The sequence below is a fragment of the Amblyomma maculatum genome, chromosome 6 (genome assembly GCF_055883805.1).
Source record: "Amblyomma maculatum isolate TAMU_Amacu chromosome 6, ASM5588380v1, whole genome shotgun sequence".
In the NCBI taxonomy this organism is placed as follows: domain Eukaryota; kingdom Metazoa; phylum Arthropoda; class Arachnida; order Ixodida; family Ixodidae; genus Amblyomma; species Amblyomma maculatum.
This window is the reverse complement of record NC_139349.1, coordinates 93844962-93916869: the sequence shown is the minus strand read 5'-3', so window position 1 is coordinate 93916869 and position 71908 is coordinate 93844962. Positions and strand designations below refer to the sequence as shown.

At 44.2% G+C, this 71908-nt stretch overlaps 2 protein-coding genes across 2 annotated transcripts; one reads left to right on the top strand and one right to left on the bottom strand.

Annotated features, from left to right (window-relative positions):
• Positions 1 to 17675: 17675 nt before the first annotated feature.
• Positions 17676 to 24435, bottom strand: LOC146186254 (CBP80/20-dependent translation initiation factor-like). The gene is made up of 4 exons (XM_084607111.1): positions 24254 to 24435; positions 23701 to 23974; positions 23002 to 23189; positions 17676 to 17928 (listed from the first exon to the last, which is right to left on the bottom strand). Exons 1-4 carry the CDS (start codon positions 24407 to 24409, stop codon positions 17752 to 17754), a joined length of 795 nt encoding a protein of 264 aa, XP_084463237.1. The 5' UTR covers positions 24410 to 24435; the 3' UTR covers positions 17676 to 17751.
• Positions 24436 to 24527: 92 nt separating this feature from the next.
• Positions 24528 to 60160, top strand: LOC146186253 (AP-4 complex subunit epsilon-1-like). The gene is made up of 20 exons (XM_084607112.1): positions 24528 to 24896; positions 24959 to 25027; positions 25120 to 25243; positions 25314 to 25387; positions 25478 to 25599; positions 31601 to 31766; positions 32889 to 33055; positions 33649 to 33722; positions 34866 to 34991; positions 35985 to 36097; positions 36361 to 36500; positions 36697 to 36809; positions 37102 to 37196; positions 42565 to 42795; positions 43262 to 43351; positions 47070 to 47172; positions 51266 to 51401; positions 56149 to 56242; positions 59352 to 59423; positions 59931 to 60160. The coding sequence occupies exons 1-20, from the start codon at positions 24756 to 24758 to the stop codon at positions 60063 to 60065; spliced, it is 2385 nt and encodes a 794-aa protein (XP_084463238.1). The 5' UTR covers positions 24528 to 24755; the 3' UTR covers positions 60066 to 60160.
• Positions 60161 to 71908: the final 11748 nt, after the last annotated feature.

Below are 71908 nucleotides of genomic sequence, written 5' to 3'. Positions count from 1 at the left end.
ACATCAGAAATAGTACCGTCCGTGACGTCATCACTAAACTTCTCCGCAGAACTTTAGTGCTGTGAGGAGAAGCGCGAGGTTTAATCGTCGATTACGTCATCAGTTCGATTGCTATCGCAAAAATATTTTGCATGCATTACCTACAGCCCATGTAGATTTAAATCCCTGAATATCGTGAAATTCTCAAAAAGTGATGCAGCTGCTCTTTAAATGTCAACAAATGTGCAGTCCTCGTATTCCCACAGACAACCCCTGTTAACATTTCCTTGTCTTATCACTCTGTCCCAATTCCGCAGGTTGATTCTTTTAAATATTTGGGTAAATGCTCTGGAAGTCTGGCTGGACAGCCTAATGCTAACTTCAAATGTTAACAAATGTGCCGTCCTAGTATGCTCACAGTCAAACTGGAGGCCCCAGATTAGAAGCCTTGTGCGTAAAGGTGAATGTGTCCTTGGCCAGTTGATGAGAATCAGCAACAAAAAATATGGTATGCGTTGGGACACTCTGCTCTTTCTTTATGAGACCTACGTACGGCCAATACTTGAATTCTGCGCCATTCTCTTTTCTGGGTGCCCAAGGTACAAGCTTGAACCCCTGTTTGTTTTGGAACGGCGGGCTCTACGCCTTTGCTTAGGTCTGCCCAAATCAGTGGCCAAAGATTTGCTATACTTGGAAGCTCGGATATCTAATCTAAATTTGCGGTTTCCGCTACTCATTGTGCGAACATATCTGAGGTCTTTGGAGCCTGTCCCAGGATTGGCTAACTCCATATTTACTTCGATCCTATCATTCTTCTTTGATAATATTTGACCTAGGTATAAGCTCCCTCAGGTTGGTAACTAATTCCCTGCTGCCGAAACTTTCCGCATCAATAAACTCTTTAGTACAAGTTAACCACCGGCAGCCTGATACTATATTCGCATTTGATGACACCCTCCCAGGAAATGCTAAGAATTTGTCTGCCAATGTATAAATGCCCTTATAGAGGATTATCTAGACAATTTTCCAAGCCATATTGCCATTTTTACAAATGCCTCCCAGCAGAATGAAAAAGCAGTTATTGCCATATACTCCCAGGCTATTGACTGGGGTTATTCATTTCGTATCTCTTACTATACGCCAATTTTTGCTGCTGAGTTTCTGGCCATCGAGTTGGCCTCGACAAAGATCTCTAGTAATATTTCAAATGTTATTTTTCTTTCTGACAGCGTATCCATGTTGGCATCGGTCGATAATTCGAGGGACACTCTGCTTTGCCGTTCCCTTTATTTTTTTATTCCTCCTCACATTGCAGAATTGCGTTTTCACTGGGTCCCTGGCCACTGTTGCATTACATCTAACGAAAGAGCAGATTTTTTAGCAAAATCCGCCCGTAGTGGACCTCTTGTTCCGTGCATACTTAATACCGTTTTGTCACAAACCCCCGCCTTTACGGTCACAAGAGGTGCGGGATCCTCTTTACGATTACTCGTCGTTCCTCTATGAGGGTTGTGAACACATTTAAAAGTTAGGCCGGTCAACCCGTGAAGCACGTGTGTCGGTGTGTGATTGAGGAATAAGTACAAATAGGTCACTTTCTTTTACAAACAATTGAAGGTTTATAAATAGCAGACCAAAATTACACTGATAATAATAGAGTACAATGAAAGAGAATACAACGCCACGACAAGATATTGATAAAGACGAAGAAATAAATGATAAGAGAAAAAAAAATAACCCGACAATGAACAAAACACTGTGATAAAAATATGAAGACTATAAAGATAATAAAGCAGGTATTTCAGATATTATAAGTATGAGCAAAAGTTACATAAGAACACAGCGTAAAATACTACTAAGTCAGGTCAAAAGTTAACAAAGCGAAAATAATGTTCGATTGAACAACAGTCCGAAGTTCTCACGTCTTTCTTGTTTGCTGAGGCGTCGAAGGCTGTGTTGCTCGGTAGCGGCGGCCGTACAGGTGCAGAGGACGATGCGTCGATCGCGGGCCCGAAGAACACAATACGCTTTCGGAGCACCGCGGAGTGGCCGGAAGTTTGAACCTTCCCAAACGCACTGGTGAGGGCGTTCTGCTGTCGGTTATTTTATACCCTCGGCCGACTACGCAGCAGCCGCGTCAAGGACAGGCGGTCACTGCCCCATCGGCTTGTCGAATCTTGTCCAGAGGAGCGACGGAGTCCCGTGAATTTCGCTCTATATTCCAGCCATAAGCTCCCGCATCTTCCGCTGTATAATAGGTGAGGCAGCTTGTGACACTGCCCCCCACTGAAGAATATTGCCTCGGAATATTCTAGAACTCCACAAGCGCCGAGAACGATGTTATTACGCCCCTATAGAGGGGTGCAGTAGATTGGGTCCGTTCAGTGCACTGAAGATCGTTCGTCACTCACTACCGTTCATGACGCGCACCATATACGCACTGATCTGAACCCGCACACACCACAACACTGTAGTTCTTCAGTCATGTCTTGCGCACATGTCACAAGTCACGGATCACTGATAACAATCAAGTGCACATATATACAGGCACATCGTGTACGATTTTCATTACACAATCAACACAATGCAGCTATGCAGTAGTGCAAGCTTAACAACTATTCCAGCCGGCTCATGTAATCTGCTCCCACGTTCTCGCTGCCTTTAATATACTCGACACGGAAGTTGTATTCCTGAAGCTTAATACTCCAGCGTCTGTGTCTTCTTCTGCCGATATTACTGCCCCGACAGCTGCAACAATGGTGTCGTCTTTCCTTTGCTGGTATCTCTTCAGCATATTGATGTGGAATATTTTTGTGGCATGGCCCAAATCCACTTCATAGTCGACATCGCCCCTGCGGCTGATGACCGAAAAGGGACCCTTCCATTGCATGAGCAGCTTATTGTGTTCTGTGGGAAGAAGAATAAGAACCTTCTCTCCCGGTTTGAGTGAGCGTTTGCGGCTCTTGATGTTGTAGTAGCGGCTGTAACGCTCTCCTGCGCGCTCTAGCTCTTCGTGGGCAAGTTTAAAGGTATTTTCCAGTCTGTCCCGTAGAGCAAGCACATACTCGTACGTCGTTCGCAACTCGTTAGGGATGGTTGCATTCGTCCAAAGCTCTCTAAGTACAGCCAGGGGTCCAAGCACATTTCGCCCATATAACAGTTCGAATGGGGAAAAGCCGAGGCTTTCTTGGGGCACTTCCCTGTATGCAAACAAAAGTGGAGCCAGGTAGCGATCCCAATCGGTTGGTCTCTCTTGACACATGCGCTTGAGCATTTGTTTAAGCGTGCCGTTAAACCGTTCGACTAGGCCGTTCGCTATCGGGTGGTAGGGAGAGGTATGCAGCTGTTTTACTGACAACAGACGGCTAACCTCCTTCATTACTTCGGACGTAAAATTCGTGCCCCTGTCACTGAGGACCTCTCTGGGCACTCCTACACGGGAAAACATCTCGACAAGTGCTTCGGCTACCCTTTCGGTCTCGACGCTAGGAAGTGCGACTGCATCAGGGTACCGAGTGGCATAGTCCACCATGGTCAGGATGTACCGATTGCCTTGAGCGGACTTCGGGTTGAGTGGGCCAACGATGTCGATCGCCACCCTCTGAAACGGTGTCTCAATGACGGGCACTCGAACCAAAGGCGCTCGTGTGGTGTGACCCTTCGGAGTTGTGCGTTGGCACAGATCGCAAGAGGCAACGAACCGCTTAGCGTCAGCCTGCATTGCTGGCCAGAAGAATTCTGTCTGAAGCTTCAGTAGGGTTTTCTTCGCGCCTTGGTGGCCTCCCATCAACCCATCATGTGCCAGCTTGAGAATAGCTGATCTGTACTTTTGGGGCACAACAACTTGAGTGTACTCCCCGCCCGACTCGGCGACGTATTTCCTTTGAAGGACGCCGTTAGCAATGAAAAACTGGTGGCTACCCTTTCCTTTCTTCGCTTGCGGCGGGCCTACGCGATCGAAACACGAGCGTAGGGTCGCGTCATTCTCTTGCTCTTGAACCAACTCTTCGTTGCAGGACTTTAAGCTTTTTCAGCGTTTTATCCCTGCACGCCTGCGCTCTAGTCACTACCGGACAAGCTTCAACGGCATCCGAAATGGGTGCGGGGCTCTCGGTGTCAGGCGCTAGCTCTTCAACTTTTACTGCAGTGGACTTCGTAGTCTCGCTTTCTGTTGTCTTGTGCCAGTTCGGATCGGGGTCGTCTGCTGGCCTAGCACCTTCCACATTTCCCAGCACCAAATCGTACAAGGGATTCTCCATACACTTAGCGAGAAGTCGTCCCTGAAAGTACGGGGTGTCGACATCGACCCAAGCTTCTGGGAGCATTAGGACTGAGCGGTCAAGTAGGTAAACTGGAGACTTCGTATCGGTGATATCTTCTTTCCGTACCAAGTCCTTTCTTACCACCACCGTGTTGCAGCCCGTGTCTCTCAGGACTCGGACTGTCTGGCCTCCGATCATGCCGGCTACGACAGGTAAGCATTCCCTGACGGCGCATTCTTTACTGGTGAACCCAGCGTTGATGACGGGGATCTTCCCTCCATCCTTAAGTTCGAGGTATCCGTTCTCAACACATACTGCAGCGGACTCCCGATTTTCTTCTCTCTGTTTCGGGGCCCCATTTGCCCAGCATCTCCAGCTTGGATGACCTGGTTTTCCGCATTTGTGGCATTTCTTGGGCGGTCCCGATCCGTCGGATGGGGCGGCCCGGCAATTTTCGGGGCGGTGTCCCGTGCGTGAACAAATAAAACATTTCTTTTCATCGCTGCTCTTCGCATCCGATGATTGAAGCAAAGTTTCCCTTCTCTCGGTCGTCTTGGAGACGGCGTTTTCTGCCTTATTCTTCGGGGTGCTTCGCTTTCCGAAGTTTGACCAGCCATGGGCCTCCATATACTTTTCTGCCCTTGCTACTGTTTCAGAGAAGGATGTGTCCTTCTTTTCTTTCAAAAACATTTGTAGCGGAGTGGCGCAGTTAGAAAGGAACTGTTCCTTTAGAATCAGGTCAAAGAGATCTGCGTACTCTTTCTTTGTGTCCGACAGCTCTATCCATCTGTCTAGGAAGTTCTGAAGACGCGTCACGAACTGTGAACACGTTTCCTCGTTCCGGGGACTAGCAGACCTGAATTTTTCTCTGAACCCTTCCTCTGTCATACGGAAGCGAATCATGAGTGCCTGCCGGAGCTTGTTGTAGTCCAAGCACTCGGACGCAGACATGCGACTAAAAACGCTGAGCGCTTCGCCGCTTAAACATAGACTAAGGGCTGTAGCCCACTGGTCGCGAGGCCAATTCTGACTCTCAGCGACGCGCTCGAAACGCATGAGGTAAGCGTCAAGGTCGTCCCTGCCCTCATTAAAAACCGGCATCAGCTTGTGCGGGCTTATGCGTTCGGGCCGAGCAGCTTGACTCTCCCCCGTTTCTGACCTTGTCTCTCCGGTGCTGTTAGCGTCAGTTGCCGGATTATTAGGTAGGTCGCGTCGGAGCATCAGTAACTCCTTTTCTTTCTCCATCTCCGCCATCCGGAGTTTAGATTCTAGTTCTGCCTCCTCTTTCCGCCGCGTACGTTCCTCATTGCGTTCTTCTCTGCGACGAGCTCGCTCCTGATCTACCCATTTGAGCAGCTCTTGACCCTCAAAGCCAAAAGTTCGGCCATACTCAACAAGCCGTTCTAACTCTGCATCAGCCATGTTAGGTGGAAAGCGTTATGCAGTGCTAGGATACAACACTAAAAAAATTGCACCTACTCCTCTCTCCCTCACCGACACTTGGTTGACCAGTCCTGCCGTGGACGCCAATTATGTCACAAACCCCCGCCTTTACGGTCACAAGAGGTGCGGGATCCTCTTTACGATTACTCGTCGTTCCTCTATGAGGGTTGTGAACACATTTAAAAGTTAGGCCGGTCAACCCGTGAAGCACGTGTGTCGGTGTGTGATTGAGGAATAAGTACAAATAGGTCACTTTCTTTTACAAACAATTGAAGGTTTATAAATAGCAGACCAAAATTACACTGATAATAATAGAGTACAATGAAAGAGAATACAACGCCACGACAAGATATTGATAAAGACGAAGAAATAAATGATAAGAGAAAAAAAAATAACCCGACAATGAACAAAACACTGTGATAAAAATATGAAGACTATAAAGATAATAAAGCAGGTATTTCAGATATTATAAGTATGAGCAAAAGTTACATAAGAACACAGCGTAAAATACTACTAAGTCAGGTCAAAAGTTAACAAAGCGAAAATAATGTTCGATTGAACAACAGTCCGAAGTTCTCACGTCTTTCTTGTTTGCTGAGGCGTCGAAGGCTGTGTTGCTCGGTAGCGGCGGCCGTACAGGTGCAGAGGACGATGCGTCGATCGCGGGCCCGAAGAACACAATACGCTTTCGGAGCACCGCGGAGTGGCCGGAAGTTTGAACCTTCCCAAACGCACTGGTGAGGGCGTTCTGCTGTCGGTTATTTTATACCCTCGGCCGACTACGCAGCAGCCGCGTCAAGGACAGGCGGTCACTGCCCCATCGGCTTGTCGAATCTTGTCCAGAGGAGCGACGGAGTCCCGTGAATTTCGCTCTATATTCCAGCCATAAGCTCCCGCATCTTCCGCTGTATAATAGGTGAGGCAGCTTGTGACACGTTTACTTAACTTTAGCACGATTTCTAAACGTCTCCATTACTTCAGTCACGAGCCTCTGTTTTCTGCACCGGATTACCAACACCTCAGATGACCTTGGCGTAGACACATGTGTAGTTCAAGGCAATGTGAGGTGTCTATGACTCCTCACAAGCTGCAGATTACCGAAACTAAATCTGTATTTATGTCGTTCGGGGCTATCCGTTACTAACCTCTGTGAGTCTTGCAAAGAAATTGAATCAATAGATCCTTTTTTCCTCTTCTGCCGGCGGTTCGCACCTCTCCGCAAAATTTACTTAGCGGCTCTTCTGTCGAGATAAGGCTTTCCTCTAACCATTCCAGTTCTCTCCTTCGGGGCAAGCGTCAAAGGAAATGCTTTAAAACCAGTGTGCGATTCTATTCATGATTGCATAATTTCAACAGGCAGATTCCTATGCTAGGTAAGACTTCATTACTTGTTCCTTTTCCATTTTATGTTTTACAAATTCCTTGAACATATATATATATATATATATATATATATATATATATATATATATATATATATATATATCAACTTATAATGTACCCTGGCCAATCCCCCGCCATGGGTATGTGCCATTTTCTCTGAGGTCATCATAATCATCATCACGAACACCAGGTGGCAGTACTCTCTCAGAAGGCGTACGTGTATGGCGAATTTTGCTAGGTTGAATGAAGGATCGGAGCGGATGGAACTTCATGGAGACGACGATGCTCACTGTGCACAAGAGATTGTGTTGCAGTTAGAACTAGATGAAAACATGTTTACTGCACGCAAAAGTGTAAAAGCAGCGCGAGTGTTCAAGATCAAATGTTCAGAGCCAAGTGACCTTGAGGTTTGACACGTGGGAAGTAGAGCTTCCGTTCTTAGAGCTTCCGCTCATATAGCTTTTGAGGACACATTGCTAATAGCAATGAGAACTAAATGTGATAGCGCTCTTGAGTGAAACATCTCAGTGTTCCGCCTTAGCAAGATAGATGGTTTTATTGAAAGGAAAAGGCAGAGAGGTTGGCCGGAATAATTCAAATCTGGCCTGGTACTCTGCACTGGGGAAGAGGAAGGAGAGAAAAAAGAAGATAATGATGGGTGACGATGTGGGAGAAGGCATATGAAATACATATCTAAGGCACAGTGTCTTGCTTTACAAGCGCGAATCAAGTCCGCTGGCGCACAAAAAACGGCAAAGAGCATGCACTGCATGGACACCCTTCCCCTTGTCCTGCCAAGCGCCCAGCAGCAGTTCCTCCGACAGAGGCCTCTTGTCCAAACGCTTCAAGGAAGCGGCCAGCACACTTCTTTCGCACGCATACGCTGGGCACACCAATAATATATGGTCCACAGTCTCTGGAATGCCACAAGTTGAACATTCCGGCGTGTCCACCTGTCCAATTAAATGTAAGTACTTGCGCGTGAAAGCCACATTTAAACGAAGTCTATGTAGCAAGCATGCCTGATGACGCGGCATGCTTACTTTACCCGATCACCCTGCGAGCAGCTGACGTGGTTGCCAGACGCCATGAAACCTCTCCACATCCATCGCTCTCTTGAAATTCTTTACGTCGACAACCACATCGCCTCCCCTTATCGCTGCGGCGCGCATGTGCCCGCATGGTTTATAGCTAGCACGCTAGGCACCGCGGACAAATCTCGGTTCCCGCTATGCGCCAAAACTTCTTCATAGCACTATTAATTTAATTTCTTAAAGTTCACCACTTCAACACCCACCCCATCCTACCCCAGCCCCATGGCTACGTACGTGGGCATTGCAAACTCACGCAGAAAAAATTCGCCCCCAGCCAAGATGCCGTTCAACGCGGATGAAACTATATAGCGACACGCTACAGGCAAACACATACGAGTCACCCGTCTTTATAAACGTGCACACCCCTGAGCTGCGACCCAAATACAAACTCCGCATGAAGAAGGCAGACCTGATCCAAATGGTATAAATCTGCTCAAGCAATTCACTTGATGCCTAAACGCATTGCCAACCATTGAGGGTGGGAGAGGTTGCCCTATCAATCTCCAGACTCCAGGCCCAAAAGGTCCTCGTGACACGCACACGGACAGCAGCGGCAGCCACTGGAGTACATACTAGGAGCTCCACCGACACATCGTCCCATATATCGGCCCACCAAATAAAGTTTTTCAGTCAGTCAGAATCGCGCTTCATTAAATTCCTCCGATTGGCAACTACGTGACGCTACACAACTGGAAGCAACGAAAGTCCTGTCGGGGTTAGAATTAGCAAGAGATCTGTGGCAAGATTGGCAGTTGGAGCCCACGGAAAAACTAAGAACGCAACACTACAGGAAGACGTGGGCTAGGCGTCTTTCGAAGCCCGGGTAGCCTAGAGAAAAATATTGTACGAAGAACACCTCAGGAAAATGGACAGCAATAGTGCATTGACTCACAGTGGCTGAAAAGGACCAGAAAACTATACCAGTATAAGTACGCATGAAGAGACAAGACAGAAAAAAATATCGAGACCGGCAAATGGCAAGTCTTTCTTGCACAAAATAAGGATATTGTTACTTCAGCAAGTTGCACCCAAACCTGTCTACCTCCCTAAATTACCCCCAACCACTCATCCACCCTTCTATCCATCCATCCACACCGTCCATACATCCAATCATCCATCCACGCACCCACGCACTCACTTTCTACCATGGAGGAAGGAAAGCTGTTTCCTTTCTACCCATCCGTTCACGTTCCGTCCATTGTTGCGAGGTACGGCCCGGGCTTCGCACTCCGTGAAGGATGTTTAAACGGGTCCTCAATTTGACAATTGTGGCCCAAAAGAGAAGTCGAGGGCCAGCGGGCTGCCGGCCGCGCTTTGCACATCGTGGTCACGTGACCCTCATGCGGGTTTCAGAAAGCCATGGTCCTTAGTTGGCCAAGCCGGGGCCACCCCTGGGTTCCAAAGCGAGGAGAGGGGAACGTGACGGTCGCCATTCGCGACCCTTATAAATATGTCCGAGCAGGGCGCATTCCCTCCTAATGAGAGCACCGCGCCTTCCGCGCCTTCGCTGGCGCCTCGTAGCGCGGAGGGTCGGCTGGCGCGCTCGCAGCACAATTAAAAGAGTTCGTGTGCCCATAGCCACCACGACTCAGAACGTAACAGACTCCTCCCCCCGATGAAGTCCTTCGCCGAGGCTGCGTTTCCGGATGCAGGGTCGAGAGAAGGCGAACACAAGGCACAACACTCGCGCTCGTTTACACGCACACGCACACACATATACGAAAACCTCTGGTTGGTGGTGTTCAAGCGACAAACGACTGCCAAACGTCGTTTACTGAAACTCTGCCTCCTGCTAGTCTTCACACTTCAAAGTATTCGGCCGTCGACAACACATGGAAAAGCACAAAACAAAACTAAACAGGAGGTAGCTGAGAGGCTGTTTTACCGCCTTAAAGCTAAGAAGCCTCTGCTCAAACCATCTGCATTCCAGTTATCGTTTCCCTTTTTACATTTTACCTCACAGTTATGCTCCTGCAGTATGAGGCTCCATCTCAGGAGTCGGCCATTCTTGCTCGACATTTGTTTCATCCAGGACAAAAGACTATGATCGCGGTCTCAACTATAAATTTGTACCTTGGATGTAGCAAGACAGCTCCTGAAGGGCCATATTATGCAGAGGCATTCTTTCTCAGACGTCCTGCACACTCCCTTGCATGGTGTCGATTTCTGACTGCACGTGATGTTCCTCGATGTTTTGTCAATCAGAGAAAGTACGACATTTAGGCAGCGGTTGCTGAGATCGTGCTGGAGTATACAGGGTCAAGAGAAATCAGACGAGACCAACACTGGCTGCAAAGTCAAAACTTTATTTAACTATCTGAAACGATTCCTTACTGGTTCGCGTCTAGTTGACAACGTCAGCCTGCTGCTTCCGCAGGCTATCTGTGAGTGAACTTGCCACTTCTGAATAATTTGGGATGTAACGCTAGCAGTAAACAATCATACCGAGGAAACATTGCATGTCCGTTTTCGTTGTCAGTCTTGGAAAGTCTGATATCCACCTTTTTAGATTTTAGGGGCTCACGCTTTCCTCTTTCTCTTCAAAGCCCACCCCTTCAATTGCGAGGCGAATTTCTGGCTTCCTCCTACTTTGGCTTACCTCTAAACCAAGCTCAGCTGTCAACAGCAGCCGCTCATACTTAAGTTCTTAATGTCCATGGTTGGTGCGAGCCGACTACAAAGTCTTTGAACTAATCACACACCCGCTGGTGATTAAATGTCTATATGCGCCGAACAGAACCCAGTTCTAGCTCATCTGGCAATACGCTGTCGCTCAAGCACTCACCCTAACAAGGGTTTGCGACTGCGATGGTCGCTATGCCTCCCGGAGTCACGAGCTGCCAAGTCCGGCGATCCCAGATCGTCTAGGTTGCCCCTTGAGCGGTTGCGTCCACGTCTGGCCTTTACGTTGCGCTGCAACAAAGGTGACTTCCTGAGTCACGTAGAGGAGCTCCGTTGATCCCAGATCGTCGAAGGCGCTCTCCTGTCAGCAGTTGTCCGTCAGTCTTGCCCTATTCAGCCGCCGTCAACCAGATTGTCGCGAGGTACGGGGGTCCTTAATAAAACAATTGCCACCCAAAAGGAAAGAATATGAGGGTCCTAGGCCCTTCAAAAGTAGCGGACTCCCCGAGCAGGCGCTCTCGTCCGCTGCAGCAGGAGGACTCTTCTTCACCGCTGCCGGCTGCGCTCCCCACATCGTGGTCAAGTCACCCAGCCGCGGGTTTCAGGAAGTGATGGTCCTTGGGTGTCCGAGCCGAGGCCACCTCCGAGTTCCAATGCATGGAGAGGGGAACGTGACGGCCGCCCTTCTCAACCCTTATAGGTTTGTCAGCACCGCGTCTTTGCTGGCACCGCATGACGCGGAGGGTGGAGAGCTCGCAGCACAATTATCTGAGTTCGTGTGTCCATAACCATCAGTGACTTGGAATGTAACATATTGTCCACCGTCCGTCCGTCCGTCCATCCATCTATTCATTGTGATTACGATATTGCGGCAGCCAATGCAGTCCCGGGCTAGAAACTCTTCCCAGCAATCCCTGATTCTTTGTTCTTCCTCCTCCTCCTGGGTTAAAAGAACGCCGGGTTTTCTGCGAAGTAAGACTCATGCTCTACCGCCGTACTCTCCCTCTCTACTATCGTCTCCTTCTCACCGGGACGCGTCTCTCGGCCACCCGCGTCGCTTATCAAGGGAGGGGAAGCAGTTCACAATACAAAGGCGACAAAAGACTGAGAGTGATGCAGTCGCGAAAACTATTGTGGAGGCCCGCCCAATGGGCCGAGTGTTTCAGTGACCTACAACAATTGCTGGTGGGCTTCAATTGCAACCTACTGTTTTGTACTATATTGCATATGCCTTCATTTTTATTTTTAACCTACTCTGTCCTTTCTTCCCGTCGCTTAATTACCTCCTTCATTTCTTCTACAGCTTCCTTACTACCATTATTTTCCTCCGCCCCAGTTCAGGTGTTCCAGATATTAGATAGCAGATAACGAGGCTGGCAAACATCGTTTCCTTCTGTTGCTGATATAAATTTAATAAATAACCAATTACTACTACTACTACTCAAATTTCCCATTTTCATATATCGTAAGCGTTGGTGGCCATTTTTGGTGCTGATGCCAAAGGTTTCCTACTTATGCTACCACTTAGTTGTTGCACTACAGGGTGTCCGAGTCCGAGTCCGAGACACTGTCATTGCCGGCGGCCAGGGTTTGGAGAGTATTTCTGTGACCTGCCACTGCCTATATACTCCACACGATTCTTTATCAAAGCTTTCAAACTACTGGCCAAAATAAAAATTAAACGGTTTAGCAGATGTGCGGCGTCAGTACGAACATATTCTAAAGGTTACCCCGCTCCTTTTCGCTGCTACTGCCTGCGTTGAAACAAGTTGGTGTACAGAGATTGCTATATTGCTGCCATTTTTGCGCTACAGCAACTTCTAGAGTTTCTGTCGTCACATAAATGAAATAAGTCAGAAATCGAATCTGGTCACAATTGTCGCCATATCTTCCGCAAATCATGCATACACAGCGAGGGAAAGTAAGCTCAATGGCTGTACCCCACTGAACTTCACCCCCCCCCCCCCCCCAAAAAAAAGAAAATAACTATGGTCGGATGCAATTCAAGAAAAAAGCTGATTAGTGCCGCATCAGATACCCCTGCAGACTGCAACCATTCCGCTTGGTACAATTTGTCTCCAGGCTTTCGGCTGAATTTGACTTCCAAGTGAACTGCCGAATGTGAAAACGTTAAACCGAGTTAGACGTGCAAAAACACGGTTTTATTTGGTTTAGCTGTTGGTCGATATTTGTGTTTATTTTTGTTCTATGTTTCGATTTGGTTACGCTCTAGGATATATACACATTAAGCAACGTGTTCGCGTTTACGGCGTCTTCTTTCCTGTTCTCAGCCCGCCGGACATGGCGCGCTTATTCATCCGATACAGTAGAAGGGCCCGGCTCACTCGCCATCCTGGCGCTAACTGACGTGCCGTAGCGGCGCACCTGTGCAGGCAACCATGGCGCGCAGCAAGATGCCAGTCGCATCGCGTCGGGGCTGAGACACCGTTGGTGCCACACGAGCGAGACGATCCTGTTGTCCGGCTAATCTGATAATGACGCCTGTCCTGAGGCGCGGCGGAAGGGACTTTTGTCGGTGACTGTCGACACACCGATTAAAGACGTAGTGTGCAGGGCCTCCACCCCACGTCCCTTTGTGCAGCCTCTTTTGGGCCCATGATGCACCCTTCAGTTGGGGCTTGCCTATGGGTGCTCTGTGCTTGGTTTGGCAAGGACCCACTCAAGGTCTAGCCACGCACATCCTGTAGGCCCGGTAAGACCTCGTGAAATAGTGCATTCACACTAAAATTTAAGAGGTCACTGCAGGAACTTCATTGGGAGAGTGCGAAAGCTTTAGCGCTACCGTACGCTTTTCTAATTTTTATTGTTTAATTTTAGTACCTTTATCTAATTTCTCTATTTTAACCTATTGTCACTGTATTTTCTTAACTTTATTTTTTATTTCTTGGTATCACTAACAATCATGAATTTCTATTTTATTATTATTTGTCATAAATTATCATCACTAACATTTATCATTCTTACACGCCCGACTATTGCTCTCATATTCATTGGCTTACAGGAAAGGTGCAGCATCTGTCACACACATCCTGAAGGCCTGTTAGACTTTGTGAAATAGTGTATTCTCACTAGAACAGAGTACTGTTATTACTCATGTCCATTGATAGTTTGAAAATAGGTATATAGTGGAACTTCACTTGAGCAAACTTTAACGTACCTCAGGAGAAAGTTCATTAAAGTGAAAGTTCGCTGAACTGAAAGTGCGTGGAAGCTTCTTTAGATTAGCTACAAAGAACATGGTGTGTTCAAATGATATCTATTTTATTTATTTGTCGCTGCACTCATTTTCAAGCGAACAATGCAGTAACTTTTTGCAGCACGTTTGAACTTAAAACTGCAGTGGTCTTGCTGCAGTGCAGCAGGTCACGGTTAACCAGCATGCATACGCACGTCTTTCTTGGAGCGAAAAGGATTAGTAAAGCTGAAGCTATAGCTATGACTGGCTAAGACAGTGGAGCCAATTAAGCATGCAAATATGGCTTGTTTAGATAGCAATTCATTTCAAAGGTAAACAACGGCCAGTCTGCCTCACTCGGTAAAGAAGCGTGTTTCTCAAGGTACAAATATTTAACAAAAAGTGAGCGTTGTGCTTGTTAAAATGCTCAGCATGACGTAGGAGATACAGGATGACGCCACAAAAAACTGAAATTAACAATAAGTGAGATTCGTTAAAATGAAAGGTGTTTGCATAGAATTCAATAAAGCTTTAGTGAGGGAATTTAAGAACTTTGTACAACTGAATACTTCGTTTAAATGACATTCGTTAAAGTGGTATTCTACTATAGACTTTCTGTGAACTCTGCCGCCGCACAGCAGATGCGCAGACTCTCAGAGGTCCTTTTCACCCGCCTGTCTCATGGGCGGTTTCCTGAACGCTGATCGGTTCCACAAGCCGTCGCCCAGAAAACACACGAGAAAAGTTAATTTTGCTTGCGTTTTCCTTTTTCGTCACCGCCATTTGCTGACCACCTGTCGCTGCTATGGAGATCCGTATATGCGCCACTTCGCTCTGCATTTAGTGCCGATATGCCGTTTCATGCATCTCAGTACAGAAGCCAGCAAGAAAATGGCTTCATGTGGTTTGGATCCCGCGGGAAAAAATGACACCAGCGACAGAAATAGTGGATTGATATATGTCGACTTCGTCCCGTAGAGGTTCTGTGCATTTCTTCAAAGCGACTGTGTAACTTGAGACTGCATGCAAGAGCACCACGAAACTCGTTCTTAATCATTAAATTGCTGAAAATTCAGTTTGCGCATTACCATTGCTCATGTATAGAATATGGCAAATTTAATTTCAGAATACCGGTCTGGGTTTCCAGCAACTTGGAACGGAGACATTTTGTTGCTGGCTGCGCGTCGAATTCCATTATTCATGTTTGGTTTTTGGTATTGAGGGGCTTAATGTCCCAAAGCGACTCAGGCTATGAGAGACGCCGTAGCGGAGGACTCTGGAAATTTCGACCACCGGGAGTTCTTTAACGTGCACTGACATCCGTTATTCATGTGTTTCTTGTAGAAACGTGTCGTGTAATGTTTTGCCTTTTGAATTGAAGTCTACGGTACACTTTTCATTTTCGAAGTCTAGATGTCTTTCCAATTTTTGCGAAAAGGAACTCAGACATCTTTCAGCCTACCTATGTGCACCTGTTTATAGCGAAGAAAGTCTTTGTTCAAACTATAGTTGAACTATAGTTTGGCTATATTGGCTTGATGAGTAGTTCAAACATTGCGCTATCACAAAGCACGACGAGGTTGAGTCACGTCAGGAAAGAGTCAGAGAAAAGATGTCTTTTCATGCAGCCTTAACATTTTAACACGACCGCACTAGCGGCTCTCGCTATCCAGAAAATTTGGTGTCAGCGTTGTGAACGAAAAAATCCCAAGTACACCTCTGGCCGGTTATGACATATGATCTGCCACTGATTGTTCAGTGGGATGTTTGATGTCACGAGGCCAAATTATAGGGCCAAGTTACTTCAGCAGCCTTCGAGATGGGAGGGCGAAATGTGAATTGAACTTGGGATATTTTTAACCTGTCAGGAATGCTGCCCCTAGGCCACACAAGCACATTCAGGGCTTTGTACCCATGTAGGGTGGTCTTTCACATAATGTGGTACCTTGCGATTTTACCCTAATGGCCATGTGTGAATAATGGAAAGAGGAGCTAAGGGATTAAGTACGCTAGCGAGGATCCACTAGGGAGCCACAGATATGGGAGCCAGTCGCACTTTGCACCATGCCTTTAAAGGCAGAGCCTAACTAGCAGTCTCTCAAATAAAAAATATTAGTTTCTTCAATCCCGTATTTTTGAAACAACACAAATTATTTCTCTGGAGCCATATCGTTCCCTAAATATGTTGCCACTGACCATGCCCTTCAGTGCTGAATATTAATTCAACACGGCATCTGAAGACCTCCTAAAATGCTTTAAAGACATTAGCCTGGATAAGTATGCGAGTCTTTCCATTTCCCACTATAATTGGCATCACCAATCTCTAAGATATACCTAGCCAATCTCTTTGCTAGGCTCACATTTTTCAGTGATCGACAGAGTTGCGCTTCCTTGGAGAGCACGATAAGAGAGAGAGAGAAAAAAACTTATTCTTTAAGTAGTGTACTTGAAGTTCAGTGCAACCTCAGCCAGAATACCATAGTAATGCAGCTCAAATCCCCAGCTGCACATGCCACCAGAAGCATGTTTGAGGCTATGCAGCATCACATGGAGTCAGGCACGCCAGCTGTGATCAGCCATTACGCGGAGTGATTCTACAAGGCCCTGATAAAAGCCTAACCCAGTTCTCAATTCATGCACAATGCTGGAGAAGGATGGCCTTTTCGTTGCACGAACCTTAATTTCATTGCAATTTGCAACGCGCAGTTTAATCATGACTGCTTCTTGCATGCACCTTCTTGTACATTATACAGAGTGTCCAAGCTAACTTTCGCCAAGGATTAAAAATTTAAGCATTCGAGCAAGCCAAGAGAAGCCACATTTATACAGCTTCCAGCTATCTGGCGCACCATGGACAATTTTCTTATTTTGCAATTAGAATATTTTTCTAATTCACTACCAAATGCCTATAGACAATAAATGTGATTTGCAAAGTTGAAGAGCCCCTTCTGAAACACCCATGCCATTTATTTCTGATAAAGAAAGCCTCACGTGTACCTTTTGCCCGATCTCTAAAGAAAGCCCGCGAAATACAAAAATATCCCTTGACTGGCGCTCTCGCGCGCCACGATTGTGGTGCTCTCAGCTGTGGTCTGAGTGAACAAAATCAGCTGCAGTAGCAGGCCAATAATTCTGCGAAGGTTTTTTTCGTCCATTTCAGGCAGTCAACACACGTCACGGTGCAAGCTGCAGCGAGCTGACCACGCTTGCTGCAACCATCGCCAACATATCAGCCTACCACTTTGACCGGCTGTCGAGTCACGGCTGCTGCTAATTTCGCCCACTCAAACCACGACTGAGAGCACCACGATCGTGGCGCGCAAATGAGTGCCATCTCATATTTTTATATTTTGCGGGGTTTCTTTCAAGCTTGGGAAAAAGATACACGTGAGGCTTTCTTTGTTGGATGTAAATGGAGTGGGGGTTTCTGAAGGTGCTCTCCAACTTTGCAAGTCACATTTATTATCTAAAGGTAATAATTAGTAGTTTATAAAAATTTTCTTAGTTTATTGCAAAATAAAATTGCCTGTGGTGCACCAGATGGCTGGCAGCTGTATGCAAGTGGTTTTTCTGGCCTACATCAAATCTTTTTTTTTTTTACCCTGCTTGGACACCCTGTACTTGCATCCTTTAGCTGTATGCATTTACTGGCACAGGCAACAAACATCTACTGTAAAGAAAAGTCCCAACAGTGCCTCCTAAGGGACAAAGCATTCAGAGCACCATTTATTGACGCTGACATACAAAGCAAAAAAATAAAACAAAGACATAGCTAAGAACCCTTCTGTAGCATAAGTGCTTTTAATGCGCACTCCAGGGTGTCCAGAGCTAAAGAACGGTGCATCTTCTGCACTTTTTCATCCAAAACAACGTCGCGAAGCAGCTTGAGGTAATCGCTCTCGAGCTCAGGACGGTTGTGTGTGACAAAAAAGCCCATCTTGTTCTGCACCTGAAAAGAGCAGAAATACCTCGAATGCGCCGACATCACACATAAACCATGGGGACACCTGCGACCAGCACAATCTCAACAGAGACAACCAATGGACCTGGTGGTTTAGGCCCTTGCTCATGTGCAACCTAGTTTTTCTTGCTTGTATCTTTTTCTCTTGTGTATGCCCGTGCTGTCTTGCATAAAAATTGCTAGAGGGCACTTTGGACCACTAGAATGTGATGAGGCAAAAGCCTTTATAGCGCAGTGGTCTGTAGCCCTCCACTACTGCACCTCTCTTCTTTCACTCCCACCTTCCTCCTTTTTCTTATGGCTTGGACACGGTTCAGGTGTCAGTGCAGAACTATGACACACTGCACCTTTTCTTTCCTATAAACAAATTTGAAATGCTGCTGATGCCTGCTGTACTGCGTATGCTTCTGTATGCTGTGTGGTGCAGCGTTCGAGCAAGTGCCAATGCCTGGATCGGATGCCCGGCAGAATCAGCTTCATATATGCGTGAATTGTCTGGTGGCATCATGAACAGTCATGGCATCATGACCGGGTGTGATGTCATTATGACATCAGCTCTGATTATTAGACATGGTCGGATGTGACATCATGATGACATCACATCCGGTCGTGACGTCACCGTGTGATGACGTCATAGTCAGACATCTGTCAATGCCCACGACTGGTTAATCATGGCTAATGACTAAATACTAGTTAGACATTAGTATAAGATAGTGACTAGTTAGTCATTAGTTAGTATTGATTAGTAACTAGTTAAGCCATTAGCCATAACTATTACTAGTACTAGTTAAGGTGTGACATGGCCGTAACCAGATGAGCAGGGTCATGGCCACGAGTATGTGCCATTAAAGGCTTTCACCTTAAAAGCAAGCTGTACTTAACTGCGCCAAGGCTATGCATCAAGAATATGGGGTCAAAGCGTTATACTTCAATTGCAGTCCCTGGCAGACCGTAGCATAAATGAAACTAGTGGCAAATTTACGACAGTTCAAGTTTCCTTGAACATAATTAGCAAATCAGGTTAAATCCCAAAAATGTTTACAAGAAATAAAACGATGTGTATATAAACATGAAGAAATGAATACAGTCAAATCTCATTACTACGAACATCGCATTACCGAATTTCTTCAAATCAATGAATTTTTTAGGAATCCCCAGCAGATTTCTTACTTTTCAAAGAAACTATTTTAGAATTACGAACTTCAATATAGTGTATATTTAAAAATAACGTAATGTATATTTTTCTTCTACAATGTAGGAACATCAGTATTACGAATTCGGCTAAAATTTACAGTGCCGCAGCTCGCAACTCTCACATCAAACAGAAACCATTGTTTCTGTGTGTATGGTCTGTGGGCTGTAGCTATCATCATCAGCATATTTAGTGCCAGCTCCTAGCGTCACCATAAAGCTGTGGTTTATTATGCAGTAGCCAGCAGTCCTAGCCACCTTCCTTTTCTCTTCCTATGTTTGTGTTATTCGCCGGTCGGTCGTTCGTGCCAGTCGCGTGTGCAGGAAGGCTTTTTCTTTCTTTTTTGTCACGGCTTATTTTATAGCGAAGTTTGTGCGAGGTCTGAAGACTGCAGTCAGCAAAGGTGCCAAGAAGATAGGAAAGCAGCTTTCACTGCAAGAAACTGATGCAGTAAAAAAGCAAATCGGCCTCTGCAGAAAATTAGCATTGCTCCGTCAACTGCCGCGATCATTTTGAAAGACCAAGACAAGAAAAAACTTCAGGAAACACTAAAGATAAGGTGATATCGAACTCTTTTTCGCACATGGACAAAGTCTGTACTTTCATCGCTCAGTGCAATCACGCACCCGACGAGGTGCTGCGTAAAGTGGAAGGTGTATGTGCTGTAGTAGCGTAATGTAGTCAAGTAAAACTAACTGCTGGGCTAGTTGGTGTATTGTTCTTCAAAGTAAAGATTAACAGCGCTAACAAATACACACTCACAAATAGGCACACAGGACAGGCGCTGACACTCCAACTTTGTTCGAAACATCACATACAAACTTCTTCAACAATCAAATGCTCCGACAGTCACAACATATGCATAGCAGTTTAGGCCTACCCTACCTTACCAAAATTCAAAAGTCGGCTTTCACTGCTAAATAGCGATACGGATGATTCTCTGATACATTTCGAACCTAGTATAAGAGTCTTCTAGAAGCTAACGGGCAAGTGTGTCCCTGCTCCTGCCTAAAATCTTAATTTCTGTAAAACTTCGGTTCACAATTTGTCTGGAGATCGCACGATTGGCAGTAGACAGGTAGATGTAAATTCTAATTGTTTTTCAGAGAACGCTTATGTCCCGCAGCCCTATCGTTCACACGCTGTTACCTATGTATATCTTTCCAAAGGCTAAGGGGATTTGATAAACAACCCCTGTGGCGCATTTGATGTAGGGCTTGACGTGCTTATTAGTGCAGCCTTGTTTTTGATTGACATCACCTGAGACTCGTCCACACATGCCAGCCAAATTTTTTTGGCCGAAGAAAATCATCTTGACATCATATTTGTTTGCGACCTTTTTCATATTATGTGCCACCTTATGTATATAAGGGGCAACAATAGGTCTGGATCCAACCTCCCTGTTATGGTGTCTTTTATGCAAACGCTTGTATCCCTTCATATTCTGCAACAAGGACTCCGTCACAGCCGCCGTTAGGTGTTCAGGATATCCCGCTGATAGAAGCCTCTTTATCTGGTTATCGAAGCTCTCTTTCATCGTGTGACAGCAAGATCTTTGCAAAGCGCACTTTAACGATTGCATCGTGATTGCTCGCTTAATAATCTTAAGACTGCGCAGAATCATAAGGCAGTAAATCTTTACACTCTTAAAGTAAGGGCTTTAAGTTCACGTCGGAAATACCAGAGCATGACTGCTTGCGGTTTTTATTACCTTAATTTAAGTTAACAATAAAAGGTGTCTACTGGCGCTATCTGGTAATTAAATGGCTTACTAAACACATCTTGTTGCTTTATGTTGCTTCTACATTACCTTCGACCCCTCTCTTGTTATCTCTTTGTCCAATCTTTTTTTTTTTTTGTTATAAGATTTTTTTGTTTACACCTTGTGAAAGTACCTCCTTATCATGAATGCAAGTGGCTACAAATATAACTGAGTTCGAATTCATGTAAAACCCAAAGCCCTGCATGAACATGGCATCATGTTCTGCTGTTTCCGTCATTTAAGAGGCAATGGATGAAAAATGCGCACGGCAGTCAAGTGCCGAAAACTGTACACGCCGTGCCTGCACTTCTCGTCACCACTGCCTCGTGCTTCCTGCTGCACAGTGCTGCAAATGTTTGGCTGTTTCTTCTCTTCCCTATTTACCACTGCACTTTTATACTCTTTTACTTTCTGAACGAACTACGCCGCCTTCTTCCGATGTTTGCAGCCAGCTTTATGTTTATTTTTCTACGCGCTGAATGCTTTCCCTCACGGCTCCAAAGCCTACGTAAAGTTGGCTTCTCCTCACAACTGCAATACCCCTGTCACACGAGCAAATTTAATGTCATTCGATACGAATGACATTAGCATCTAATGTCATTATTCCCATGCTACACGAGAAAATTTAATGTCATTAGGTTCAAATGACATTCTTCACCGAACGAGTTTGGGGAACTCATTCACATTCGATCGCAAACCGAATGTGTACTCTTGACGCCAGATACGCAGCAGAAACAAGTAACGCAACAACATATTCTGCGCACACTGAAATGTAAAAATTATATTTCTAAAGTTTTGTTTTAAAACCTGTTAATTTAGGTGTAAAATTATTAGCACTGCAGGCTCTCGCGGAACGGCATTACTCTCGGTCACAGCAGTGGTCCAGTAATGGCAGCGACTCACGATCATTTTGGGCTCTGTGTTCCTTGGTAACCGCATCTCCTCGTATGTTTATCTCGGAGCTATTTAAAGTTTTGACTGAGCGCCTCACAGTTTGGACGCCAATTGCATGCTCTACGTGTCTCCGTGCGTCTCCGCACTATGTATCCGCGCTCCTCTGTGTTCAGCCATATTGTTTGTTTACATATTTCGGATTTCTGGGTGACTCGATACTTGGCTTGGATTTTTATGGCTAAAGTGCTACAGCACAGCCAAAAGTAATGTTTTTCGCTTGAATTATTGTACAGAAATGTTTTGATCAGCTTTAAAATGTTACACAGTGATTTCAAACACCTTTTATGCGCACTGATGCTCCTTAAGTGCAGCATTTTTTTTAGCTGATCGTAATTGCTACCATTTGCGAATGACATTATATTTTACCATGCAGTACCGAAAGAAACCGAATGACATTCGATGCATCGAATGACATTCGATTCGATTGACATTAAATCTGCTCATGTGACAGAGGTATAAGCCTGGTGGCAAAGCCATTTAAAAAAAAAATTTGGGGTTATTACCTTTCTTTTTTCCAAAAATAAAAATTTGCCTCGCGATCCTAGTTAGCATGTGTGCGAACATGTCATTTTGTGGAAAGTATGTCGCCTTAACCAAATGCACTCTACTGCAACCGATTTGTATAAAAAATGTTTTTATTATAAAGGGGCATAAATGTACAGTCGTGAGCAAAAGTGGCATGCAACACGCAGCCGTTGGTGGAGCTCGGGAAAACTGCATTTGAAGCCATCTAGCGACAGCTATCTAGGATCGAGACAATTGTCGCAGTGCTCCATTTTATCGACATGCATGTGTCGCAGTCGCTAGATGGCATTTGGATGCAGTTTTGCCGAGCTCTGCCACCGGCTGCGTGTTGTATACCACTTTTTCTTACGAATGTACAGTCGTTTCTGCAAGAAAAAGTGGGACTTCAGTTTCACTTTCATATACCTGATTTTTTTACTACATCAGAGTTTACTACAGCGAGGTTCCCCTGTCTGTTTAAAAACATGATGGTCTGTTCACAATACTTTCCACACTGATAAATAACATGTGTAAACTCACATATATTTGAATACCGAAATTCCTACCATAACATTGAGTTCACGAAATCAGAAGACCAGGATAGCAAGATTTTTACCTCTGAAACAAAGTACATTGCAAAAATGCTTACCAGTCGCAAGCAGTGAGAAATAAAGTATGGCTTCCGACTTTGAAGCATGAACTCCAGGTACTTCCACAGAGGTCCCCTGAGGGGATTCACCGGCTTTCCTTGCACGAGGTAACGGGTGTAAAACTCGCACAGAAAGATTGCGTTGCTTATTACTAGCTGGGGAGACGACTCTGCCTTTTCCTCAAATCCTGTAAGGCCAAAGAGAAATACATTCATTACAACGCCACTTTAGCAACGCCGCCGTGAGCAAATGGCAACTGTTAATGCAAGCGCTCGAAAAAATGCAGGAGGCAAGCTATTAAACCGACCATTTAGGAATCCTGCCAAAGGCACCCGCAGCAACGATAACGAAAGCAAAAGTAAAATTGTTTACCATAAACTTTAATGCTTTTTGCCTTCTCCAAGCAAAGAAGTGAAAGCACTAGCTGTACGAAGCCATTACTGCAAAATTCTTATGATTCACATGCTAGACATGTGGATCATATGCCTAGTCACGGTTGGCCAAGCAATGCAATCAGGTTCAGATTGAAATATACTGCTGCAGAGCGAAGATTACAAATGCACCTGAGCGACTGCATACAGTTACTGCCATAAAAATTACAACACACACTTTTTCTTATCCCTGTCTATACACACACGCTGAAAAATGTCTCGCGAGAAGCAGTCATGGCATACAAATGTGCAGGACAAAGAAGTCACCTTCAAACTCGTGCTGCATTTTCGTCAGGACTTTGCTCCTAAGCTTGACGCCGTCAACCTCCACGTTACAAAGCTGTACGAGTGCTTGGCAAGTCACCTCTGCCTGCTCCGGCCCCAGCAGACAAAGTTCATACATGGTATTTACTGTATCCTCCACGTCTTTTGAGGACGTCAGCTTCGAAGTCAGAAGTGTGAGATGCTTGCTAAAGTTTGGGTCAGTGGCATCGAGGTACTTGAACTGCGTACACAGCTTTTTGATTTCATCATTTTCTTCCTGAAAGAGAACAAATGCCCACAGTGAACTTGGAAGCAATGAACGTCTAGATTAAGACAGACGATGTCCGGCTGATTAAGTCGTATAAAGGCGATGTAGGTGTGAGCGGGATCGAGTTGAAATAGCCCTCCGCAAGATTAAGTGGGCAGAAGTCACCTTCTTGCAATTCTGAACACAGAAAGCATCGAAAAAAAAAAGAAAGTGGTACGCGACAGTGACTGTGGGCAATTCCTGTTATGTGGAAGCGCCGAGCTGTCACGAGCGTCCTAGCGTTCTAACCTTCACAGGAGCCGGTGGTAGTGGCGTATTTCCATCCGGACTGGCGTCTCCTCCAGGCCCGGGAATCACGCTCTTTTCGCAGTCGTCTTTCGGCCGCCTCAATTGGTGCCGAACTTCTGGAAAAGCAGCGCGAGTACCCCTGCCTCGGCCGGCCATAATGTTTTTGACAAGAGACTCGAGAGGATTGAACTGGATTTTTAATGGATTACAGTCGGCGGCGTCGCTTAAGAAAAAAGCCACAACGGACCGCAAAACCATCGCACAAGACAACAAAGTAGCAATATCTTTTTACGCGGCGGTAGCAAAACAAAGTAAACTCACTGATCTCGATTAACGCACATAGTTTTGGCAGGTGACTAAAATGGTTTGGCCTTTTATGGTACTCGATATGGCAACAGCATCTAATATGTCAGCCTCCAATGGTTTTCAGTCTTGTTTTCAGTGGTTTCTGTTTTTGCTTACGATGGGTGAAAGCAAAATGTAAACGTAACGGTTATGGTCTATGAAATTGCAGCACAAAATGTCTAAAATTGTCGAAAAGACTGTAAACTCTCTCCAGGCTTATGTCAGCCGAAACATACTGAGGGGAGAGTTTTTACTACAGGAGTTTACGCTTGAGATCGGCTCTGCCGCGACCAAAGAGGTAGGTTTTAGTTTCCTTCCAAATTTGTGCAGGCATTGCTAACGTTGTGTCGCTTCTTCAAGGATGAAAACGAGATCGTGGCGCGTAAACTTTTGGCTTTGGAGCAGGACATGAAAGACTGCACTAAAACTGTAAGAAATGTTATTCCCTGCTGTTAACTGTCATTCTATGAAACAGTGAGAGACCGCGGTTCGTTTGAACGCTTTCATTGCGTCTTTGCTAGGACCGTCTAGAAGAGTATCTTCTTCAAGCTATGTTCCTTGAAATGATGGGGCATCCAACACCGTTCGCTTATGTTCATGCCGTCAAGCTTCTGCAACAAGGGCAACTCAGCCAAAAGCTGATAGGTGAGGCGTGAAGCATCATACATCAACAGACACGTTCGCTCACTATCGTTTTTCTTTTTTCTTTTTTCAGGTTACCTTGCAACGGCTGCGTTTTTAGATCCGAACCATGAACTGGTTGTACTTCTTATCAACAGCATTCAGAGGGTAAACTGATTATTTAAAAAAAATTCGTGTGACTTCTTCAGGCAGAGATGTTTCAAACAAACTTACTCATCCAACTGTTGCTATCTCTAGGATTTGACAAGCAAAGTCTCACTTGTAGTCGTCATGGCTCTTGAAATCATACCGAAGCTTATTCATAGTGATTTTGCATATGTCGTTCAACCACTGGTCGTCGAGAAGACAAAACACTACAGGTAATTCCGACTATATTTCCTTAACTCTCTGCAGAAGGAGTTATTACACTACTTATATGAAAACTGAAAACATTAGGGTAAAACTGTGTTAAACTAGGTGCATTTCTCGGGGCAAGTTGCTACACACAAGAGCCATTTTCCTCAATGTGTTTGTCTTTTGTTAGCGTTCACTTCATCGCAAGATATACAAGCACCTTAAAGTTACATTTTCCTAGAGTATTGTGTGCATTTTTCTGTCACCTGTTATTAGGGAAGCCAGGTTGTTTAACATCGCCTGCATAGTAGCTGAAGTGGCATGCAAACATGCTATTTAGTGTAGGCTCACAGAAGTTTCTCTGTTCACTGTTGCTTGTAGAATTTTATTTCAGTCAGTGCAGCGACACAATATTTTTCACTGCTTAATGTGTGACATCCAACAGACCTGAACATACTGGTAGCCTTATGTCGATACTGCTTGTTTGTTCTGGAAGATAAGCTTTGTTACGTTTGCTTGTTCTGTTCACATAGCTTTTAATTTTTTAGCTTTTAATTAGCTTTCGGAGGCCTATCATACCCAGCTTGTGTAATGTGCACTAGTGGGAAGGCAGCGCTAGTTGTATCAACCTGCACCATTGCATTAAACCCATTACATGCTGCTACAAATGAGTGGTTTTTGATGAAAATGCATCAAGGCGGTTAATACTATTCCAGCAACCTGTGACTGGGTAGAAAGCAAAAAGGCTGACGGTGCCACCTAATGTTCTCCAGCTTCTGACAAATGTGCACAAGCATGGCTCTGGCTTCTTCGCCCGATATGTGGCAAGAAAGATGAATAATGGAATCCAACCTGACCACATTTCGCCCTGTAACCATTTGCTGCCTCGTGTTAATGCACAGTGTGCTCCTGTATGACACGGCAAATGGACATGCAAAGAGAAAGTTGAATTTAAGAGGCTCAAGTGGGGCTACACTTGAGTCCAGCCAAATTTATTGGGCTTCTGGGTAGTAAGGTCAAGTCTACCATAAGTTCAGTGTAAGATCATGAGAAAGGTTCTGGATGTATTCCAGCTAGTAGCTTGATGCAGGAACCTCAATGATGCTTTCTATAATAGTATCGTCAACATCCAAGCTTTTGGTTTGTCGGTGCAGTAGAACCACATTAGTTCAAACTTTCTGCATAGAGAGTGGGCTTGTACAATTGGAAGGCCTAACTAAATTGAGCTGTGTGTGCATGCGTGATCTCTAGCTTTCACCATTGCAGGATGCTTTCCACCACACGAGCTCGAATTATATATGTCACAGGGCTAGGAAGCCTGAACATTGTCTCTTTATTGGCACCACTTTAAAATTAAGCAGGCAGATGCATGGGAAACACACAGTAACACCGCAATTGCTTGTGTGCAATTCCTTTATTCATTCCTGCTTTCGCTAACCGAGTTCCTGCAGTGGAAGCGTCCTTGAGCGCTAAAAGTGCACTGTAGAAACGTGTGTATTTTCGAACTCTTACAGGTTTTATTTTTTTATTTCAACTTTTAAAAAAGAACCAGGCCAAAGGGATAAAAAGAAATATATATATATATACACACACATAAGTGTTTATCAACATTCTCCTCAATTTTAACAGAAAAATTGGCACTGATGTCAGCGGTGCCACATTTCACTCGTTTTTGTTATAGAAGCAATTAGTAGATTTTGAGGTATTCAGAAAATAAGACTATCAATTATGGAAGGTTAGGCCAAATATGAAATAGTTGCGCCTGCACTTCAGTTTTCACTTTGGTTTTGGTTTTCACATAATCATTAGCATAGAGTCATAATCTGTCACATCATGTGAAAGACCACCCACCAAACTGGCTATTGCGTTGACTGGATCAGGCTTAAAAAAATTCTTTTGGCTTGACCGTTTGCTTGTTTGGGCTAACACTCCGCACGTAGGTGGCATTTAGGGGTAATTTTTGTGCTGTACTATGTTTGGATGGGGTGCATCTTTTATTCAGCAAGAATTAATCATAAATTCTTGTGTGCAGTTGAGGGCAAATCAAAACAGCTAGCTTTCTTGTGAAAGTTAGTGTGAATCTCTCGCCCGTCAAAGTAACCAGTGCTCACCTCCTCAGCCTGGAGGAGTGCTCATTCTTCCAATGGGTGCAGCTGGTGCTACGGTTACCACTGCTGTAAAACTCATTATTTTTGTTCACCGTGGCTACAGACAACAAAGACTTAAAGAACTATAGACACCAAATTTTGATAGCATTTTTCTTCTTGGTAATGATGCGTAAGTCATTCCTGTATATCGATCCGCATGCAGTTTTTGCCTACGACCGCTAATTAATTTATAATTGAATTTTCTTTTCTCACCAGTTTCGGTTTCGCCAGCCAAGATATGGCTGTGACGTCACGATCATGTCTTGATGCACGGCACGAAAGAACAGCGATATAATCGCTCATTCTTCACTTGTAATGATTCCTGTTCTTGAGGCAGGCTGGCTTTACCATTGTAGTGATTTCAAATGACACAGCAGTGATTATATCGCTGTATTTTCATCCTTCACATGACCTAGACTTGACTGTGACGTCACAGCCATCTCTCGGCTGTTGAAACCGAAACCGAAGCAGATGAGAAAAGAAATTCGATTATAAATTATTCAGCAGTCGTAGGTGAATGCAACATGGTGATCCATCCTAGGCATCATTACAAACGATGAAACACGAACCTGCAAATTAGGTGTCTATAGTCCTTTAACCCTTCGAGTGTCGAACATTTTTCAACAAAATTTACCCCCAGTGTGAAATTTTTTATTGCAGATTTGAAACAAACAAAATTCTGAAAGTGTGGATAAATAGGCGGAAAATATGTGGCGAGAGTATCAGTCATAGCATCAACGAAACTAACTAAGCAGGAGAGAAATGGCACCCTGTTAGTGTCGATAAGCAGAGAGGGTACCAACAAAGATAAAAATCAGCCTCAACGAACCACCGCTAGCATCTTGACAAAGATAGAGGTCAGCTTTTGCGTTTTCGTTGCGATCGCGCATAGAAACCAAAACCATGAGGGCACACCGTTGCAAACAACGCCCAACACAACAGTCACGGTCAGCTCTTTTTTCCTCCACAACATAGTAGCATAAACCATTTTTATTGCTTCTTGTACTTTCTAGAAGATGGCAGCACCTCGCACAGTAAGCACGTCTCTTCAGAGGGGTGTGAAAATTCAAATGCACGCTCAGTGCAGTACAAGTACAGCAAAAAACCTGCGAGATGGTATTTAGCCATGGCACCTTTGCAACAAAAACACTCAAAGGATTGAGCATTAACTTTCACCAAATCAGTTAAGTACCCCACTCAAAACATAGTTTCTGAATTCCCAAATTACCACTGAATGCCAGCTCTGCAAAATTTCAGTGAAGTTCAATCATTTTTTAGTGTTTTAGCACCAGGACTGTCAGTCCAACTGTGAACCGTTGTTTGTTTTTCTGTCTGAAGCAATCTAGACCTGCAGAAAGAAATAAAATAAGTGTGGCCAAAATGATTTGAGCCTGGGTGTAGAACCTGTGGCTGCGTGAACTGATTAGCTTCACTGGTCACCTCATGAGAGCACTATGTGATCCAGCGGGCGATCACCTTGCACGTTTAACTGCCACTCACTCGTGCTGTGCATTGCATGCCATTGTCTTCATCAACTTCTCGCTGTGTGCAATGAATTCAAAACGCACGTCATTGCGTTGCCCTTTTGTAATGTGTTCAAGAGTAACAAACCTTTATAGTATGCTCCAACTAAGGTCTTCGGCCACCGATTTTGCCAATCTTTTCCTGAAGCATGACCTTGAAACCCTAGCATCAAATGTAAAGGGAAGGGAAATGCAATGTGCTAGCACACATACTTTTCATTTGGCCAGCTAAGCTAACTTTGTTGTAACTTTTCTTTTTTACGATGTGCTGCAAACGACGCAGCAGTCAGTAGGTGTAAAGTTCTGTTTTAACCAAGCCGTACAAACGTGCTTATGTGGTCTAGGAGTGGTGTGTCTTACTAAGGATCCAAGGGTCCCAGTAGGTTTGATTTGCATCTCAAAAGTGTTGCCCAAAGAGGTGGTGGCTTCAGAGAGATGAACAGACATTGGCGAAATCGGGGACTGGTGGGTCTAGTGCTAGCAAAAAAAAAATGCTGCAGACCTGGCTACAGTGACTGCCTGTAATTTTGTAGATTCAGCTCTTCGTGCAACGCATTGTAATATTTAAAGCAAAGCACTCTGTATTAGCATCTTTATGCTATCAATATCAGTCTCCTGCTTCAAAACACAAGGAAGCTGCTCAACATAAAATTTGCTCTTGCTACAAAGGCAGCTCCAAAATTCACCTAGCAATACCCACCACTATATTGTAAAGGCAGCATTTTGTGTTGGTTTTCATTCTGTCCCACATCGTATTTCATTGTGTGCCCGCCGTGGTGGTGCAGTGGTTAGTGCGCTCGACTACTGTGCCCAAGGATGCGGGATTGAATCCCGGCCGCAGCTGCTGCTTTTCGATGGAGGCGACAAGCAAGGCAACCATGTTGCTGTGTGATGTTAGTGCTCGTTAAAGAACTGCAGGTGGTCGAAATTTTCGGAGCCCTCCACTACGCCATCTCTCATAGCCTGAGTTGCTTTGGGAACATTTAATCCCCAAGCGTATTGTACAATGAATTTTAAATCGCTTGTTACAGTCTGTTCTCTTTCTTTTTATCTTTTTTTAATGAATCCAATGTCAGTTTATGGTTGATTATTTTTTTTGTTTAAACTACGCCTGTAAACGGAGCATGATTTTTCATTCTGATTGCAATCATGGCTTCTGTATCCGGCATTAGAAGGCATTATTTCCCCAAATGAAATTGTGCTGGCATCTAATGCCAGCCTTTACATACCGCATACCACACGACTGCCAGCTTCAGATAGGCAACCAATGAAAAATGCAAGAAAGAAATAACGTGCTCCATTTACTTCTGTCCGCACCTGTACATAATACATATTTAGCCTATGAGTTTTCTTTCTTAGCAGTATAAAAGCTCTTGCACATCATCCATGGCAGTCCAATGTTCTGGAGGGATGAGAACGAGAGTTCCTTCGACCACAGAGAGATTTGAAGCCCTGGCAGTGCATTGCAAGATCCAGAAACAAACACTGTGTGCTGTATATTAACACAGTAGCGTTAAAGGCCCCATTCACTGAAAATCCGCCGATGTCGGCGTCTAGAGAAGAATCACGAGCCTGGTGCAGGCAGGCGATTGCTGGCAGCTGACATAGCCGAGCACTAACGGGACATAGGGTTGCCTGACATTACATTTTGCAGAAGCTTGCAACTCATGCCTCTTTTTTCACATGGAAGAGTGTTATCAGAATTGGCCTGCCCGTACCCTCATATTCACGTTACCCCTAGGTCATGCAGGCACGTTCATACAGCTTGGCTAAAGCAGGGCTTTATACGTGGGCTGGTAGCCTACGCTATTGCGCCATGCCCTTAAAGGCAAAGCTTAAGTGTTCCCCCATAATGTTTATGCCAAAGAGTGTACGTGTACTTTCAGTAATATATGGGGAAGACTGATTAAAGTCTACCTAGTTGGAGGTTGCGCCTGAAAGCTACTTTCTTTTCATTCAGAAAGAATCTCGCGTATCTGACATTGTGTCATGGGAAAGTCCTAGGATATCATTAGCATGTTACCTTTCGTTCTAACCCATGGTCAGCTTTGTGGCATCACCCTAAAATCTTGAAAATTGACTTTAGTGTAACAAGCGAAGTAAAAAAGAGAGAGATAAAGAAAGAAACAGAGGATAGCTAGCTGCATACTGCACGCTCGCTGCTCATTTTTCAAAGCAGAATGATTTTGTATTAAGCAGACTGGAACCCGAAGCCACAGCATCGCCGTATGCTTTCATATATACTGCACTTTTATATATATGAACGACGCCATGCCAGCCATCCAGAGACTTATGTCTGTTGTAAATGCTGTGCTTCGATCATGTAGAATGAGCCTTTTCTCTTTTCCTTTTTTCAGTTCTGCTGTGCGGAAAGCAGCTCTCGTAGCGCTCCAGCACTGCCACTCCCAGTGTGGTTCTAGTCAGATTCCGGTGTCCTTGCTGCCGCTTTTGGAAAGAGGACTGGCAGACTCTGAGTTTAATGTGGTCGCATCAGCAGCTCAGTGCATACAAACATGCGCAAAGGTGTGACTTGCCTTTATGTAACAATTTGCCTTCGCTTAATGATAGTATAAAGTACTCGCAGGTTATCTCTAGCAGCTTACCGGTATTGCTCAAGAGGAAGGTTTCATCTTACCGGTACTCACCTATGGGGCTGAATCGTGGAAGATAACGCAGAGGGTTCTACTTAAGTTTAGGACAATGAAGAGAGCTATGAAATGGAAAATGGTAGGTGTAACGTTAAGAGATAGGAAGTGTGTAGAGTGGGTCAGAGAAACGACTCGAGTTACTGACTTTCTAGTGGAAATCAAGAAGAAGAAATGGGTATGGGCAGGACATGTAGTCCGAAGAGAGAATAACCGTTAATCGTCAAGGGTAACAAGTTGGATTCCAAGGGAAGGAAAGAAAGCGTAGCAGGGGGTGACAGAAAGTCTGGTGGGCGGATAAGGTTACGAAGGTCGCAGGGGTCAAGTGGATGCAGCTAGCGCAGGATTGGGTTGATTGGAGTAATATGGGAGATACCCTCCCTCTGCAGTGGGTGTAGTCCAGCTGGGGAGGATGATGATTTTAGCTTGATGATATTGAACAGTAATTTTTTCAGATTTCCTAATATCCCATAATATTCTTGCTACCTTATTGCAGGCTGTATGATATATAATGGGAAAACTAGCTGTAATGATAATAACAGTATTTGATCCTCTGGTCAGTTGCAGCTATAATATTAATGTGCATTTTTCTTTCAATTTTGAGCTCACTGCCTTTTCTGCCAATTCTTTGGCAGAGCTCGTAAAGTTGATTGAACAAAACTGCTTAAGGAGTGATAGGAGTCTCGCAATACTCTATAACGGTGTTTTACGGTATTACGAAAAACTTCATTAATTCTAACATTCTGTTTATTTTTGTGGATCTAGGTTTTTGTTGTTGCAACAGCAAATCTCGTGGCATAAAATTACAGACAAAATGCCCAAAGGAAGTCCGGCAAGATTTATACATTTTGGTTATTTGGGTTTTCCAGATTATGGGAGCTTCACCTTTTAGCAGTTTTACACATTAGCAGCTTTTTAGAGTGAAGGTGGGAGGGGGAGCATTTTCTAAATTCAATTGACCTTTTTGCTGGTTTATTTATTTTGTGATTTTAACTAACAGGGCGACAGTGGTGCAGCGGTTCATCACTTGTGCTTACCATTGCTGGACGTTCTGAGTCAGCTAAGGTTGAAGAGGGTGCACAGTGATTATGAGTTTGGAGGAATTTCGGCACCTTGGATTCAGCTGACCATTCTCGGTGCCCTGGGCCACTTGCAACTCAATACAGAGCAAGTATTGCTGGCTGTATTTTTTACATTCCTTTAGTTATTTGTTTGTTTTTTTCATTATCAATTGAAATATTTGTCATTGCTATTGGTAAATTGAACAAATAGTTTGGTGTTATAAAAGTGATCTGGTTCAGGAATAGGAAACAAACCATTTTATCTGGGTAATAGAGTTATATGTCCTACTAGTACCTTAGAGTTTCTTATTTTTATACAGTTGAATAGAAATAGTTCTTATTTTTATACAGTTGAATAGAAATAGTCGGTTTGTGGATTCATAGTGCTTTTATTTAGCTGGAACGTGCAGGCAGGAACCAAAGAAATCTGTAGAAATATCAGGCAGATCGGAAATTGAGCTGGCGTTAGTGTATGCCTTGCATGTGATAAAATGAAGTCCACTTGTCAAGTAACTCTGTTCAAATAACTTGGACTCGAATTAGTATTCCTGCTTCTTACAGCAGAAGCAACAACCTGTAAGACCTTTCTTGAGTGCGGGCGTACATAATATGTTGTTACTATATTTTTCTCGAAACTTGGCGCTTTACTTTTTTTTTTCTATGCATCGAACTTTTTTTGTGCTTCTTGTTTTCTCTCAGGGAACTGGAAAGAGTCCTAGGTGCAGTAAAGGAAATTCTGGACTCAAGAGTGGTTAATCAAACCATTTATTATGGTATGCTGCCTGCATCTTTTACATTGATTACCTAGCCTTTCCGCAAGCTGGCTCTTAGGTTTGTTCTGTTCTCCGGTGACATATTTCTGCTCATAAGGGTCTGTGTTATTGTCGGAAACATGTAAGCTCAGGCGCTGTGAATATCTTGATGGTTTGATTCCATTTTAAATGAGTAGAGCAGTAGTATATATATTTTCTGCAGGACATCTGCACTGAGGGCTGAATTCGGTTTTCTTTTATAATGAACATATCTTTATGCTTGGCTAACCTTTTATGCTTGTGAATGTCACTTAGTCGCTTGGTAACTGTGCAATGTCAACGCAGGTTAAAGATCCCCAGGTGGACGAAATTACACCGTAGCCATCCACTATGGCCCTTTTCCTCTCTTTCCACTTTCACTGCCACTTCTCTCCCTTCCCTTATGATGTGGTTCAGGTGTCCACAGAAAGAAGTGTGACAGATACTGTGCCTTTCCCTTCCTGTGAACCAATTATTATTATTATTATTATTATTAATGTCGCCCCATTGGTCTCTCGTTGCTTTTTGCTCATTATGGCACCACTTTACCTGAGCTGATTACTGCATGTAACAACATTATATGTATAATCTCAGGAGTGTTTTTTGTGCCTTTTATATCACAGATTTGAAGGAACATTTGTTGCAAAAGTTTATGGCCCAAGTTTTTATTCGGTTTATATTTAGAAGGTTTACTTTAGAACATAGGCTTTCCTAAATTTTCTTATAGGTGAATAAAAAATTACTAATGCCAAAAGTGTATGAATTTTTCAGAAATTTGGCTAAGAGACACACTGTCACTGATGTGTAAATATTAAATTGAAATCCAAATGCCCTAACATACTTTCTGATCGAACTTCAGAAGTAATTTTTTTTTTACTCAAACTGATAATATATGTTTATATACAAATTTCACAAATTTATCTTTTTTGGTCGCTTTACTGTGAGCACTTTTTTAACTGTAGTTGTCATTATAGTCTTCTCCAGAAAAAGCTGAGGAGCATGCTCCGGATAGATCTGCAATGACTGCCTTACTGGTTATGGTTGTCCTGCAGTGTTAGTTGTGTACGTCACTTTCTTCTTCGTAATGAATAATTTAACAACTTTGCTATGATTTTTATTTTTCAGCAATCATGTGGGAATCGTTGAACACTTTATCAAAGGTGTTGGCCAGTGGAAGCTCCCTCGAAAAGAGTGCGGTAGCCTGCATTGCCCGAATGCTCCATTCGAACAGCACCGACCTCAACTACTCGGGTGAGGAACAACAAAACACTACCCCATTTTACTTTGTATTCATTCTCTTTCTCACATGTGACATATGGAGAATTTTTTTTTTTTTTTGTAATTGGTGTGGTCTGACGTGCATATGCTGTTGGGGCAAAGAGCTATTAACAGATAACTTTGTCATTGCAAGTACCTCCTGATCATTGAATGCACATCATTCATTGATTGTAATTTGTTATTGCAAGCACATCCTGATCATTGAATGCACAGAAAATGTAGAGGAGACCCGAAATGGATATGTTGGTATCATTGCCACTGGTGATTTTTACAAGCTGACAATTTCATTTTGAGAGAGGGGAGTGTGCATGTACACTGATCCCTGATGTAGCCTTGCTGTTGTAGCCAGCAGTCACAGAGTTCCTAATTTTCTTGGCATCACTGTCAGGGCTGCAAGTCCAGATAAAGTTCCAGGAAAGATCATTCCATTTTCAACTCCAAATTTTTGAGCAGTTAATGTACCTGTTTCACTCACAAGTGAATAGTACCATCAAAGGCACAAGTAGATAAACAGTCAAGTTCTGCCAATAACAAGAGTTGTTCCGCTGACGGCTCGAGAAACAACTTCTGTCTGTAACAGTTGTAAGTTGTTGGTAGCTCTGTAGCGTATTTATGAAATGATAAAATGAAACTGAACAAATCTAACATCTGGTGATCAAGCTGTGCAGTTCACTGGCGACAATCATCCCCTCAAAAGTGGACAGGAAGAGTGTGGCCGCGTTGTCACTCACATGGTCACACCTAGACACACCGTGAAAAATATATTTGTGTATTCAAACTTATTTGAATATTTGTATATTCCAGCTGTAAAGTGCCCTGTAGTGTAACACACCATTTGCATTGTGTACCCACATTTCATCTGCAAGGCTTTTGCGTGCACTGTACTGTCATCTGGCTTCAGTAGTATTGCTAACATTGTGAAATCATAGAGTAGTCATTCTTTATTGCTTTTTTTTTTTTTGGCAGGTGTTGATGCATTAGAGCGGGTGCTTGCCAAATGTTGTCCATCAGAAGCCGTAACGTGCCAAGATGTCATCATTGACTGCCTCCATCACACCGATGAGAGTGTACGGATTAAAGTAAGGCTGTCGTCTTTTTTTATGAGATTGTTATAAATGGTAAGAAATGAGCGGAATATTTAGACGTTTAGAAGGAATTACTACTGATGCCTGAAGCTACTAAATGTTCTTAGAAATGGTGACTAGGCATCCGTAGGTATAGTTGTGAATGCTGTTATTTCTAAATTGTTGGATTGCTTACGGGAATGTTTTCGTTACCTTCATTTTAAAGGATTACGGGTGTGTCAGATTTGAGTTGCAATCCTCCTCCTTTTTTTTTTCAGACGCTTAACCTTCTCGTTACCATGGCTAACAAGACAAACGTTGGTGCCATTGTGAATCGAATCCTGAAGTACACATCAGCAACTGTGGATTCCTCTGTGCGGTCATTTGTGTGTGAAAAGATCATCTGCCTGCTGAAGCTATATCCTCTGACAGATACACTATGTTTGCGGCGCTGTTAGTTTTGTTTTCTTTAGCTTCTGATCTCTAATTAACCATCTGTGCAGTTCTGTGCAGTGCTAGTTTGAGATATAGCTGTCATGGGCACATGCTTTTGTTTACATTGAAGTGCTCATTAGCATCTGTGCGTTTGATATGGCCTCCTTGACTCCTAGCACGTATTCAGGAGACGTCCGGTGGTGCGCGACAACTTTTGCAAATTTGCTCGTTGTTGCACCCAGTCACATAGCAGAGGCAACTGTGCTCGACTTCATCAACATCTTCAGCAAAGGTAAGTCAGTCAAGTCATATGTGATCTGTAGTGCTTTAACGCCCCAAAGTGACGCACAGGCTATTGGGGCACCTGGTGGAGAACTCCAATTTAATTTGGACCTCGAGGAGTTCTTCGGCATTCTCTGGCATTGCTCAGGATGGATATTTTTGCATTTCACTTATGTCGAAACGTGGTAGCTGCAGTCTTGCTTGCACCTGTGTCTTTGGAATCGGTATAGCCCCAGAGCCACTATGGAATTTTTCAGTCTGGTATGTGTTTATTCATCGATACATTATTGCACTCATTGCAGAGGATGATGTCTTGCCATGTCTACTTCCCGAGTTGCTGAAGACAGACGTCAGCTGTGTTGGAGAGACTGTATCATTTGCGATGTTGTTGGCCTGGGTAAGTTTAGTTATTTTTTTGCATGCTATTAGGTGCCAGCGGGCACACTTTGACATGCGTTCTACTTAGTTGCATGTTAGAAGCTTCTAAACATGAAAATTTGCATGTTTCTTCATTTAAGCCATGCGGGCATTACAAGATCAGGGGGCAGATGAGCCGTACGTAAAAGTACTGGAAGATATCTATCGTGGCTGCACAGCAACCTGAGGTCTGCATAAAGAAAGAAAGCAATAAAATTTCCATAAAGAAAGGTGTTAGGCAAACAGGCATGATATCCCCAGAAGTATTCAGAGGCTTGGTATGGGAGCAGTTAGAGGTAAGGGTTGGTGGAAAATACCTCAGGGTAATCTGCGATTCACTGATGACATTCCCTTTAAGTAACCCAGGGTACAAATTGCAAAGGATGATTATAATCCAGATAGGAAAAGCAGAAACGTAAGCCTAAAAATTAATATGCAGAAGACTAAGGTAATGTTCAACACCCTAGGAAAGGAACAGCAGTTTACATTCAGTAGAGATAGTAACTGCAGATGCAAGCTGTGAGAAGGAAATAACAAGGAGAATAAGATTACGATGGAGCGCATTTGGCAATTACTTATAATGGCGACTAACAGCTTACCGGTATAACTCGAAAGGAGAGTATATAACAGTTGCATCTTGCCTGTATTCACCTATGGGGCTGAAACGGGGAGGCAGACGAAAAGGGTTCTACTTAAGTTGAGGACAACATAGAAAGATATCGAATGGAAAATAGTCAATGGGACGTTAAGAGATCGGGAGTGTGCTGAGTGGCTCAGAGAAATAGCTTGAGTTAATCATATTGTAGTGGAAATCAAGAAGAAATGAGCATGGGCAAATCATGTAGTGTGAAGAGAGGATAACCGATGGTCGCTAAGAGTAACCAAATTAATTTCAAGGGAAGGGAAGCGTAGCATGGGGCAGCAGAAAGTTAGATAGATAGATGAGGTTATGAAGTTCTCAAGGGTCAGTTGGATGCTGCTTACACAGTAACAAGATAATTGGAGGAGTATGGGAGAGGGCTTCGCCCTGCAGTGGGTATTGTCCGGCTAATGATGGTGATGATGATGCATGTAAGTGGCCACATCTTACGCTGCTTTTTGCGGGATGTTGACAAGGAAGCCTTTTAGCTAGCTGGCAAGCTGCTGATTATCAGAGATTTCCACTACCTCATTGTAACATAACTTGGTACAATTGATTTGTTACCTAGTAGCGATTGGTTTGGAGGATGAAAGAAGATTACAGTGTGTAGGCCTGTTGACTGGCTCCAAACTGGGCCATAATCGCTATCGCATCCATACAGGAGGAAATGGTGGCAGATGCAGAAGAAATTTTTTTGTCGCAAATGGTACAGATGCGGCAGACCTTGGCTTTGGGCTAGAAGCATTCCCAGACTAACTATCTTGTACCTTTGCAGTGTCAGTATTGGGGGTAGTAAATTAAAAAGACTATATACAGTCAGTACTTCTTCACCTGATATTATTTTGAAGTAACACTTACTACAATAACACATGAAAATTTCTGAAAATCATGTGATGGTAACCGTGCCGCCTCGGGATGTCCATGTGCCTTGGTGCACAGAACCATGACGGACAATGGGAGCTGAAAATGTAGCTGTTAAATGCATTCTTTCATTAAAATTGAAAGAACAGGCACACATCAGCTGCATCTGCTAAAACAATGACATTGGCTGCTACGACAGCAATGCCCTTGTACCCCTATGTGACCTGGCATGCATTTCTTTGACGATTATGCAAAAGACAGAATGTAATTATACTAGGTAAAATAACTAGTGCAAAATTGACAAAAATGATGCTACTCAACATGGAGCTAATTTCATAAGCAGAGTACAAGGAGGAAAGCGAAATACAGTAGAACCCCGCCTGTAGTAAACTCGAATATAGTAAATTGAAACTGATGTCCCAGTTCATCTTCCGTAGACAACTGTACACTTTGCCCCCATTATAGTACAACATTTCTGGTAAAAATCGGTTATATTAAATTGCGTCTGGCCGTGGCGCCCACGAAATGAAATCGCCGCATGCGCGCTATCTAGAATCGCGAGGCAACATTTTTTTTAAGAAAAAAAAAAAAAAAGAAATGAAAGCACCGAGTGTTCTTTTAATTAAATGGCTTTGCCACCAGGTTTAGCAGCAGTCGGGAGAAGCAAACTTTACGGAGACCTTGGAGCCATGAGGGAAAGAATGCAGTGCGTAGAAAAGAAAAAAGTAAAGCTGTCTACAAACTCGGAAATAAGAATAATAAACCAGCTAAAAAATAAGGACGAAGAAAGATGAGGCACACACGGCAGCTAGAGTAACAGCTGTGCTTTATTGGGAAGAGCACATTTCCCAAGAAAACTATCAAGGCATGCGCAGCTCAACGGCCAACACACAGCACAGAAACATTAACTCTTTTGAAGAGTTAAGAAGGGCCATGAATAAGTACCCAAGCATGCTGAAGCTGAACGAAAGAAACTTGAGATGATGCCTTATGTCCATGGGATTTCCCATAACATCAAAAAGGTTGCCACAAGGCAAGGCGTCAAGGTGGTTTTTTCTGCTCCTTGCAAACTTTCAAGCCTTTGTTCACATGTTGCACGTGGCAAAACTAGGCCCCCTGTGTGTTCGACGCGACATGATAATTGCTATGTTCCTTGTGCCACACGTGTATAAGATTCCGCTGACATGTGAAAAAGTTCGCAGCGGCCAAATAGGCCGGTGTATCAGTGAAAGGCTGCGAGAACACCAGAACTCTCTTGGAGCAAATTTGTCTCGCCATTGTCGAGAATGCTACTGCTATCCGCTGTTTTCTAATGTCACTTTTCTTGGTAGTGGCAAGGGTAAGGTAGAGCAGAAAGTTCTTGAAGCTTCAGTTCAGTTCAATTAGGAGACGCCTGCCTCCCAGAAGCAGGCGTCTCCTAATTTCATGGCTGCAGTCTCCTTCCGAGGTAATCTTGGAGCCCAAGAACAGAAAATCTGTCACAGCTTATCATACAAGTATGCAAGGTGATAAATGTATTAGCACCGTATCCATCTCGTTGATGCAGAAAGAAATATTTCCTACCTCGCCGGCTCTAGTGCCTTGGCTATCTCGGAAGCGTCACTATTTTTGTACTTTGTGCTGTGTGTTGGTCGTCGAGCGCATGCCTTGCTAGTTCTTTTGGGAAATATGCTCTTTTCAATAAAGCACAGTTGTTAGTCCAATTGCCGTGTGTGCCTCGTCTTTTTTCCTCCTCGTCCTTTTGCTGGTTCATTATTCTTAAATACAACGTAGCTACTGACCCAGGTTTCAACTCTCCTGCAATGGAAAGAAGGCGGTGCTGTCCATTCAGAAATTAGAGCAAAACTGCAGCGTGAAATAGGGAAGGAAAGGAGTGGCTGACCATTCGCAGCACAAAGCACGAGGTAGCGGTGGCAAAAACTGGAGGCGCGGCATGTGCGGTTTTGCAGCACTTGACTGCTGCACGCATTTCTCATCTGTTGCCTATTAAAAGCCAGAAACAATGGAAGATGACACCATGTTCATGTAAGGCTTTGGTTTACACATGAAATCAAACTCGGCTGTATTCGTAGCCATGTACGTTGCCTCATGCTTAGGAGGTACTTACACAAGATGTAAACAAGAAATCTTATACTAAATGAAAAAATGGCATGAATTAGAGATGATAAGAGAGAGATGGAAGGTATTTTATAGTGTTGTTTTCATTAAGGAACGCGACGTGCTCAGTAAGTAGCCATATAATTACCAGACAGCGTCTTCTGGACCATGTCATCATGAAAAACTGATATTCTAAAGACCCTGATATAGTAAAGACTTTTTGCTGGACCCAGTGACTTTATTATAAAGAGGCTCTACTGTATTGTGTGAGATAGTTTACCAGAGATAAGTTTTATCTGCTTACAAAATACATTATCCTCACAAGATGGCCATAAAAAGGCCTTTTGAAGATATTTCAGCTTTTTATCTTCTTGGAATGCACAAAATGTCTCTCTTTGTCATGCATTCTCTATTGCATTTGAACATGTGTCATCATTTCTCGCACATGCTTGTAGTGCCCACTTTCAGTCTTTTCCTGTTTACTAGTTTTTTATATGTGGTTGGCTCAGTGCATGAAGGAAACATGTATAAATATTAGGGGTGTGCAAATATCTGAAATTTCTAATATGAATTGAATATGCATGTTATTCGAGTTGTGTTAAAAAAACTGACATTCAGAATTTTTCAGATATTCAGAAATTACCCAATGCACCTAAAATTTTGAAATTCACTGCACTTTCAATGCAATGCTTAGTTTATTCAGCAGTGATTTCACAGCTCCACCTGTTCTCATGCAAACCCTTCCTGTAGATGGTATACAGGATTCTCTATAAAATGTATACTGGATTTTTCAGTATGGCATACACTTCTGCACAGTTGTAGTCTAATTTTATTTGCACCGATGTACCACATGTATATTCTGAAACAAAAAGATCTGCTATGTTCGCTATTTTTTAATTTTCTTTATTTTTACTGATATTGAGTGTTCGAAGGCATCTTTTTTTTTTTTTTTTTCATATTCATATTCAATTCATATTGCGAAAGTTTCCTTACTCGCACACCTCTAAAATCTAGCTTGCGCCAAAACTGGCATCATCCTTCCTTGCTTCCATCTGACCAATCTCATCGGGAGCACATGAAACTTTTGGAAAGTAAATGCAATTAAAAAAACAAAATGCCACAAGCATATTCACCCCTTTTTGCACTTTTCATGTTGCCTTGCAGGTAATGTCAGTGGAAAAATTTGCCTTTATGCAGGCAGCACATACTTCAGCCCAATATTGATGCTGTGTTGGCAGTGTCTGGCCCAATATGGGGCCACTTCATTGCCAACATAATACCCAGTATTGGCCAATGGTACTATGTGCCAATATTCTTGATGTTGCACAACGTCTCAAGGCCATTAAGTGCGGTGAGCCGAAAGTAGGTCAAGTTCATCCCATAAGGGAGTAATTACTCATTAGCATTATCCCGCGTACAGTGATGCACTTACAAACAAAAGCTGTGTAGTTTCCTCAGCAACTTCGTAGCTGAAAGAAAATGTTATCGTCGTAAAATATTTAATTTATTGGTTGTATACCAATCCCTGTCGTATCTAAATGAAAGTCCAGTATGCTAAACCATGTCGTACCAGACAATGGTGTCATTAATTATCCTCTCGTTTTTATTTGTTTAGTCCACATGGTGTAGCCAGCCACATTTTTAGCAAGGTTTCGTCGATACAGTTCTCTGTTTCTGTCGAGAGCTTGAAGGAGGTTTGTACGGGCATGATGATTGCACTGTAACTGCTGCTCTGCTTATCTCCTCCCAGGCTCTTGGAGAAGTTAGGCCTGACGGCGCACCGAGCGGCTTGTCGTTCTCGGAGGCCGCTCACAAGTTGACATCCCTTCTGGAAACTTCTCCGAGTCACAGCTCTTTACGTTTGTACATCCTTACCTCGCTCTTGAAGCTGTTGCTCAGCTGGAAATGTCCACTCCAGGATGATCATATAGGAACACTGACTTGTCTGGATGGGTTTGATACACCACCCCTCATCAAGCAGGTATGTAAGGCATTGCAATAAGGAGTTTATTAGATTGATGGAAAACTGTTTTTTTGACGCAGTTTGAGCTCCAGTCTTGAAAATGTTCTCTGTTCTTTCCTTTTCCTGAAGAGGGGGATTCCTTTCCTGGGGCCTATTTTGATGCAAGGATTGTTTGTTGTCGAAGCAACATTGAATGTATACACTGTACAAAGCCATATTTACCTCTGCAGCTGAATAAAGGTCGATTCTTGTCATATCGTGCAGTACAATTAGCTGAGCTATGTCACCTGTTTAGCCTTGGCATGTTCTCGCAGCTTACAATGTAAAACTCTCGATTAACTTTCACAGGGTTTTGCTGTGAAGCAAGTGAAATTGGAGGAAATGTTGAAGATCTAGATATGTTGAGCTATGCCCATATTTTCTTGGACAGAGGTCCAGCTTTGTTGTTTTGCACTCTTCATTGCCCCATCTTCCTTTTGTGCAGAGGACGCAGGAAATTCTCAACTTGAACAAACTTCTTTGCCTTAAAAAGGATACATTTGCAAGTGGAGAGCAGAAAGAGTCCAACATTAAGGTGAGAAAGTGTCTAAGATGCAATGTTGTGACCGTCATTGCAAGCAGCCAGATTGCATTGTCGAAAGTTTTTGCACCAGTGGTCAGCGTGAAATGGAGCTGAGCCAGTTGATAGACTCTGCTGATAGTTAAGGAGAAGTGCAGAATGCAGGATTGACTTGGCAGACAGGCAAAATGCTACAGGCTATTAGTGTGTGAATTGGCATCGTCTTAAAGGCGATGTTAAGTACTGACAGCAAAAACATCAGCCTGTTGCATGATTTCTTTATGTCACTTAGACATGATAGATCAGCTGTGAAGAGCTCCAGGACGAACTAGAAATTCTAGGAATGGTTTTCAGTTTAGGTCACCATCGACACGATGTGCAACAAAACTTGTTAACAAGAACCATCACCTTGGGATTACTGGCTTGCATAACTTCTTTGTCTATTTGATCACTGTGCACAAAGCTGTGGACATTCTTGGCGCCTTATGTACAACTTAAATGAAATGGTTCCTTCTGCACTTGCTGTACTCCACATACCATATTTTTGTGAATGTAAGCACCCCCTCCCTCCCCCCTCCGATTCTAAGAGTTGAAAAAAAGTAATTGCTTATGGGTGGCCATGCACATGATTGATGTGATGTGCACGCAGAGACAACAGCAGCTTTTTTTTCTTCTTTAGAGCGTAAGATCTGGCTCCAAACATTTGACATTGAACTCTCGCGCCTCTCGGCAAACATTGTCGCCTGTGCATGCACCAATATCATCTGCGCCTCATTCTAGATGATTCTTTTTTGGACTTTTTATTAGCCTGTTCCCATATCTATCCTACAATAGGCATGCTTGCACAAAGCCCGTTACAATGAAAACTCGTTAATTCAAACCTCAAGAATTTCAATTTTCGGATAATTGGAACTACAATACTTGGTCTGGCCAAGCACTATAGAGGTCTGTGTACATAAAAACCCATTAATTCAAACGCAAGCCGGTTCTGCTACAGATAATTCGAACTGTGCTGCCCCACGTCTGGCTGGCCTGGTGTCTAGCACATGGCCAAAGAAACGCCCCCACTATAGGGTGCCATAGTTACGCGGCTGCGCGCATCCATAACAGGGACAAAGGTAAAACCAAGCAGAGGAAGAATGGATAAAGCCTAACCGTTATATGACCGGCGCAGCTGCCAGCAGCACCGGAGGGTAGGGGGGTTGCAGCCGTGACTGCCTGCTGTCTGTTCCAAGTGACCTCAGAGAGTACAACTCAATGCTGGTAAATTTGACCCCCGTTAATTCATATGGAAAAGTATTTCTGTCAGTGCGGTCCCAGCTGGCCCCCATATAAGGATGTGACATCGGACGGATGGTACAGGTCTCGCATTGGTTAAGCTGCATCCGGTTACAGTTGCATGATAGTCAAAATAGCACTTCTCAAGCCTAAACTACATGTTGCGTAGTAGACCACGCACCTCTTACATGTGGGCAATGGCAAGTGCGACAAAACACAAATGGCCTCATCCAACACTACCTTAATAGGCCGACTACATAGTTTCAGTTTCACTTTTACCAACTTCGCACTGTCTGCGCCAGCCCGTGACAACTTCAGTCATTGGCCACGCATCAGCCAGCTAAGCGATTGTAATTTCACGCCGTTTCGAGTGATGGTAGTGAGTAGTCTGCGCGCTCCCAAAATGTACACTCATCAATGCCGTTCACTGCACCGTGCAGTGAAGCCTCGCACTCCATGCAGGCTGCTGGTGTACGCTGCTGCTACTGCGTTGCACTGCAAAGGATGAGTGCCAGCAAGGAATCAAGGCCGCTGGTACTCTGCCAGCCCCCCCCTTCCGCCATCATCAGAGCTAATGTGAAAAGATGCTCGTAATAATAACAATAATAATAATGATATTTGGTTTACAAGGAAGGAAAGGTGCATCATCTGTCACACTTGTTCTGTGGACACCTTAACCATAAGGGAAGGAAGGTGGGAGTGAAAGGGGAGAGAGAGAGAGGAAGAGGCCATAGTGGAGGGCTACAGAGTAATTTTGACCACCTGGGGATCTTTAACGTGCACTGTCATTGCATACCACACGGATGCCTCTCCCTTTCACCTCCATCGGAATGCAGCCACCAGCGTTCAGATACTCGCGTCATGATGTTATCGCTGTGCAGCGTCTGGCATGCTGCAAAGAAATGCGCTGGGGACTGCGACAGTGCGAAGCAGAGGGACGCGCTAACAACAGGTGCTTTTTTTTTTTTTTAATTCTCAGCGACAAAAGAGTGGGTTCATTACCCGAGTGAATGCAGTAAATTTACCGTAATGCAAATGCTTGTTGTCAGCTTTCTTGAGGCTGTTCGATAATTTGAATATTGGATAATTCGAAAATTTTTTCCAGTTTGTGCAGTTCGAATTACCGAGCTTTTACTGTATTTGTATGCATCCCTGAGAAGTTGCATTCGTGCTACGTTGAACTCATTTTAATAGTCCCTTTATGTTCATGTAAAAAGGAGTGAGCTGAACTAATTTTCATCTACTATTGCATTTTTTTGTCTATCAAGAATTTGCGGGGTACAAATTGAGGGAAATTTTCTCAGCTAGAATTCTAGTACAGAACAGGTTGCTCAATTTAGGCATTCATACCTGTTTTTTTTGACAGTTGACAATTTTTTATAACCGTTTTTCTTTTTTTGTGAGACACGAAACATTCTTTTTTTCTTGAATTTTTTCATGAACAACATAAAAATGGAAATTTGAGCTGCGAAACTGGTTATGAATTCAAAATCTTTTCTTTCTTTTTCTCATTTATTGCCGCTGTTTTATAGCATACATTGCCATCTTACAGCTTTTTTACATTTGCACAAGACATGCCTGCTTTTTTTACACTGCCAAAACATTCAGACATTCGCTCAAACACCGCAGCAACCGTTTAAAATGCACTAGAGCCTTGGAGGAGCATGTCATTAATGTAGGCAGTGCCTAATAGAGTGATGTCAACAACTTTCAAAAGTGGCTTAAATTTGTCAGCTAAGTGAGGGCACCCAGTCTGGATTAAGTCTAAAATATGTTCTTATTTTTGTGCTTGTCTCCAACTTTGTGTCCCAAAAAACTACACCGTCTTCGACTGCGGGTAAAAGTATGGTTAAACCCAATTTTCAAGATAGTATACGTACAGGGGGAAGGGGTGAGCAATTGTGTAAAGTCAGGCTTTACCCAAAAAGGAAGGACCCACACCACATGTGCAATAGCAGCTCATTGTCAAGGTCATTTTTTAATTATTCTGTTTATTACTAGAATATTGGAAACTAACATAGGCATGCTGCCTTAAATGCATTTTGTTGCATTTCATAGTGCATAAGTAGCTGAAGCTCTCATGTGCCAAACACAAGGGTAAAAATGTATGTTGTGTTGCAGTCAAGGATATTTAAGTCTTAGACATTATAATATATGTAACAAAATTTTTTCTTTTTGAAAACTCAACGTATATGATGAGGCTACGAGTAGGCTGAAGCGGAATCAAATGCAATTACTGTATAAAGGTTGAAGTTTGTCAAGGTTTGAGCACGACATTAAAACTAACTGAACTTGTCATCTCAATTGCCTAAAACAAACTCGTGTTCGTGCCACGTTTCTTATCTGTCTTCCCAATCTGTTGGCAAGGCCTTCTCTTCTCTGTAGCCGACAGGTTCAATCCAGTTTGACTTGTCCTGCACGGCACCTGTCGTCTTAAAATTTTTTGCTGCTGCAGGTTGACACAACCTTGTCCTTTCTGGATGGCTATGTGTGCAAGGCTCTCGAGGAAGGTGCAGCGCCTTACAGACCACGAGCATTTGCCGCAGTCACCTTGGAAGGCAAGTGTGCCCATGTGTTCATTTGAACGGAACATTCTTTTGCCTTTAGCACACCACAGAGAAGTGTTAAGCGGACCTTTCTTATGCACTCCTCTACTTGGAGAACACAATGAAATGAAATTTTTGCATAAATTTATGCATAAGATGGAGGCATTGTCCCAGTCAATCTGATGGCCAGTGTCGTGTGCATGGCCTGTGAGCATATTTGTGGCATTCTTGTTGTTTTTCACATAGCGTTGATGATCTTTCTTGCGTCTTAAGAACTTTCCTGTTTCACCGATGTAGGCATGATTACAGTTCGGGCATAGTATCTTGCAGATAACTCCTTGAAACTGCTCATTTGGCAATCGGTCTTTCACATTCATTAGCTGATTCCGCAGCTTGCTGACAGGCATGTGGGCCACGCGCAAGTCGTATCTTGAAAACACATGAGACAGTGCTTCGTTGATGCTATGCACGTGCGGAATGCTTTCTTGTGTTCGATAAGTCCTACGATCAGCAGTCGCCGGATGCTCAGCTCGTTCTTGTATCTTTGATACGAAGTGGCTCAAATAACTGTTAGCTGAAAGTTCTTAGCGCACTCTTTTAAACTCCTTTTTTATATTTTCTTGGTCCTTGCAGACTCGTGTCGCACGTTTAGTCAGTGAGGTTACGACGTAGGCTTTGTGTGCAACTGGATGATTTGAATTAAAATCTAGGTACCGGGCTGTATGCGTAGGGTTTCGGTGCACTGAGAACAAAAGGTGATTTTCTTTTCGCTTGACCAGGAAATCTAGGAAGGGAAGGCGGTTTTCTTGTTCAAATTCGGCCATGTCTGACCAGACAGATTTCCGTCAAACTCTTGACTACTACTTGGAAAACATGTGTTGCATATGATGCTCTCCCTTTTCTTCCTGACAGTGGCGTAGACCCAGTCAGATTGATTCTTCAGCTATGTACCAAAAGTCCATGTTCTCTTTGCCAAGGAGGGCTGGAATGTGGCAGGCCAGAAGTAGAATGCATCATGTGCTTTCTCTGTTATATTTTTATTGTGACTTACATTGGTGTATGTGTGCGTGCTGTATTGCTTCAGTGATCTTTGATGGGCAGTTCATCCTTTCGCTTGTGTACTGAGCACTTTTCTTATGCCTTGGTTCTGTGATAAGCATGTGTCTCACCTTGCCGGTGATGAACTCAAGTGTTGCCGCTTGTGTATGGGTGATGGTGCGACAGCCAGCGTAGTGTTCCAGGTGCTGTGTTTTGAGAGTTGATAGGCCGCCTTGTGCCTCCCCGGTTGGTTTACTCCGAGGCACAGTTTGACAGCTGGCTTCCATATGTTTTACAGGGAATGCATAAGCCAAGCCATTACCTCCTCAGTTTCAATTATAATCTGATCAGCCAGTTTCAAGCAAGTTAGCCCCCTTTTTCCTGCTACCCTTTCTTGTGCTCCCATTTACCAGCTTTTATGCCTGTGGCCTGTATGCAGCCAGATGGCAAAAGCGCTCTATGGCCAGCTGCATTCCGCAAGAAATTGGCAAACTAATTTTTGTTCTTTTTTGCTTCGTGAGATACTTGTAGTGTGTTCTAGCAAACCATTCGACAGCCATGCTAGCCACCTACTTACTCAATGACCTAAGTTAGTGTTCTCCGTTTGTAGGGCGACAGCCGTGCTAGCCGCCTACTCTATGGTCAAAGGCAGTGTTCTCCATTCCTAAGACTACACTGCGACATGTTGACAAACTCAAATGTTTAGGGGGGTCCCATTGTAGTATGATTTATGCTGGCACTGAAATTGTGATATTGGTCATAAGCATTTTTTGTTGACTTCAGAGGTCTAATTCTCGAGCAATTGGCGAAAAAGGTAAGTCCTGAGGATTTACGAGATGGGAATAGTTAATGTGAATGTATTATTCTTTTAAAACTTGCCCCAAAGCTGTCTGTCAAGAGCTAACCAAAAATATAGTATTCTTGTCAGCAATTTCAAGTATGACCATCTGGCCTTTGCCTAACCGAATTGACTGTCACAGGTTAGTTTTTGTTTTGCGTTGAGTCTGCATGCTTGTAAGTAGATGGATTTGTAAGTTTGGAGTATTCTTCCACCTAACCCACCTTGAGGTGGCCTTAGTAGCTGATGTGGCATGCAGCTTCGCGCCTGCCCGCCAGTCATCAGTGTTGAAAACTTGTTGATAAAATAGATTTCAGCCACTGGCTCTTTCTTCTTGGTGGTGCCCTTTTCTAGACCAAACAACTATGTGCTACTTGTCTACAGGGTTGAAACTTAAAAACCAGGCCCCAAGACTAGTTTAAGATGCACTGCGAAATTACTTTTTGTTGCTCCACTTCTTGGGAAAAAAAAACAAGGAAACTCTTTGTGAGTCACAGTCAGACCCTGATCCGCTTCTTCTTGAGGCAATCTGTCAATCTGTCAGGCAATCTGCAATCAAGCTAACAGACTTAACATTTGTAGTAGTGTTGATTGAGTGAAGAGTCGGCAGACTTTTTTTTTTAACATTGTCAGCTTGCCCACAGATGATTAGGCTGTTCACTGTCTGATGGTCACCTTTTGTTAAATACTTTCACCTAGAGCTGGTGCCTTGGGTCAACTTTGTAGGGAGTTTTGAGGGATGCTTGTATATCTGCTTTGAAATAAAGCGTACCTATCCAGGGGGTTCTAAAAAAGCAGTGCTAAAGGCCCCTTTTTGCATATGAAATCCAGTGCATTGACATTGCTGCCATCATCTGCGTTATCAGCACAGTGAGTGAAAAAGCCATGAGCATGCCTTCGGCAAATCATAACTGACAGGTGGCATGGTCGGCAGGTTGTGCGACATCATGAGACAGCATGACACTTGAGCTGCCCCTTTCAGATGGGAGGGGAAGATGGGAATAGCAAACCAGGGCCCTTCGATCCTGAATCAGACCCCCACACCAAGGCCATGCAGGCACGACTATTTGGCTTGATAAAGGAGGATTTCTAATCCGTGTCAGGTTTTTTTCTTTTTCTTTTTTTAACATACAGCAGTTGCTTCTGACTGTATGCTAATGGTGAGTGTGTTTGAGATCACAGAGGTAAAACACTACCATTATCAGTGCAGCCCACTGCATGACCACATCTTGTGAAACTATCACTTGTTCCCTTAAGTGTCGCAGTGCTCAATACTTTTTGAGAGCACTTATCGTATTGTAGTATTAAATTTTGTGCTTTCTCTATTGTGCCCTTCAGTAAAGAGCAACTCTCCTTTCGCATCACTGATGATTTGCTTTTAGCTTTTTGTCACACGGTTTTGAATATTGTGGATGAAACAATAACTGCAGTCCACTACAACTTTCGTATAGTATATCCCGAGCCATAAGAGCCTTGAGTTTGGAAACTGAAGTCGGCACTACTCCATACTTTAAAAACAGTCTAGGGTGAATAAAATTTATATTGGTAGTTTTCAGCACATCTTTGCTTGCACACAGCCACCATTGTGCTCGCTGATCGTAGCTTCCAGCATCTAAAAATTGTTGGTAAAAAGTTTCTGCGGGGTTTTTAATGTACCTGCTATGGAATCGACCTCTTTAGACAGCTAACCTTCTGATGCAGCAAAAAAAAAAATTGGATGCAGAAAATCCAGTTTTGCTCCCTTTGAGCGTTTCCCAAAATTTTCAGAGTGCAATAAACTCTTGATTATTTCAACTCAAAAACGCCGAAAATTTGTTTAAAAAACTGCATGGAGTTCAGTTAGAAGGAGCCTTTTTATGCACACTTTGTTTTCTTGGGAGCGAAGGTTTATGGGACTAAACATTGAGTTCGTACAAAAGAAAAAAAAGTGGGTGTTCCAATTAAACGAGGTCAGGTTCACGAATGTCTGCCTAATGTGCTTGCACGTTCAAAAAAAAGCAGCATATGCGCAAATAATGTTTTCTGCTGTTGAAAAGAATTTCCCAGCAGTTCATCACTAATTGTAGTGAAAAGGAAAAAAAAAGTCTTTGGAATATAGTTTGATTTTCAGTGTAAAACCAATAGCCTGTTGAAACTGTTCTAGTTATTTGCCTTTGCACTCTTACTGTCTTTCATTTTTATCATTATTGAGTATTCGTCTTGATGTTTCCTCTTTATTCTACATTTCAGATGTGAGAAACGCTTCTGCTGCTGGCGGTTCAGTTTCGGACATGGCCGAATCATCAGCTGTCCGCACAGGATCAGATATGGACCTTTTTTCGCCAGACTACCATTCCTTCACTTCCGATGTGGCAACTGCGGAGAGGTACAACTGGGCACATGCTTCATATTACAATGCTCACCCGCAGTCAAGAATGTTGGGATGAAATTTCCAATGTTTTAGGAAAGGTGTGCCGAAATTACTAATTCTCCTTAGGGCGCCAGCACTAGCCCATAGTCAGCAATTTCGATAAAAAAGCTTTGTCCGGTTCTCTTAGTTTGAGAGGGAAAAAAAAAGCAATTAACGGCCGCAAGAGGGTTTTGATCTTGTGGCGACACGAACACCGCGGTTGCAGCCAGATGTCCAGCATGACTTGTCTTTCCTCGTGTTGTAGTCTGCATGGCACCATTGATTCATGCTCAGCGGTTCGCGAAAACACTGCTCTCTCAAAGGAGTATAGACACCTGATTTTCGTGTTTGTGGTTTACCCTTCGTAATGGTGCGCAATACATTACTGTACAGGGATCACCACGTGGTATTCACCTACGACCGTTCAGTAATTTATAACCGAATTTCTTTTCTCACCCGTTTCGGTTTCAGTTTCAGCAGCCAATCAATGACTGTGATGTCAAAGTCAAGTTTAGGTCACGTAAGGGGTAAAAAAAGAAACAGCTATATGATCGTTTCTGCATCCTTTGAATTCCCTGCAACGCTAATGCCAGCCTTCCTCAGGAACAGGAATCAAAAAAAGTGAAGAGTCCACAATTATTTTGCTATTTTTTATGCCACGCATGTTCTAGTCTTGACTGTGACATCACAGCCAGTTACTAGCTGCTGAAATCGAAACTGAAACTGGGGAGGAAAGAAACTTAATCATAAATTGCTGAGCGGTCATAGGCAAAAATTATGCGGTGATCTATATGCGTACAGTATTGTCTTACACATCATTAACCAGAAGACAAATGCCACCAAAATTTGGTTTCTGTACTTCTTGTAACCCTTTCACTGCCATGCTCAAGATAACTTGGGCTGCCACATATGCACTCGTGTTGCCAGTCCCCATGTACAATACTCGTAAACTCACTCCCTGCCACTCTCAAAACTACTTATGTAAAAAAAAAAAAAAAAGATGCAAGGACATGGCGCCATCTATTGAGAGGCCCTATAAGTTGACAGAACTTGTAGGGCAAATTTCAAACAACAGATAGATGGTGGGTTGCATGTATCTACATCCGCATCACTTCGACTACCACAAAGTAGAGCACAATTCGAATCTGCCGCGTCTGTGCTGACCGCCTGCATTGACTAAAGCTGCAAGGGCTAATCTTGCTATTTATGTTATAGCTGCCAGCTGCCCCTACAACACTAAGAAAGTTTTCTATCGCCTGGACATCCTAATCAGCAGATAAATGTTTTTTAGTTAGTTACTGTGAACTGGTTTATATTGAGAACAGCTTATTTCTATAGAATAATCCTGAATAAAAACGTTTGCATTTCCTGCAGGGCTTAGAAGTGCCTTATTAGCATAAAATTTCCACAAAGTGAATACGCAAAAAAAAAGAACACTTCTTGGAGTGTGTACTGGTGTGTAGTGGAGTGAATCCGTTAAGTGATCCCAAAATTTTATAAACCACTATACCGCAAAGGTTACCGATTGCTTCAATCATGGTATGAAGCAGGCTTGACCTGAAAACAACTGAGTTTCGAACTGAAACAGGAGTGCAACCAAACGTGCTTGCGCACCATACTCACATGTGGCTTGATGACACTTTAATCGACCATCATTTTATAAATGAAGCAAAAAAAAATTGCTGAGGATTGTCATTGCTTTCCATTTAATTTTACACAAAACTATGTGGGGCCAGTGAGAAGGAGAACGAAAAAAATTATTTTGCTAGTCATCATCTCAATATTTGTTCATCTGTGGTAAAAATTTGGCAGTAGAAGTTGGCATGTAGAGATAGTATTAGTGGGAGAACCGTGGCGAATTTCTAAAAACATGCTTAACCATCAGCTAATTCCTAGTATTGATGCCTTTTAGTTGTGGGTAATCACTTGTGATTGCCTGCAGTTGGTTATTGGGTTTTCAATCAGTAGGATGTATCTTCTGTAGGAATTGTACTAACATATACTTCCTGATGCTTCCATAACCTTTCTTCTACTCCTGGCATTTTTTGGAGCAAGGTAATCATTGCACTGTGAAAGCCAAGGCTGCATGTCTGGCCCTTATAATTCACTGGCAGGATGGACAAACTACACCTTCCGAACGATTTTGGGTGCCTATTTATTCATGTACAGTTGAGCCTACTTTAAAAAAAAATACCTTACAGTCACGCACATTATGTTCAAACTGCAGCTGTAGTTTTCATATTCAGAGAAAAGCGGCATTCATTTCTTTGAAAAGGTCATTTCATAGCTGATTGACCTGCTCTTTGTTTGCTGAAGTTATAATTAATAATGATGGCACAGGTGTGTCTCTCTTCTTTTGTTTTCACTGTAGCGCTACTGAACCTGGCAATGGATGGTGCCACATCTAATGTTAAAATGTCTTTACAAGCGAGACTGAGTACCAGACATTAAGGCTGATTCGTTCTTTATAGCTAATGGTCTTCTACATCCAATAGTATCTGTTAAAAAAGACGTCCAATTAATGAAAGTCACAGGGCGGCCAATCATTTGGGTGAATGATGTCTCTTATACCTGATAGCCTGTTACATGCACGTCCCTTATAACAGGGTCCAGCTGTAAAATGTAGAATCAGTTAAAACCGAAATTCATGTCCACCAGTTTATAGGAGTGCGGAGGTTACAGGGAGGCTGTCTTCGCCGAAAAAATTTCCCCGTTCCTTTGCTTTTCAGACATTCAGAAGGCACTCGTAACAAAACAGGCAAATTTTAAACCCATGTCGATGAGAATGTCGCCACAGGGCTTGTTTCCTGTTTCAAATACCGGCATGGGCATAGCCAATCAACTATGGCCACCAGCAGTCTGCTCGATCCTAGGAAGGTGTATGTCATTAGTAGCAAGTGTTACTGATTGCATGCGACTAGCCCATATTGTTGCGACTTCCTTTGACATGTCAAGGACGGATGCTGAACCAAAATTTTCGAAGTGGGTGCTGTCAAAATAAGCATGCTAATGCAATCAAGTGAACATGGTACTAAAAGATCTCCTACTTTAACCAACTTTACACAGCACGTGTACCAACAACATAAAATCATTGGTGCTCTTTTCTATCTCCCCTTCTGTGAACAATAAGAAATTTTTCACGGATAATCGGCATCTTTTAGTGTTTGAGATCTGTACAACTAGACGGAAAACACCGATTTCCAAAAACAAAGTAAATGCCAATAAACAGGCACCGAATTTTCTCAGAAATAAACACCCGAAATTATGTCACCTAATTATAACCAAGGTGTGTGGCCACAGCTACTAGCAGTTTATTTTATTTGGGGTGCTGTGCCATAGTTTCCAGCTTTGGCTCGTATTTTAACGATACCTCAACTCTCAGTTGTAATAGGTGAGTATTCATTAGAACTGTGGCCGATATAAGTGGACTTGACTTGAACTTAGCTGACATCAGCATACAGAAGTGTTACTGAAAGTCGTTGCTAGGGTTGTGATATTTTTTTAAGGAAGGAATATTTTAATTGCCAAAAAGCAATAAGCAATGTAAACGTTGCCAGTGATGCATCTTACTTTCTGACGTAAACGTCCTCAAACTTGTATATCAGTGCTGAGCGTGCTCCATAATTACACATATTTGCTTACATAACTTCAAAAGCTGGAAAAATTGTGAAAACGTAAAATATATGGTTAGGCAGCTTTTGAACACTACCAAGTGGCGTAGCCAAGGTTGCAACTAGGTGTTGAAAGCCAGGTGTTGCTAAAAAAAGCAAACAAGGCCTTAGTACCATGAATAGTCAGCAGGAAAGTCAAACGGACGACAGAAGAATGTTTAATATTCTATTTCTTCTATTATGCTCAGTACGAGAGTCTGCGCTTATCACAGTTGCACTTTCTGGTTGCAGTGTTCTATAGCTGCCCTGGTTTAAAACAATAATGTCGCTTTCGGGATCAGTTTAATCTTCCTACTGCTAGTACATCTATCAGTTATTGTTGATGATGAGACTGTTTACCCCAGAAAAATGTTATCTGCAACACACACTTACGATCTTGACACTCCTGGTTGGTTGGTTGGTTGGTTGGTTTGGTTTGGTTTGTGGGGTTTAACGTCCCAAACCAACTCAGGCTATGAAAGATGCCGTAGTGGAGGGCTCCGAAATTTTGACCACCTGGCGTTCTTCAACGTGCACCGACATCGCACAGCACACGGGCACCTTGCTTTTCGCCTCCATCAAAAAGCAGCCGCTGCAGCCGAGGTTCGATCCTGCATCCTTGGAGCTTGCCACTCCTTAAATGTATTCTGCACATGTCTGTGTAATATAATTAAAAAAAAAAAAAATCTTCTTCTTCCAGTTTTAGTGAGAACTGTGCAATTCTTGAAGTGCTGTTTAATTTCGCAATGCAAGTTTTTAATAACTAGCCCACGCTTGCTGACTTGATGGGCTTCATACTGCCAGATTCTCACTCTCTACCATCCCTCTGGGGTAGCTCAGGCTTTACGGCACTCGACTGCTGAAACCAAAGGGCATGGGATCAAATACAGGCCAAGGCGGCCACTTTTCGGTGTCCGTGTACCGTACGATGCTGAACATAGGTGGTGAAAATTTTGGGAGCCTTTCACTACGTTGTCCCTGATAGCCCGAGTTGCTGTGGGATTTTAAGCCGTTTTCTAAGTCATTAATTTCTACCTTACTTGATAGGTGATGCCATTGTTTCTTGTGTGCAGCTCCCTGAAGACAAGCCTGTGGTCAGCTCAGGGCCGGAAAAAAAGTGAGAGCAAAGAGCACCAGGCTGTTAAACTCGAGGACGCTGTTACTGAGGTATGTGGCTTGCAAGCCGTTATGTTATATTCCATGACGCTGTGCTACATAGGCACCGAATTATTTTCCATGTGACATGTTATGCACTGTTTTCAGTTACATACATATTTTACAAGTAGACAGGCTAGTATTCGCAATGTAAACAAACTAGTATTCTGTCTTTTCTGCTTCTGACCTGTTGTCGTCAGGCACGGAAGGAGTCCATGCTTGGCCGTGCAAATGCAGTTTCGAACCTTTTCCTCATTTGCCTCTGCATTCGGACTGCCGATTCGGCCTGCACTGGTGTCACCGCAGGATCAGAGTCAGTGATCTCATTTTGGGGCCCTTCCTCTTCGTCTTTGCTTTCATAGGGGGATCTGCAGATGGAGCACGCTTTAGGAACAATGCTTTCCGTGGTATTTTCTGGTCACGTTGCCACATCACTGTCGATCTCCATATACTCGTCAAATTGGATACTCATGGTTTCGCAGTTGGCCAGCAGATCTCCCTCGGCTGCATCGTGCATTTGGGGCTCATCCTATGTACACAGCTTTTCTGTAGTTGAAGCAAATCCTGCATGCCTGAAGCAGTTTGGAATCATTGTTGCACTAACCTGCAGCCAAGCATCGTTGAGGAGGTAAACAGCACACAATACATCCACCTCATATTCCTTCCCTTTATCAGTGCATAGCAGCATCCAGAGAAGGAGAATTTTGCGGAAGCATGGCTTGACTGCTTTGGAGCACACCCTGATCCATGAGCTTCAGCAGTCGCTGGCAGGAACTCTAGCTGTATAGACTTGAAGCCTGGCACAGTCTCATGTCCAGGGCAATTATTAAGGAGGAACAAAACTTTTCCCGTTCTCTCGCAAGAAACATGCATCGTCCACGTCTTGCCATTGGCTTGATGAGAAATGGGCAAGGTCGCAATGTTCTTGAAACACCGTCGTGGATTCTTAGATTTCCCGATCACCAGCGGCTTCAATTTCTCGCTTCCCGTCATATTTCTATTAATGAGGACATATATTATGTTGAGGCATGAAAAGGAAAGAAAAATAAAGAGCCTCTACCCGTGCCACATAGTATAACGGGCTAAACCAATGAGGACAGTCAGCCTGTCAGCCTGTCCTCCCCAAACCTCTTCCTGGTGCACTTCTCTCGTTTGCATTTGCGCGAACCTTTGCGGTCAGCTACTCACACCGCTACTCACAGTCTTTCTATCTGAGGACCAAAATGTGATGTTTGGAAGGCCTTTCACAGCTTGTCCATCTCCGTGAAGTATCCTCGTCAGGCTGCTCTTAGAGATGGCATACTTTGTCGCAAGGGCCATTTTTGTGAAGCGACCACTCTCGAAGTAGTCGATAATCTCGATTTTCCTTAATAATCAAAGCGTGTTGTGTGGGTGTTTTTGCATTGCCGTCGGATGCGGACTGCGTGATTAGCCTAACCAGGCTGCAAGAAAGTGATGGGTGCAGTGTGTGAGACAACCGGAAATCGCTAGAGACGGAAAGCAGGAGTACAAAGAAAGGAGGCGGGATGGTGGACTGTAGGTGGGGTGAGGGGCGGGCACGGTGCAAGATATATAGGTGGGAACACAGCGCGCCGCGCCTGCGGACTGCGCCGCCTCTGCGGACTGCGCCGCCTCCTTTCCATGTTTGTAAACAGCCTTACTTGTTTCTTTTTTTTTTTTCCCCTACGCGCTGCATGCTTTCCCTCACGGCTCCAAGGCCTCCGTAAAGTAGGCTTCTCCTGACTGCTGCTAAGCCTGGTGGTAAAGCCACTTAAAAAGACGGTGTTATTATTATTATTTTCTTTTCTTTTTTTTTTTTTTCAAATACAAAAATATCTATTTCTCGCGATTCTAGGCAGTGCACAAGCGGCGATTTTATATTGTTGGAGTCATCGCCGCAGCCAGGCGCACTTTACTATTACCGACTTTTACCAAAAACGTATTTACTATAAAGGGGGAAAATTGTACAGTTGTCTATGGAAGATGAACTGGGACTTCATTTTTACTTTTATATCCGAGTTTACTATAGCGGGGTTCTATATCAAGATTTTACCATAAACTGTTTGAATAAAAAAAAAATAAAACAGGTACAACTTAGAAGGTCGCACCTTTTTTTTTTAGTCAACAGTATCAGTAACTTATAGTAGTACTTTTCTAGTAGCAACAAATACCAAACGAAGCTTGTTCAGTGCCGGACATAAAGCTCGTTATTTACTAGTCATTCTTGGCTACATTTGCACATGAGTCCCCGGCTATGCTGATCAGCACAGTGTGATGACGGAAGCCTCGTGATTTCCAGACTGCGCAGAAAGCCACAGAGACGCATTAATATTTCTGCCAAGTTTGCATCAAGGGAGACTTTGCTTCCCATTTTGGAGCTGTCATTGAAGAAGGAATCCAAAGAGAACAGTGTAGGTTTTAGGTTATATACAGTATGGTCCACTGTTAAAGGGAACACGAGGCTGCATTGCTGCCACACTTTACAAAGTGCTCCTGAGAGAGCCAGCAATAAATGATCGTACAAGGTTTATACGCAGTAAGCACGGTTGACTGCTCTTCCTGACCATACACTTGATGCCATCCATTCTTGCCAGTGGTTGGCGGCAGCACTTTGCAAAGTGTTTAGGCCACGTGATCTCATGTTTTTTTTAACAGTAGACCGTACTGTACATGCAAAACTAAGTGGTCATGAATAGCACGCTGCTTTGAAATGTTTTTGAGTCGGATAAAAGTGTCGGGGAGCTAATATATATTGTGCATGTAATTCCCATAGGCAGCCTTTCAGTAGTGCTGCTATTTGGACAGATGTTTTTCTCATGAAGGTTAGCTACTAGTGTACTTTCTTGCTGGAAGTCTGTGTCAAAATTTCACCAACTCACACTCCAAAACTGTGGTGATGTGTATTTTATCTTTTTTTAGGTATACCACTTTTCAACAAAAACAAAATGCCAGCACTTCCTTCTTAGTAACATTGGTATGTTTTTGTTAAAACCAAGCTATGTTCTGCGGTGAGCTCCGTTAGAAACCACTACCATATTGTTACAATATTACAATATACAATATTAAAATGCTTGTATAGACTGCGTGCAGTATGTAACGTGTACAATTTCACACTTTGCAGAAATCCAAGCAGGAAGACATGGAACTGATGAAAGCGCTCTTCTCATCTACTTCAACTAGTAAGACAGCAAATGTACGACTTTGTTTTATTAGTCTGCGTTTGTCAAAAAACGGTTAAGGGGCCTGTTTAATCATATCCGTTTGTGCTTTCCGAAAAATGAGTGAGGACTTTTTAGGTGCAGCTTTGTATTCTCAGCGTTTGTTTTAATTCGAGTGTTCTTGTTCCATGTTTGCATTCACCAGCAAGAATTTGGGGCCTTCACTTTCTCATCTAAATGGTGGAAAAGAATTGCTGCTTGACAGGGCATGCGTAGGTTATCCTGTCCACGCGAACGTATCATCACTTTTCAATAAATGGAGACTCATAAGGTTGGGGTTAATTAAAGTGTAGGACTCTCTGCATCACATTATGATGCAAAGCACTTACATAGCCACTCTATGCACAACTGCACAACTGATACAGACAAGTAAAAGGATGACTCCTTTGCAGAAAATTCAATCACAGTGTGGGCCAAAACATATTACTATATATATATATATTTCTGTAGAGCTATCCCTTAATCTCTGTATCGTCTTCCAGCCTGATGCAGACTGTCCTCCATCACCCAGCACCAAAGATGTTGACGTACCATCACCTACGGTGCCTCCTGAACAGAAGGCAGCAGTCTCTAAGAGTTCTGAACTCTGGGGGATTGAGCTGAAGAGACACAGCTAATGAACTCCACAAAGGCAAATAGGGGAACAACAGTGCCTGTTTTTTACAGTCTGTAATATATAAAGTTTTGACTATAAAGCTTGTATGTACCTTCCTGCATCAGTGGTGTGCCATGTCTGCTCCAACGTGATATATGACACATATAGTAAATTTACTGTTACAGTAAACTCTCGTTAATTCAGCCATTTAGGGACCAGAATTAATGTGAAAATTAATTGAAAGTCAAATTATCAAATTAATCGGAGAAAACTGCCGCATATAGTAAATTTACTATTCCAGTAAACTCTCGTTAATTCAGCCATCTAGGGACCAGAAATAAAGTGAAAATTAACTGAAAGTCAAATTATCAAATTAATCGGAGAAAACTGCCAAAAACCATTTGCATCACAGTAATTTTTTATCATGAGCAGTCTGCATTTGAGGTGAGACCTAACTGAGAGTGAATAGTTTTAGAGCATAAACCTACTACTCGGGGTGCAACTTTGGATTTCTTCGGCAACAACCTTCACCTTTGACCACAAACTCCTTCCCTTGCAGTGGGATGGGGAGGTTCAGCTGTCCACTGAGAACTGTGACAAACACTGTACCTTTCCTTTCTTATAAACCAATTTACAAATGAACTGTACGTATCCACAAAAATTGGGATAGATACTGTGCCCTCCCTTTCCAAAAAACCAATGGTGTAAAACAAAATTGCAGAACAAAAAGATGGTGTTAAATGTGCCATCGCATTTACTCTTAAGGCGAAGCTTCAGCATCCACCTAATTCAAACTCTCAAACTATGTACTGCAACCTTGCTCAATGATGCAAAACCATGCCACAGAGATTATGCTTGCTCAATTACAGGTGTATGATTGTTGAAATTTTCGAATGAATTGATACAAATATGGGAAAAAATGACTTTAAATAACTAATACTTGGTCCGTGAAAAAACAAAAATTAATAATTAAAAACATCAAACATTGTTTGCATTGTTTATTTTAGAATTCACATGGTACAGTTAAAACACGATTTAACGAAGTTGAGGGGGCACTCGGATTATTTCGTTAAATCGGGAACGACAGTAAATTGAGGGAGGCATTTCTCAGTCACCTACTGTGACAAAATCGTTTATTATGTGCTGCAGTGGCATCAAGGAAGTACTGCAGCATCATATTTGCAAAGCATGAATGTGCTGAAAATGAAATTGCGTTTTGAAAGCACTTAACAGCGCAACCTAAATGAAGGACCACGAAAGTTGCACTGTTTTGTCATTTAAAAATGCAATTCCAGCTTGCCCATTATGCTATCGTGCTACAGTGAAATTGCAGCCCACATAAACGATAGATACCGATAACTCTTATGAAAAGAAGCAACAATAATTTTACCTTGGCAAGAAGGGTACCAGAGGACTTGCACGGATTTTTCATGTGTTCTGGCAAACAGTTGCAGCAGATGAAGGGCATCCAACACTTGACCCAGTGTCGGCACGCGGCCCCGCTGCTGACGCTCAGTCAATGGGCAGGCTTTCTACCGCTGGCTAAACCTCGTAAATTCAAATCAATATAACTCCTGTTTTCTGGGGCACAGTTTGACAAAAATGGGACAGAGTTGCTCCACGATGTTACCGTTGGATTGCAGTCAATACACTTCTGGTTGTTTTCTACAAAATAGACCAAATATAGACTTTGTAACCTTCATTTTTCGATAAAAACTTTGTTAAATAGGCACGTACAGCGAAACTGTTTTTGCTGTTTTGAGCTAGTGAAAGCCTTGGATCATATGAGCGTCTGAAAGGGAATCGGGATATCTTTGTTAAATTGGGTTTTGCTAAATGAAGTTTTGACTGTATTTGTAAATAAAATTAAACCAGAATTGCACAGCAGTATATGCCCTATTGCAGAATCCAGTATAAATTGTTTCAAGGTGTCCATAAAGATAGATCTAATGTACCCATTCGATTGTCGGTAAAGCTGCGGCGGACGTAACTGTAGGCCTGTGGCTAAAGTCACGTCTAATGTATGCCCGCATTCCGCTTGCTATTCATACATGAAGCTCAGCCTTCGCTACTCTCAAGGAATTGCTAAGAAGTGCATTCCCACCTCCCTACCGTGGTGATGCAGTGGTTAGGGCGCTCGACTACTATGCCCAAGGATATGGAATCGAATCCCGGAAAAATGTCCTCTCGTCTTGGGTATTCGCATCAATGATGGTGGATGAAGCGATGAAATGCATTCTTTTTTTCGACACCCTAGTTGTACAGGCCACAACGATAGCACACCAAATAGAGCTTCTGAATAATTGCTCCTGCCATTAATTCCACTCACTTTTTTGCTCCACCCAGTCTTCACATTTGAACATCGGAGCTTCACTCTTGACATAGTTTAACTTACCAAGGGGAATAAAACAAGCAGACATTGCTAAAGGAATAAAAGGCAAATGGGGAAATCGACTTATGGAATCATCTTTGTGCTAAATACAGATACAAATAGCAAGCCGTAATTTACTGCACAAGGCTGCCTTCCCACCATCAGCGTCGGCTTATTCTGGAGTCTCGGTAAAGCTTCCACCGCATACGGCTGCTATGCACATGCCGTACTCATAGCGGTGTAGTGAAATGATATAGGAAAATAAAATGATTATCAACATTTTTTAACAGATTCATTTCATTTTTGAGTTGTGCATGGTTATATATTTATATATATAAATGTTTAACTCAACTTACAAATTATATACCATTATTTCACTGCTAGGAAGGGGGCAACTTTCTTCATGAGCCATTGCGTAACGCAGCGGCCACCCGTATTCGGGATGAAATGATAGCCCAACACCAGATTGGTGCTATACATGTGGCAATATATTTTCCTTTTTTTTTTTTTCATCTTTTTGCCAGGGCCAATTTTTCAGTACAGTTGTGATTTTTGCATTGTGCAGTGGCGCTTTAGAAATAAATGAGAAGGCGCTTTACAAGCAGCGATAAAAGAAAAAAATAAAGGTAAGTCGCCACCAAACGTGGGTCGGAACCATACCGCGAATCAGTTCAGAACAGTTCATCCTTTTTGTTCCGGTTCGGTTCCAAGATGACGGAAAATATTCGGGTTCGGTTCAGTTCCGGTTCCGGCCATAAATTTGGGTTTGATTTCGGTTCCAGTTCCGGTTCGGCACCCCGGTGCATACCGCCTTTACGATTAGGCACACAGGTAATTTTTTCTAAGGCTTTTTTTTTTTCATGACATTACCCACGACCTGCTAGCACCTACTGGTCGATAGTTGCAGTGCCAAATATGAGCCACGAAGTACCTATATATTTCTTGGTTGAACCACTCGTTTATTCGCGCCGAAATTCAGCAGACAGATAGCGACTTCTTCAATGTCACGTTCACATGATGTACTTTTTAAATTGATCAGAACCTTGCAATATCGGTGCCGCAAAACAAGGCCGATAGCGGATAGCGATGCAGGCGACGCGCAGAGTTCTATTTGTAACCGAACAACTGAGGACATTGACCTAACCTGAACCGAAAATTATAGATAGTCCGTCGTACGCCACGTACGCCGTCTGTAGGTCAAATTTCAGCGCGAAAAATTGAGCGGTTTAACTGAATGAGCCCTTTGCGTTGCAAGAGTGATTATGTTCTCGCCAAAACCACTTTTTCTTTAGAGCGTTAGCAATCTCGAATGTCAATCCGCATACCTGCCAAAATGGCAATTACAAACTCTACCAGCCCAGAAATATGTACACGAAATAAGCAAGGTTCGGCTTCCAAAACTTCCCGAAGCGTAAATGTTAGACTTAGTTTACACATATGCCTGATAGAGTTCACCAGCACTATCTTCATTCATATATGTTAGCGAATCGGTCAGCCTTGACGGCACAGGTATCAAAGAGCGCTATCGTAATGTCCCACCCTCCCCGTCAAATCATGTTCCATCGCGTCAACACAAATCGAGACCTTCTCCATAGAACCGTACGGTTCTCCCCGTTGGTTGCTGCTCCCGCACACGCGAGCGCTATCGCTACCTCTTCTGTCGCATCTATGTTTCTACCTGGGTGCCTAGGCGACGGGGGCGCCAAGGCCGTTGACCACCGCAATGACTGCCGCCTCTTGAAAGAGGCAAACAGATTCCTAATGGGTTCGGAACGGAACCTCAAAGTCACGATAATCTGGACCAACACGAGTTCGTCTCTGGCTACGAAGCCACCCACGAGTTAGCCCGAGCTCTCTACTTCCAGGTGGCTGTAGAGTCGCCAGACTACCGGGAGATGGACGAATGTTTGCAAACATACACAGAAATCGCTGAAAAATGTCGACTAGGGAGAACGTCGCTGCCACTCGGACCGAACTTTAGACAACAGTGAGGCTGTAGCCTGCTGGCGCCTAGTAAGGGATAGGCCGGATTGACAAAGGTGAAAACTGGGGAGAGAGGAGGATTCTTGGTCATATGTTCAGGTTCTTCGGGTGCTAGGGAAAATGGCAATAGTAGAGAAGCCATGGGAGGCCCTGCTGCGGAGCGAGGCCCCCAACGGCCAGCAACAAGTCGTGCGCCTCGCGATTGAAGCTCAAAGCAGCAATGTCTCTTCACCAGTCTAGCCGCGAAGACCTCGGTCCCCACTCCCTAGGCCTGCGTGCCGGAGATGGGGAGTAGGGGGTATCGTATACGAGTGGCAAATAGCTTCCACTCACCCACTCCAGGCTCCAACACACGCGGGATGGAGTACGTGGCATGGAACTTTCGCCATTGTTTGACGCCGCGGAGAGCAGTGCTAGAGTGCGGGTTTTTCTAAAGTGCGCCTGATATGTGATTATCGACAAAATTAGAACCGCACCGCCAAGAGTAATCGCGCTTTCAAAACTTATAAAGACCGGTGTTGCTATGAATAATTACCACCTGCAAATCTCTCATTGCAACTGAACGCATTACGGTAAAAGTTAATTACCGTTAATTAGTTCACCAGTTTATTGAAATTACTTCCCTGTTTTCTGATGTCCGCCAATAGCAGTACATTTGTGTCGCAGAAGTTGTACTCATATGTTAAAAAGCTTATAAAAATTAGAGGTGGGCTTCCTGAAACACCTGATGCAGTGGAGCACATATTGTATTCTTGAAGATCAATGTGCTTTTGAAGGTCAGATTTTAAAAGTCTCAATTTAGAACTTAAAGGGTGGGACAAGAACACTATTAAATGGCAGAGAAGGATACTATGCGGGTTGATTTTATTTTTTATAACAGCATGTAAGTACATGCTCGTAAAGTTTAGGCTCAAGAACGAGTGCTTGTAACCGCTTAAGAATTGTGACGACCTGGAGATAGAAAGCGGCGCTCTGCAGTGAAGAACACTGTTCGAGAATAATTTACCAAATTTATCAAGGTAGGTTTATCAGTCTTCAAGATAGGCGGAGGGAAAGAAGTTTATATCTGGACTATTAAAATGGTCAAACTCACAGTTGAAGGGACACTAAAAAGAAAAATGAAGTGGGCTTGCATCGATAGAATGCCAGTTCTTGGTTACAAAAAAGCCATGTTTACTGAAAACAGAGCTGTTATAAGGTAGTAAAGAGGAAGAACAGGACTACAGGTATCGCCGCCACAGCCGAAACGGCCGAGGCTCGCAACTACAAATCACGTGACGCGCAAGGGATCCCGGAGGCTGACATATGCGAATTACGTTGACCGTTTGTATGCGGTAGTAGGTTTTGTTTCGAATATGATAACATGCTTTTATCACACGTAAACGACGGCGAAAAGATGAAAAGACGACGTAAATGTTGCAAGGCAAATATAAAAATATTGCCTAGTGTTCCTGTATATGCTCCCAGGAACCCTCTGAATTTGACCTCATCCGAATGTGGCCAAAATCGATGTCTAACCTATAATTTGGGTATAGCGAATTCAGTGAAGTCGAATCCAAATTTCGGTGGTTGAGAGGGCCAAATTTTGGGGTGCGGACACTTTCATTGGATGACGGGAAATCGGTGCGCGGATATTTAGCTCTCGGTTTCAGCTAGACATCACCTCAAGGTCATCGACAGCGGGAGCTAAAGGCGTTTCATGCTTAATAGAAAAAAGTTCATATTCGTTTTCAAGCCGCCGCGAAAATTCTCAACTAAAAAAACGATTAAGCCGTTACATGTGCACTACGTGGGGCCAAACTCAGACTGAACCTTAATGAAAAATTTTATGACGGCTATCAAAGCAAATGTCCCAGCTTGTTCCCAGCAAACATCCCACTACTAACACTCCACTCGTGAGCAACTTCATAAACTGTACTTCCGCGAACATAAGTTCGAGGTGAATCTAAATTTAACTAACAATTGGTATGCTGAAAATATTCTGGAATGATCAAATATATTGTAAATATTAAGCTTCATATACTAATTCGTGTTGAGACAGACGGTATTGAAAAGTCAAAAGGAATGTGAGATGCATGCAGCAAGTGGTTTTGTTCGTGCCGCAAGCGCTCTCAATTGGCACTTTCATTGCGCGTACGAGACTAATTTATGTGGCTCGTGGTAGTCAAGCGTGTCGCATGTCTTACTCGTGATTTTATTCAATAACAGAGTGCGGAAAAAGCGCGAACTTAAGAGCGCGCGCATGTGCCAGCCAACTGCCCCGACTGCGAGCGAGCGATGCCTAAAAAAGCGTGCCGTGTGCAGCGCGCGCAGCCGACGGGCGAGGATATTAGACGAGGAAAACACCGGAGCGGAGGACACTGTCGCTACTTTCAAATTATCCAGGGACTTTAAGCTAACATAGAGTCACTGGAATTCTTGTGACTCTAAGCTAACACGGCGCTAAAGCGTCCACTTCAGTTTCGGTTATGTTCCAGCTCAGGCAATTCGTGCGTACTTGGATAGTTTGGTTTGGGCCTGCGGCGCCTGAAATACGAGCGCGGAGCAGCAGATGCGTATCGAATGAAGATCATGACTCGGGACGCACCTGTGAAGTATTCTCCGCTCCCCGCGCGCCAGCAATCACGGAGTCTCCTCTTGCGTCATAGTGTGCGTCATCCTACCCTACTACGTATAAGAGAAAACAGTTTGAATTCGACTGGCGGGAACAAAAAAAAAAAAAAAAAAAAAAAAAAAAAAAAAAAAAAAACCAACTTTTTATTCTCAGCAATAATCCAATTTTTTGCTGCCGGATATGCGGCGACAGTGTCACCAAATGCCGTTTATTAAATTTTGATAGCATATTTGGGTGTATTTAGCGTCCCTTCAAGGGGTGGGGCTGATCGTCGTTAAAGCTCATCTCTTGTGCTTTCAATGGTTCGCGCTGCCTCCGTTAGATGCTAATGCGCATTATACAAGCCTGTCTTTTTTCATTGCCCCAATAGTTATACTTGAGAGGAAAAGCAAATCGCCCTTGTACTCTTCAATGTCAGAGCACGTCAAATGACCGCAGGTGGTCGAATTTCCGCAACCCTCCACTACACCGATGCTCATTTCCCGACAAGTCTATTACGTTTGATTTACCAAGCCTAATAGTTAAATTTGCCGGCTGGCTGCGACTCTTCACTTCGTGCAAATTAGGAATGGTGCCAATGTGCTCCTCGCTGCAAGATGCGAAAGGAGAGCGAAGACCCGAAACAGCCGAAATCGCCTTAGAGCTGCGGTATGGTGGCGTCTTCAGGTATGCTTGGGAAGCTATCAGAATCTGAACCATGATATGAAGAGCAGTCGGCGAATCCTGATTCAGATGGCGAAGGGCGAAGCGCATTAATATAAAAAATAACACTGCAGGGCGGTACACAATGGAATGAAACGCGACAGCAGAGTGCGTCACGGCCAAGTGCTAACACGTGGGCATTGAGCATTATACCGCGCGTGTGTTGAGAAATAGTCTGCCATTGCCACCCTTTGTATGCATTTTTGTTGCGCAACAGAAGAGCGAAGAGAGTGGCGTTCTCCGCTTACTCTCTCCGCCTAATGGCGGGACTGTGCATAGTCCCTGAAATTTCAACTAAATAATACGCGACATGAAAGGATTTGAACGCTTGCTTTCTTTTTCTCTTTTCCCTTGCAGCAGCAGCTCTGCACGTACGGCACAAATGTGCGTGCATGTTTCTTCGCTAGCGCGTGGTTCTTCAACGCGTGAGCGGTGGGCATGCCTTGTTGCGGTGCATGGGCGAGCTTGAGGGACAGTGCCAAGCGTCGTGGAAGGCGGCGTGGTTGGCCAGCGTGACGTCCACGCGCAGGCTCGTGGGCACCTCCTTGAAGAGTCGCATTCTCTTCTGTATCTGTGAAGCCCTGCACAGAGTCATGGCCCAGTGTACGAATAAGTACTGGCGCGCCGAGTAGCGGCCTAGCTCAGCGGGTGGCGGGCTACGTTCGAACAGCGCGAGCAGAACAGACGGCTGGATCAGTTCACGCAGCTGATCCGGCATGTGGCTGTCGTATTGGGATGTACCCAGGCGACGCGCCAGGCACCGCATCTGGACCGGCGGTACGCGTAGCAACTCGTTCGGCTCGCCCGGTAACACGACGCGGAGGAGGGCCTCGACCAATGGCACAGCCGCTTGCACTTCCTCCAACTTTTGCAGCGCAGTCGACAGCGCCGGTGACACGTACACCACATTCGGATCGGGGAAGTAGTCCGCGCGCATCGAGAATGGCTCGACCTGGTGGCGCGAGTCGAGAGCGTCATCGGGACTGGTCGCTCGCCAGAAGGCATTGGGCCGCGCCGACTGCACATGTAGGAGCGATTCGAGGAGGCCGCCCTTGGCCGACCACAGTGCCTGACACAGCGGAGGAGACAGCTGCGCTGCCTGCGAGCTCTGGCCCCGGTTCAGGCGAGTATCGAGCAACGAGCGGGCCCGACGCATTCCAACCCCCTTTTCCCGCCAGGGCAAAGCTTCGACCACAGCCGCCGTGGCACGTTGCGCGGCAGCGAACAGCCTGTCTGCTCGGTCCTCTACTTTGGGTTTCAAATACTGCTGCCCCGGCTCCAAGGCGGCGAAGAATCGCAGGGCGAACGGGTGCACGTGCGCCAGTAGCCGCAGGCAACCGGCCAGGCGAGGAGGCGCTACGTCAGCCCACGGTGCCAACGGCAGCAGGAAATGAGCTGCGGGTGGTAGCAGCGGCGCCAAGTGCACGATGGTGCGGTAACCCAGGTAGTTGAAAACCACGGCCGCGCTGACGTTTCCCAACAGCTCTGTGGCCAGCGTCAGCTGTTCGGGGTCGTGTACCAGCAGGGTCAGGTTGGCCTGCGACAGCAGCGACAAGTCGTCGCGAACGACAGCCACGTACTCTGCCCATTTCCAGTGCCGCGATCGCGGCAGGTCTCCGAGCCGAATGAGCCGCGGTCCGTACACGAATGCGTCTCGGGGCTGCGCGCGCTCCAAAGCCATTTCCAGCTCGACTATGGAGATGGCTGCGGCGCCCCACGGTTCTTCACCCCCCGCCGGCTGAAGAAGACCCAGCGCCCGCTCAACGGTGCGCACGTAATTGTTCAGGTCGCGCAACGGCAGCGACAACTGATGCTGCTGCAATGGCAGTGGGGTGCGGTCCAGTTGCATCGTGACACGGCCGTAATGGCGCCGCAGTGAGAGGCGTGCTATCGGGAAGACTCCAAGGCGCAAGTCCAGCATGCCGGCCAGGTCCCAGGGTGACCGATCCAATGGTTGAGCTCGCGTCAGCGGCCACCCGGTAAGACCGAGGTGCTGGAGGAGGGTGCCTACCTGGTCCCAGTCAGCGCCCTGGCCCATGCATGCGCGGTACAGGTCGAGACCCAGCAGGGCGTAGTGTCCCGGACACGAACCGCGCAGCAGGGCCTCAGGGAGCGACGGGAAGCCAGAGATTGAAGCGTTCAGGTGCGTCGCGAGCGCCAGGGCGGCTTGGTGATGTGGCAAAGGTTGGAGGTGGCGGTGGCGCGCGCATACGAATTCGTAGAACCCACGGCATTCTGCGCCAGGGGCAGTCAGGCGGCCGGCCTCTGTCTGGCAGGTTGTCGAGTTGCAGCTGGCAGGCGAAGGAGAAGAGTGCTGCTGACCGTGTCTCACGCTGAGCGAGAAGAGCGCAGTGCCCACGCAAGACATGACTCCGATGACGCCAATGGTCACGGCGTTCCGGTAGCGCTTTAGGATCATGGCTGACCGCAGCGGATGGGTTCTTCTTCTGGAGCCGCGGTGGCTGGGTCACGCGCTATAGTGCGTGTCCGGGTGGTCGCGCGGGCGCGCTCGCTTGGCTCGCTTGATGGCAATGATGGCGCGACCATGCCTTTCGAAGCGGGTGTGCACCTATTTTAATTGTGTCCTCCAAGGTAAGAATAACATGAGCGGGAGGGCATTTCTGTGATAGCCCCCTTCTGTCGTGCATGCTCAGTGGGACTCAACGGTAGCTTACCGGGTGCAAATAAACAAACACCTTTTTTTTTTCGGAGTCTACGAGGTGCGCGAATCTGTAAATAGGCATCACTTTTATCAAAGCAAAAAAATAAAAAAAATAAACGGGGGCTTGCGAGCTTAGTGCAACGTCCATGTCCATTTTTAATTTCAGCTTCATCGTGGCAAAAAAAAAAAAAAAAATAGGCGGCGTCTGGCATGTGCCGCCATCGTCTAAAATTCGTTGATTGGTAGGCGAGTGCGAAATGTCATGAGCCGAAGTGACCTGGACGAGTTGGCAGGTGTCCAGGTCACATGACTTAAGTGAGCGTGATGGCAGGTTCGGTGTAGCTTAGCAGCTGCGCTTCGTTGTGCGCAGACTGACGCTCTGCGTACCAGGTGATGGTGCTGCTGTTGTTGTGCCCTTAGATAACGGCACATACCCTCGAGGGAGATTGGCCACACATGAATCCAGCAGAAATGCTGGATTCATGCCTGCTGTATTATGGAGCATGAAGGAAGAAAAAGAGCTTATCCGTGCAATGAAACCACGGGCCACCTAACACCTATGTTTCTAGCAGTGCATGTCGCACCAACATCTACATTTCAGATGTTGAAATTTCGTGCCCTGCGCAGAAGCGCCATGCTTCCACATCACAGTCTAAATCTTGTCCTCTCCTGGCAAAAGTTAAGAAATGACTGCCCAAACTTCTCTTCAAAGAGGCGGTTTCTGCCTCTTCAATTGGAAAAACCCATGGCAGGTATTAAGGTCTTACAATGAAATTTCCGCTCCGTATACTCTTCTCCACCAGATATACAGCTACATTCTTAACCATAGTTCCACGTACGAGTCAAAACAGTTCCGATTAAACTGGAACTTTCACTTGCAAAGTGCCACTTCTAACTTGAAATTTTTAACTTTTATGAGGAACCAGATTAAGAGTGTGCTTATTCACAAGCGTAACACTGATATCGTGCTTTTACGAGGAACGTGGTTATCACCCGGTAAACCATTTTCAATGAGAAATTGTCAAGTCTTCAGAGTGGATCCAATTATTAGCAGCGGAGGCGGATTGATAATCACGCTATCTAAAAATATATATCATCTGTGATCTTTTAGCGACGGGTATTCCATTTCCGCATTGTGCTGACATAACAGTATAGCTAATGCCTGCTTTTTAGGTGTACACAGGACAGACAGACTAGATAGCTTAGTGGCTGGCGCAAACAGTGCAGTAATCGTAGAAGACTTAACTCCCACAATGTATCGCCCGGGGAAGTCGTACGGATTCATGTGGCCAGCTACTCTGGTCATGGCTAGGGTGCCTCGATGCGTGGAGCGGGCGCGCATCGAGGCATCCTAGTCATGGCTGTCTTCAAATGATGTACGATGCTGTAATTCCAGATAAACTATACCTTTATGAGAGGAGTAGCTCGCTCAGTCATTGACCTAACATTAGCAGCGGGTAGGCTAGATGGGACTGATTGGTCTACAGTTGATTCGGGCACATCTAATAACCACTTTCCTATAATCTTCACTAT

Coding starts and splice junctions, on each gene's coding strand:
- LOC146186254 (XM_084607111.1), bottom strand. CDS start 24,409: ATGGCCGGCCGAGGCAGGGGTACTCGCGCTGCTTTTCCAGAAGTTCGG. Junction 23,975..24,253: donor TACCACCGGCTCCTGTGAAG/GTTAGAACGCTA, acceptor GTTCTCTTTCAG/GAAGAAAATGATGAAATCAA. Junction 23,190..23,700: donor AATGCAGCACGAGTTTGAAG/GTGACTTCTTTG, acceptor TTGGCCTTACAG/GATTTGAGGAAAAGGCAGAG.
- LOC146186253 (XM_084607112.1), top strand. CDS start 24,756: ATGAAATTGCAGCACAAAATGTCTAAAATTGTCGAAAAGACTGTAAAC. Junction 37,197..42,564: donor TTGCGATGTTGTTGGCCTGG/GTAAGTTTAGTT, acceptor ATCTCCTCCCAG/GCTCTTGGAGAAGTTAGGCC. Junction 43,352..47,069: donor AGAAAGAGTCCAACATTAAG/GTGAGAAAGTGT, acceptor TTGCTGCTGCAG/GTTGACACAACCTTGTCCTT.